Source organism: Eptatretus burgeri, chromosome 8 (assembly GCF_056783735.1).
Source record: "Eptatretus burgeri isolate ZD-2024b chromosome 8, Ebu_testis_v1, whole genome shotgun sequence".
NCBI classification, from domain to species: Eukaryota; Metazoa; Chordata; class Myxini; order Myxiniformes; family Myxinidae; genus Eptatretus; species Eptatretus burgeri.
The window spans coordinates 33498454-33570542 of record NC_140968.1 but is presented as its reverse complement, the minus strand read 5'-3'; the positions used below and the strand labels follow the sequence as shown (position 1 = coordinate 33570542).

The 72089-nt window shown below is 46.1% G+C and overlaps 2 protein-coding genes across 3 annotated transcripts; one reads left to right on the top strand and one right to left on the bottom strand.

Moving 5' to 3' along the window:
- The first annotated feature begins 8657 nt into the window (after positions 1 to 8657).
- Positions 8658 to 9428, top strand: LOC147021485 (protein FAM200C-like). The gene has a single exon (XM_085890443.1). It carries the CDS (start codon positions 8658 to 8660, stop codon positions 9426 to 9428), a length of 771 nt encoding a protein of 256 aa, XP_085746569.1.
- Positions 9429 to 39857: 30429 nt separating this feature from the next.
- LOC147021484 (uncharacterized) lies at positions 39858 to 54838 on the bottom strand. Of its 2 annotated transcripts, none has more exons than XM_085891430.1 (3): positions 54773 to 54838; positions 50463 to 51759; positions 39858 to 44657 (listed from the first exon to the last, which is right to left on the bottom strand). In XM_085891430.1, the coding sequence occupies exons 2-3, from the start codon at positions 51723 to 51725 to the stop codon at positions 40764 to 40766; spliced, it is 5157 nt and encodes a 1718-aa protein (XP_085747556.1). In that variant the 5' UTR covers positions 51726 to 51759; positions 54773 to 54838; the 3' UTR covers positions 39858 to 40763. The 2 variants fall into 2 exon arrangements, with proteins under 2 accessions (XP_085747556.1, XP_085747557.1); XM_085891431.1 differs by lacking the exon at positions 54773 to 54838 and adding an exon at positions 53062 to 53109.
- Between the last annotated feature and the right edge of the window lie 17251 nt (positions 54839 to 72089).

Genomic DNA, 72089 nt, shown 5'->3' with positions numbered 1-72089 from the left:
CATAATAACCCCCACACTTTGTCGACTTGTACTATAATTCAAAGACTCCGCAGGAATTTAAACTACAAAGACAAACTCAATCCATCATGAGCTTCTTCGAGGAAAGAGTGGAAAGATAATCGAAAATACAGCAACTATTGTGAAAGTCTTCAGGAAACAGGATAACCCATTCTTACCTCTCCCACCGAAGGTGAAGGACGTTATATTATCACCCCTTTCTGTATGTCTGTTTGTCTGTGTTCAGGATATCTCAAAAGGTTGTGGACGGATTCGGGTGAAATTTTGTGGACAGGTTGGGTGTTTGACAAAGACAAAATGATTAGATTTTGGTGAAGATCCGAATCTGGATCCGGATCTGATAATTGTTTCAGTGATTCTTCACCATTGAGAGATCGGGCTAGACCGATATATATATTTCACGATATCTCAAAAAGTAATGAATGGATTCGGATTAAACTTTTTTTTAGATTGGAGCCCCTGCGGTTTGATGGAGTTTGTTGCGAATCGCAAAATCCGAGCTTGGTGTGCAAGGTTACTTTATGGTGTAAATGGGATGTGGAAGTCATGCAACACTCTGCACTTGTAAATTCCAGTTAAATAAGTGTGTTCCACTGAAGAAAGGTGGTGGTTGGGGTGAGGTTGGGAGGGGTTGTGGGAAGAAGCTTTTTACCTGCAGGTTAGCATGTTTCAGCTTGTAAAGAAAGATGCAGAGTTCAATATGCAAACCACTTGGGAACATTTTGTTCTAAGCATTGATCTATCATCTCTGTTTTTTTTAATATTGCACTGTTATTAGCTCTGCCCACCTTCGGTGGATGGAGGTGTTTTCACCACTGTCTGTTTGTTATGACGAAATTCGAAAATTTTCATCACATGTCGGTCTGTGTCTTGCTTGTTTGTGAGCACTATAACTCACAAACGCTTTCAGATATCTTCGTCAAACTTTACCAGAGGATTCCAAAGGACAAAAGTGAGGCTGTCGATGTTTTTTCACTATATGGGTCAAAGGTCACCATCATCCAAAGGTCACCAACTTTGTTGTAGTTCGAAAATCCTCATTTTCAATCCGATTGGGCAGAAATTTGAACAGGATTTGCACATCAGGTCACGGAATTCAACCACCAATTATTTAAGGTCAACACAGGCCAAAAGGTCAACATCTTCGGTGTGATTTGTGAAATCGTCATTTTTCATCTGATTAATTTGAAGTCACTAAATTCAACCACCAATTATTTTAAGGTCAAATTTGTTTTTATGGATTTCACAAGTGTCATGCTATGCACAACACCTTTCTTGTTACTTGTGAAAATCGAAGACTTTTCCAATATATTGGTTTGTCTTTTTGCATTATTCTGTTTGTTGTGACAAAAACTGAAAATTTTCCTCATATGTCGGTCTGTCTCGCTTGTATGTTTTAATATATGTATGTATGTCTGTGAGTGCGATAAATCGTGAATGCTTTCGGCTATCTTCGTCAAACTTTACCAGAGTATTTGGAAGGACAAAAGTGAGGCTGTATATTTTGACTCTATATGTCAAAGGTCAAGGTGACTGTGACCTCATTTACATGATTTCCGTCATACCTGACATACTATTGTGGGCCAGGGTTCGGTGGCGAGGACGACCGTCAGACGGTGCAGTCGGGCCGTTTTCTACCGATCACCGGAATTAAAAGGTCATCACCCCGGATAACTCCAGAGTTGACGGGTCACTTGAAGGACTGTGGTCGCCAATATTTTGATGGCGTGAGGTAGGGTCCACTTGTCTATATCAATTTACTGAAGTACTCACGCCATCTCGCTACCGGGGAAGCCACACCCTCGGCCGACTTTGTCCGAACCAAGTCGCATGTTCCGACTTGGGTCCGGCGTAAACGAGCGGGAGTTACCAGAGCCGCGACGGTCCCAACGACAATTTATGGCACAAATGGCCTTACTACTTCTCAAGCCCGCACCGTGCTGGGTCAATGGTAGAAAGGACAGGCAACGAACTGGAACATTTAACAGATATTTATTTGCAATAATAATACACAGTGCAGAATTAATCACGAATAAAATGCAATGTACAATGAGCAATCAACACTTATACAATTTTACTTAAGAGACTGGCGCCACACACACAAACACCCACACACCAAGAGAAAATGGACCCCACCAGGTCTTTATTAGGTCCTCCAGCCGAGGAGGATAGTTCAGCTGGGGGAACAGAGTCTGGCCGGGTACCTGTCCACCTCGTGCGGTTACACCGACTCCAACCCACCACGGTGGGACTCGAACCCACGACCCTGAATCCACGAGCCCATGATCCTGGCTGCCACAAATGACAATCGAGCACCACGGTCCTGGCTGCTCGACCACCACCACCACCACCACAAGGAGCCCCGGAAAAGACCGCAGACCACGACCGCAGACGACGACAGACCAAAGGGCCAAGAGCAAAGACGACGATGACGACTCTACTCTCCTCTTTTTACGACAGCTCGCCACCTTTTCTTATCCTCCCCCCCCACCCCCCCCACCCGCCGGTCGAGGGAACCACCTTGAGCTAACTCGCCTCCGGATTGGACGAGGTGTTGTCGGGCGATCTGTGGCCTCCCCTTATTGGTCGGGATGAACACTCCATCTGGCTGGGGCGGAGTCAGTCCTGAGGTGATTTTTGCCCTGATTGGACAGGGGGGGAATGCCGTCCTTTCTTGGGCGGAGTCGGAGCTCTGAGATGAGGAAACCTCCGCTCACGTCCGTGGTCGAACGCATGTGGGCAATGGCGTCGATGGTGCGAAGTAGTGAAGGGAATGATTGAAGATGTAAAAACCTAACGATAAAATAAACCCACAGCGCACACATGAAATTAACCCATTAGACAGAAGGACGGGACCCTAACTATAAACACATACTTATCGAAATAACTGAGCTACGGGGACCGCTGACTGTCTGTGTGCAAGAGGCTTCCAAATCCGTAACAATACTGCATGATGCCTACTTGTTTGTTTGTCTGTTTATGTGCAGGATATCTCAAAACATTAAGCTCCGATTTGAAAGGAAGTAGGTGGACAGTTTGGGTGTGTGAGGAGGACAAAATGATTAGATTTTGGTGAAGATCCAGATCAGAATCCATAAACGGGAACTGAGTGATTCCTCACCATTGAGAGATAGAGCCTAAAATTATGTACAGGAAACATGATATTTCAAAAAGTTACGGACAGATTTGGACGAAACCTGGTGGGCAGGTTGAGTATGAGACAAAGACGAATTGATTCGATCTTGGTGAAGATCCAGATATGGATTTGAGAAATTTTTCGTCAATTTTCTTTACAATGGAGATATATAACCAAAAACGATATGGAGCACGATATCTCAAAAAGTTATGGACGGATTCGTACAAAACTTGGTGGACGAGTTAAGGTGACAGGAACAAGCCAATTAGATTATGGTTAAGGTCTATCTGGATGCAGATCGAGCCAATCAGTGAGATACAAGCGTGAACTGTTCAATCTGGCAGAAGTTTGTACAATTCTGAGTGCCGTTCTAGTTATTTTTTGGTGACATACGTAAATAGCTGAGAGTATTAATAATTTTAATCACAACTTATTGGAATCACAAAGTTCAAAATTATTACATTCCATCCTGATGGAGAGTATCAGGTGCATCCGAGTGTTTGTATTTCAGTGTTTCACAGAACTTGCCAACTCGTTTTTTGTTTAATTTATTTGTTCACATTGTACGAAACAACATACAACTTAACAAGTTTCTACAATGTATTTTAATCATACAGTTATACAACCAAGTTTTACATGGGAATGGGGCAAATTGATCTGGAGTAAAGATGTAAAATTGATGTAAGTTATACCATGAAATAATTATTACTTTTCCGTATATCTTTCCAGGGCAGAATGTTTAGTGACATCTGCAGAAGGAAGAAACAGAGGAAGCATCAAGTGTGTATGAAACAGCGACAGTAGGACAGATATTAGAAGGGCGTCACATTTGCAGATGTCTTGAAACTCACACAATAACATTTATTGTGGTCTTCACGATGTACTGACAAGTGTTTTTCTCAAACAAGGAAAGGGTAGATATCAGAAAGTCAGGCAGTAGGTGGAGAGACCTTTTTCAAAGCTGAACCTTTAAAATCACAAGTGACTGAAATACATCAAGCACTGTCTGCCATTCGTCCATTTGAATGATTCAGGGAGTGGAAATATAATGGCAAAGACATCCAGACATTCCTCCCAAAATACATGAATCGGGTTTAGTTGTTGCTGATATTCACTGCCACACACGAACATCTCACTGCAAGTGTTATTTGGCTAAAACGAAAGAACTCCTGCCTTATTGTCATGCTCATGTCTAACACAACTATGGATGATGGGTTCCATTATATGTCACAGATATGCAGGAACAGCAAAGCACAGAACATGAGACATGGAGGTTTTTAGATGATGGCAATTTTTCCATGACTGAACACAGCATTCTGTTTGCAGCTCCAGATTCACACCCAGTTATTGAGCAAGTACGGTACATAAAAGGATGAAGATCAAAGGGAGGTTTCATTGGCATCACTGGCAGTAAGTATACTCTGGAGAAGAACTTCATAACAACTCCCACATTTTGTTGACTTGCACAATAATTCAAAGACTCCACAGGAATTTAAACCACAAAGACAAGCTCAATGCATCATGAGCTTCTTCGAGGAAAGAGTAGAACGATAATCGAAAATACAGCAACTATTGTGAAAGTCTTTACGAAACAGGATAACCCATTTTTACCTCTCCCACCGAAGGTGAAGGAGGTTATATTATCATCCCTTTCTGTCCGTCTATTTATTTGTCTGTCTATTTGTCTGTGTGCAGGATATCTCAAAAGGTTGTGGACAGATTTGGATGAAATTTCGTTGACAGTTTGGGTGTGTGACGAAGACAAAATGATTAGATTTTGATGAAGATCCGAATCGGACAACTAAAAATTTTTAAGTGATTCTTCACCGTTGAGAGAGAGGGCTGAAGTGACATACAGCACGATATCTCAAAAAAATTGTCGACGGATTCGGACAAAACTTCGCGGACATGTTGGGTGTGTGACAAGGAAGAATTGATTCGATTTTGATGAAGATCCGAATCTGGATCCGGATCTGATAATTGTTTCAGTGATTCTTCACCATTGAGAGATCGGGTTAGACTGATATATATTTCACGATATCTCAAAAAGTAATGAATGGATTCGGATGAAACTTTTTTTTAGATTGGGGCCCCTGTGGTTTGATGGAGTTTGTTGCGAATTGCAAAATCAGAGCTTGGTGTGCAAGGCTACTTTATGGTGTAAATGTTGATCCCAGTGCACTTTACGATCAACAAATAAAAATCGAACAATTCTTTTCGCTTGAATCCTTTTTTTCAACAAACGTTAATTTCCTTATTTCATTCAGTTTTACAAAAATAATATTTTTCCTACAACCAGTTAATTTTTTTTTTTTGTATACCTTGTCGAGGCTCGTATGAGAGCTAACACACAACACACAGCAAGGATGAATGAGACCTTTGGGTGGAGAACTTCAAATGATGCGAAGTTGTGGACAGAGTGAACAGAAAAACAGAGATTTCACTGAGTCACCATTGAAAACTTGAGAAGGGAATTAACAGAGAGAGAAAAAATAAAGACAAAACGACTCCAAAACCAGTCAATTGGAAAATCTGTGGTACCTGGGCCAAATAGAGCCTTAAGAGAGAGGAGAAGATGAGGAGTGCAAGCATAAATGGAAGTTTAAAAGACGCACAAGCTACCCTTAAAGAAGTACAGAAAATGTTACCGGCGATAGCTCGCCTCCCTCCGCAGGGAGTATGGGGAGGAACTATTCAGATAATAGCGCCAGTAGCGAGAGCAAGAGAAGAGGTACGAAAGTGAATGCGACCTTTAAGGCCACCGGGAATCCATACAAGACAGAAGAGATGGAGATGTGAAAAATAATTGGGGATAATAAACCAGCTGAGATGGAAGCTGAGAGAGTGTGTCCGATGATTGAACAGAGGATGCTGAACCAGGTAACAAATTAACTTCACAATTATTTAATTCATCGCGTATGGAACCAAAGTGATTTAATGTTAGGTATTTATATTGGGTCATTGTTCTGAAATAGTTTGCGTACAACGTTTCACTGAATGTGAGTATGTGTGTGTCGAGAATATACACAGTTTTGTTGTGGTTAGAAGCGTGAGAGAATTAAAATGAAATCAATATGAAGATCGAGTGCGGAGCGAGGGTGCACGATCTCTGCCTGGCTATGCAAAGTAGGTTGCAGGGACAATTGACCTTCAGATCTAGCATGAATGGGTGAGGTCATTGTACTGGATGCAGTGGAAAGATAGTTGAATTGTAAGATCCTATTTAAAGAGAATATATAGTTTTAGTTTGGTTTCGAGAAAAAAAAGAATGTACATCCGAAATGGAGAAATGTAAGCAACAGCTGTTTGTGTCCACTGGAGCAGAACCATCATGAAAAAAGTGGGGTTGGGTGAAGAAAATGCCCTGCTGTGGAATGGAGGAACTTGCCTGTTTGCCAGGTTGTGTGAGATTTGTCTGAAAAGGAAAAAAGAGGGTGGGGGCAACTCATCTTTGAAATACTGGAGAAACTGCAACTCCAGACCAATCAGCCTTCTCTCAATCATCAGCAAGGTTATGGAATCCATCATCGATTTAGACATTAAATCCTTTCTCTTCCCCAATGGCTTGATTTCCAATCATCAATTTGGTTTCACACCAGGTCACTCTACCCTGGATATGCTGCTTCTGCTCTCCCAACAATGGATGGAAGTCCTCAATGCCAGACATGAAATCAGAGCCATATCCCGAGACATATCGCGTGCATTTGACACGGTCTGGCACCCTGCCCTGCTCACCAAACTCTCTTCCTATGGTATCCAAGGCCATCTCCACTCATGGCTCACAAACTTCCTCTCCTGTCGCAGTCAACGTGTGGCCCTAAATGGAGTTCTATCATCCCCTCTTCCTGTCCAGGCTGGAGTTCCTCAAGGCAGTATTCTGGGCCCTGTTCTTTTTCTGGTTTTCATCAATGATCTCTCCGACTCTCTGGAAAATCCTCTTTATCTCTTTGCTGATGACTCCACCCTCTGCCATACCATGTGTCATCCCTCAGACCGGCAAGCAGTAGCTTCTTCACTCACTGCATATCTGGGTAACATCACAAACTGGCCAAACACGTGGAACATGTCTTTCAATCCGGACAAATCTCACTCTCTCACTATGTCTCTCCGAAAGGACCGTTTGGAACCCCCCCCCCCCATCCACTTTGCCAACAAACCTCTGGAAGAAGTCCTTTCTTTCAAGCTTCTGTGTCTCACTATCTGCCATGATTTTTCCTGGGAAAGCCCCATTTCCAACCTGGCCTCCAAAGCCAGTCGCCGACTGGGAATCCTTCGTTATGCAAAGTCCTTCCTCAGCCCACCTGAGCTCCTGACCACATACAAAGCTTTTGTCCGCAGCCTGATGGAGTACTGCTCTCCCCTCTGGGCTGGTGCTAATGCCTCCCACCTTTCTCAGCTTCACGCTGTGGAAACCAAGGCATTTCAGATCATTGGCATCTCCCGCGATGTGGCTGAGTCTTTGGGCCTCAAACTCTCAAACCGCAGGCAGGTCAGTGGTCTTTTTTTCTTCTACCGTCTCCTCTCCGGTCTTGCCCCCCCCCACCGCCACCCTGCTGTGTCTACGATTTGTCCCCACCATATTTCCGCAAGGTGCCCAAGGTCCACCAACAACCCCCTTCTGGTAAAACTACCAAAATCACAAATCACTGCTCACATTCACTCCTTCATTCCTCTTTTTTTTCCTGCCTTTGGAATAAACTCCCTCACTCTGTTCAATCCCATTCTTCCCTCCAGGCCTTCAAAACAGCTGTTCACCACTGCCTCTTATCGCCCCCCATCCAAATCCTCCATCTTTTCTACCCCCGTTAATCCACCCCAAACCCACCTCCTTCAAATTCCCTGCTTTCCTTCCTGAAAGTCCCTGTAATGTCCATCTTGTATACCCCATGTTCCCCGCCCCATCGCCCTCCCTTCCACAGATCTCCTAATGCAGGGGTTCCCAACCTGGGGTGCCCGCACCCCCTGGTGGTGAGATGGAATTTCAGGGGGTGCGACAAAGAGTGGCTTGTGCCCTTGAGTGACGAGTCACGAGTCATCACTCAGCCAGCTGCCAGTGTGCCTTGAGAAGTGGTAGTAGGTGGTTGTGTTGCGTAGATAGTAATCTCGTTTACGAGTATTTAATCAAAAGCAGAGAATCACAGAATTAACATATAAGTAAAGTAACTGATTGTCAGAGTATTGCTTTTAAAATCATTATTACGCAACATCTGACATAATAATTGTACATCATTACGCCTCCACTGTTGGCGTAACATATTTGTCTTTGTTCATTTTTACGGGCGAGTGACTGGTTATAGTACACGTGGTGATGGGCTGGAAAACTGTTGCAGCGTGTTACAAATTTGCATTGTTTCTCCATACTGAGTGTGATTTATCTTAGCACGTTGACCGTCATACGTATTATTGCGTACTACCACTGGTGTATAGAGTGGCATATAGAGTGGCAAAATCCAAGAAACCCCATACAATTTCGGAAGATCTCATCAAGCCATGTACACTGGAAATGGCAACAATTATCTTGGGCAAAGAAGCAAGAAAAAAAATTGAACAGGTGCCCCTATCAAATAATGTCATTCACAACCGAATCAGTGATTTGAATGAAGATATTTTGGACCAAGTCATCTCAGATGTCAGAGCTAGTCCTTTTAAAATCTCTATTCAGTTGGATGAGTCAACTGACGTCTCCAGTTGTACCCAACTCATCGCATTAGTGAGGTATGTCAATGATGGTGCTGCGAAGGAAGATTTCCTGTTTTGTAAAGATCTGCCAAAAAACACAACTGCAAAGGATGTGATGCAGCTGGTGAAAGACTTCTTTGCCAAACATGATTTAGATATCAAAGTCATTGGTTCTGTGTGCACTGACGCGGCACCTGCAATGCTTGGAAATAAATCTGGATTTTCTGCATTGATGAAAAAGGAGATTCCAGACTTGCAAGTTACCCATTGTTTTCTTCATCGGTATGCTTTGGCATCAAAAACATTTCCTCCAAATTTGAAGAAAGTCCTTGATACTTGTGTGAAGATCATCAACTGGATCAGGGGGAGGGCTTTGAACCATCGCATCTTCAAATCATTTTGTGAGAATCTGGGTTGTGAGCATTCAGTTTTGCTTTTCCACACAGAAGTCCGTTGGTTGTCACGAGGACAAGCCTTTACCCGCTTCTTTGAACTGCGGGAAGAAATCAAAGTTTTTCTGGAGGAGCGTGAATGTGATCTGGTTGGGGCATTGGAATCACAGGAATCACACCCAAATGCTGGCTTACTTTGCTGACATTTTCACTCGTATGAATGACCTGAGTATTTCTCTTCAAGGAAAAGGGATAAACATATTGAAGGCTTGTGAAAAGTTGAATTCCTTCAAAGAAAAGTTACATCTTTGGCGTCGAAGGATGGAAAGAGGCAGTCTCTCAAATTTTCCTTCACTAGAAGAGATGGTTGATGATGCTGAATCCATAACTCCTACTGTGCGTGAAGAAATTGTAGCTCATTTGGAAATGCTGTCAGAATGGTTTGATGGTATTTTGCTTCTGGAGACCTGAAGATTTCAGAAGAATGGATCATGAATCCATATTCTTATAATTTGGAGAAAATGTCAGATGATGAAGAGCTGAAGGAAGATCTTATTGATTTGCGGACAAATCGAACTCTTGAAATGCAATTTGAAAGCAAGACTTTGGTGGAGTTTTGGTGTGCAGCACTGGATATGTTCTCAAGACTTGGTGCAAAAAGCACTCCGTGTCCTCATTCCATTTGCAACAACATACTTGTGTGAATGTGGATTCAGTTCTCTTTTGTCAATCAAGACAAAATCTAGGAATTGCCTGAATCCACAGGCAGACCTACGGATCGCAGTCAGCAAGAAAGTTCCACGTTTTGCCAAAATCGTGAATGAGAAGCAGGAGCAAAGAAGTCATTGAATTTTATGTTCACATTTGGGATTGATTTTACTGTTTGCAGTTTTTTTCTGAATAAATTAGAATCTAATTGCTCAATTTATACTTGCATTTTATGCATCGAGTTAAAAGCTTGTTTTTTAAGTTCAATTTGTTCACCCGCAGTATTGTATGTGGTTCAATTTGTTGTTCAAAAATTATAAATTAGACTTCTTCATCTTCAAATGTGATATTACTTTTGTATGGGGTGCGAACATTAATCGAAACATTTCCTAGGGGTGTGGGGCACAGAAAAGGTTGGGAACCACTGTCCTAATGTCTCTGTTCCCACTGTTTTGTCCCACGAACGAAAGACGTCATTTCCGTCCACCATGGCATTTCGCGCCGAATGCTGAAAGCTAAGTTCTTCTTATGCCATCATTCTCTTTAATATTAGCCATAAACAAGTGTTTCGTCATGCATTAGTCGTTGAAATTTACTTACAATCATTCTTTTGCGGCCTCCTGCCACGCTGTATCGAACGATTTCATTCCTTCTGTTAAATATAAAGGTGCTTTCACAATAATAACAAGATTTTTACATTTCAAATATTAAGTACGCTTTTTAATTGTTTTTCAACTGAAAAAGCATAAATTGTATATTTAACCTCTGCCATCGAAGATCGGAGGTTACTGTTTTCACTCCTTTCTGTTTGTTTGTTTGTTTGTGAACAGTGTTACGGAAAAACTGCTCGACGGATTTCGACGAAACTTGGTGGGGGGGTTAGGTATGGTTCAAGGATCATGCCATTAGATTTTGGACTTAGTCCCCCCCCCCTAAAAAAAATTTAGAGAGAAAATTTTTTTTTTTTTGCATTTCTACATGTTTTAAGTGATTTCCAACCCCTCCCCCCCCCCAAAAAAATAATTGTTAGAGAAAAAAAATTTTTGCAACTTTTTTTCAAAAAAATTTCGATTTCTTTTTTTTGCATTTCTCCATGTTTTAAGCGATTTCCAACCCCCCTCTCCCCCCCCCCCCCAAAAAAAAAATGTTGGAGGAAAGAACTATAACTCTGTCAGCACTGTTGAAATTTTTAATGAATAAGATATAAGGTTCACTTGAGTGACCCATCAGTATTGGCGTCGGAGGTTTTACACTCTCCCGAGTGCTCCCCCTCTCGTTAAACATTGGTGTACTCATTTGATTCACCACACGCGCTGTAATGAAGGATTTCACTTGTTTTATCTGCTTTTGTTTATTAACCTCCGCCATCGAAGATAGATGGAGGTGACTGTTTTCACCCCTTTCTGTTTGCTTGTTGGATTCGCTATATATGAGATATCCCTTATTGTCGGGTTTCCGGCTGTGTGTGTGTGCGTGTGTGTGTGTGTGTGTGTGTGTGTGTGTGTGTGTGTGTGTGTGTGTGTGTGTGTGTGTGTGCGTGTGTGTGTGTGTGTGTGTACGTGTGTGTGTGTGTGTGTGTGTGTGTACGTGTGTCTGCAACGCGAGGCTCCACAGCACGAACCAGTGAACCGATTTCGATGAAACTTTGCCAACAGTTGCCATATGGTCTGGGAATGTGTGCGTTTGAATTTCGTTGCCTAGCAACCACCCGTTGCTGTACAGCGGCCGAAAAACCGCGTACAGTATTTTCAATACTTGTCCTTCAGTTTTGAATGTAGAGAAACGAGACTTCGTAATTAAACATTTCGAGATATTTAGAAAATTTTACTCTTGCCGATTTTTGATTGAGGTTTTATTTTTCAAATGGTAGTCCTTCAAAAATCGGGTGTCTATTTGCCGTCATTTGAGGTGTGTATACAGTGTTTGTAAATATCTACACCGTCGTTCCACCTTCGATCTCTCCTCGATCCAAACGTTATTGACCAAAGTGAAAAGGATCCAAAATAAATGGAATCACCGGCATTTCTGTCTTTGTGGATTTCTAATAATATTGTTACGGCTGTGGAAATTCGCATTACACCATAAAGGACCCTCAGGTGAGATATCTCCATAGGTACATGTGTAGTTTGCCCAAACCCGTTGTATTGAGGGAATTTATGTGATCCATTCGGGCTGCGATCCTCCAGTTAGTCGTTTTTCTTTCCCTATCTTTGATTTCAAACGAACAAACACCAACAAGGATGCTGGTGGGTTTTTCCCGCCATTCTTACCCGCGTTTGGTGTGAGGGAAGGGGGAGGGGCAGCTCGCCGCCGATTGGTGGATGGACAGCGTGAGGCAGTCGGGGTGAGGGAACTCTCGAAGGAGGGTGGAGCCGAAAACGGGGGGAGTGAAGGGCGGAGCCCCGCACTATAAAAGTGGGACAGGGGGCGGGGTGTGCTTCCTCTTCCTCTTCCTCTTCCTCTTCCTCTTCCTCTTCCTCTTCCTCTTCCTCTTCCTCTTCCTCTTCCTCGTCCTCGTCCTCGTCCTCGTCCTCGTCCTCGTCCTCGTCCTCGTCCTCGCCCTCGTCCTCCTCTTCGTCCTGGAGCTGGTCTCGTCGTTTGTCTTGGCTGGTGGTCTGGACTGGTCTTCTGTCGGTGCGGTCCCGAGACCCCGCTTCCGTGCGGAGATAGTGCCGGAAACCCCGTCCGTTTCCCCAAAACCCCGTCCGAGCTGTCAGGCGGATGGCGCGAGCTACACGCGGCACAAGCTCGGTGCACCACGCCGAAGAGAGCTCGCAAACCGCGAGAGAGGTCGGGCCCAGGCGCGACCACGCTGATGGTCGTGGGAGAGGGACTCACCACCCACAAAAGGGAAGTCGCGACTTTCTTTCTTTTCTTCTCTTTGGGTTTGTGTAAATGACTGTGGGTGGCGCCTGTCCGACAAGTAGAACTGTTTAAGTGTTGCCGTGTGTGTGCGTAGTCGGTTTTAACTCTTTCTTTGCTTTTTTATGTGCATTTTGATTATTGTGACTGTAAATACGTGCCTTCCGTGCTGGTCTGTGTGAATTAAACGTGCTTGTGTGAACTTGTTCCCCGTTTCGCTGTCTCCTTTCCTTTGTTTGACTCTCCATCCTGCATCATGTAAGGGGTTCGTAGTGTGTGCAACATCCCGGTAATTAATCGGAATCCGTCAAGGCCGACGATAACACCGCTCGGTTATCACTGTAGCACGGAACGGACCGCTTCAGCGGTTCGTGTCCAGAGTCGGCCTGTGGCGTGGTACGATTGCCCGGTCGACCATTCGCGCAGGTACTTAGGTAGATCGAATTTGGCGAGCAACCCTATCCTGCGCGGGTGGGCAATTGGCACGATCGTGGTGAGGTTAAACCCCCACCCGTGAAAAAAATAGGGGAGAGATGAAATTTGGTGGGAATCTTCTTTGGACCTTATAGAATGTCATACTAAAAGTCCCCGCATGTCGCAGGTGAGCTAACGTCACTATACCGGAAATGACGTCATTACCGTAAAATGCACTTTTGGAGACTTTTTCATACTTAATCTAATTGTTCTCGGTCACAAACACTTGCAGTAAGTCTCACAGGATCAACAAAGGTATCAGTTTTCGGCAGAAGGCATCACTGCTTATTGTTTACATGCTTAGTTTTCTCTTTCGCACCCCCTTGGTCGACGTTGAGGCTGTAGGTTCATCTGAATAAACATCCGAACTAGCGAGATCGTCCTCTTGTAGACCTGTGTCATCTTCATCATATTCATCGTCAGAACTATTGTCAGACTGCACAAGCTCACTGGATTGTTCACATTGGACCTCACGGCTTGGCTCATCGTCTACTTCTTCATCAGTGTCTGGTTTTTCAGAATTGCTGCAACCACCACCGCGACACTGACCACATAGCGGTGAACACTGAATGCCAGCTTTCCTGCATCCGCATCGTCGCTCACATTCAGTCTTGCAGTTACATGAAATCAAATTTAAAAGAGTGTCTGGGGCTGGACGCTTGCGCGTAAGAGTTGGATGCAGCTGTCCATGGACTAAATCCCAACCCCATTCTGTCGGTGGTATATCACAACCTAACCATTGTTGTACCTGATGATAAACACGCATGGAATGTTCTTTTGCTGCTGCAGACGTAGGTGGTAGGGACGCGAGCTGGAGTTTGGTATGAATTGGACACTTTGCAACTGCTTTCATGAAACAGTGATGTCTGTGCTTGTTCAGGTAAGATGTTGTCCTCGGAGCTCCAGAAAGCGCGAGTAGGAACTCTTCTCCAGCAGATGTAACGGAGCATTCTGATGATGAGGGGTTATTGAAGACTTCCACGCACGTATTTAGATCTTCACGCTTCAGTAGTAGCTTGAACGCTTTCTTCTTCCCTTGTCTATAGAGAGCCGAAGTGGTATCACAACCAGTCATCGCATGCAGAAAAAAGATTGTGGGAGAATCCCTCTGGTAGATGACGCTGGACACGTCTATCAAATACCTTGTTAGGGGTTGTTCCGCTCCCGGGTTTAAAGAAGCAGATGCAATTATCTGGTTGAGAAAGTTGAGTCAGCAAAATTAGTAAATCGCTATCTGTGCCTACAACGACTACGTCCTTATCATGTGACAGTTCTATTGCAGTGCGAACAATCATCGTATCGGCATCTGCCTCAACATTTGTTACTCGTATCCCCGCTTGTTCCAGCTGTACTTTCAAACCCTCAATTAGCCTGGTCTTGTTCCTTCCATTTGTGAAGAATCGATCTTGTCGAATGGTAATAGGCATGTCATCAGTGAACAATATCTCTGCGGATTCGACCCTTTTAGCTCTTCGATTGTGTTCAATGGTCTTTGTGCTACATACATCCCCGTAGCTGTCAAATATGACATAACTGGTTGTACCATAGTGTCTTTGTACAGAGGATACGTACGCGCTGTACACGTCGCTGTATGTCCCATGTTGTGGCCATACCACCCGTCGCAGTAGATAACCTCCGTCTACAATGCACATGCTATCCTTGGGACAAGTTTGTTCACTTGCGGCGTATGATTCTATCACACGGTATAGGACAGCCTTCTCTGTCTGTCTCATGGATTAATCATCGAACAATGACAAGGGGTGAGGGGCTAACTCGTACTCTAGGCATGAAGTGAAGTCCTCATCTGATTTTATCACGCAGATAATCCTGTTGAACAGCTGCATGGTATTCACGGGTATGATTTCGTCACGCACTTTCAAGGAGTTGCCGATGGTTGCCAATGGAAGGACCCTATCTTTCCGATGTAACTGAACATCACCGAAAGTCTTGCCCGTTAATTTCTTCATTGCTTCTGTTCCAATCTCGACTGCGGAATCACAGTTGGTGCTATCATTGCCTACAACACCGGAACCTATTGACATCAATTCATGACTTTGTGGCAAAGGTGAATGGACTGTTAGCCACGCAAAGACTCGACGGCGGTGAGGTGGTTCTCTGATAACAGCCAGAGAGATGTCCACTTTAACAAGGACGTGGTCAGAAGAACCAATTGGAGCGAAGGAAGAGCAGCAGATATTGTCAGGGAAATTTGTCAAAATCAGATCCAGAAGAGATGAGTACCATTGGTTGAGATCCGGGTCGGGAAGTTGACCGATTGAGTCACAGAAAGCTTTTGCTGATGTCCCATGGCAGGTGAGAGAGGTACCCACACCTAGCCAACTGGCGTGATGACAATTGAAGTCGCCACATAAGTTTCCTAACAGAAACTTTCCTCTCCCAAGACGTGTCTGACTCCCAAGTATCTCTCCCTGGCTACTCCCTCTTACGGTATGACAGACCTGAGCCTCGTCCTGGTGGAGGTGTTGCTCTTTTCATCAAAGACTCTATTCCTCACTCTCCATGCACTGCTCTCACTCCCCCACACCCCCAGGAATACCTCTGGCTTCGGCTTCCCCTCCACTCCCACCTCATGTTTATATGTGTACTGTACCGTCCACCGAACAGTGATGACTCCATCTACATCTCACGATCCGAAAACATGCACCATCTTCTATCTTCTCATCCAAACTCTCTCTTCCTCTTATGTGGTGACTTCAATTGTCATCACGCCAGTTGGCTAGGTGTGGGTACCTCTCACCTGCCATGGCACCTCAGCAAAAGCTTTCTGCGACTCATTGGGACTGACTCAATCGGTCAACTTCCCGACCCGGATCTCAACCAATGGTACTCCATCTCTTCTGGATCTGATTTTGACAAATTTCCCTGACAATATATGCTGCTCTTCCTTCGCTCCAATTGGTTCTTCTGACCACGTCCTTGTTAAAGTGGACATCTCTCTGGCTGTTATCAGAGAACCACCTCACCGCCGTCGAGTCTGGCATTTCACTCAAGCCGACTGGCAGGGTCTCCGAGCAGCCATCAAACTTACAGACTGGTCTCCTATCACTACTTTCTCAAACATCAACTCATCCTGGGAATTCTTTCAAAGAAACTTGCTCTCCCTCATGCACAGATTTATCCCCTCTCGTGTTCAGTTGTCTTACCCTTCCTCCCGCCCTTGGTTTACTGAAGCTTGTGGCGAGGTAGTTGTCCTGAAACAACTTGCCTTTGCCTCATGGAAAGCAAACCCAACTGAGGGCAATCTCAGTTCTTTCCACAAAGCTCGGAACAAGTGTGTATCTACCCTCAGGAGAGCCAGAAAACAACATCTTTCTCATCTCAAGTCTGAACTCTCAAACCTCTCTCCCTCCTCAAAATCCTGGTGGCGTTTAATCAAATCTGTTTCTGGTGTATGTTCCCCCTCCATCCCCTCCCTTACCTCAAATGGCCGCACTGCTGATTCCACACGTGATAAAGCTGAATGTCTAAACTCGGTGTTTGCAGCTAAATCTTGTGTCCTCAACCCATCACTATCTCTACCCACTTTACCCAGTCGCACCCAACTGTCCCTGGACTCTGTATCCTTTTCTCCTGACAAGGTGGAGAGCTTGCTTTCAAACCTCGAGTCAGATTCTGCAACTGGTCCAGACGGCATCAGCCCACGTGTCCTCAAAGCCTGCTCTTCTGCTCTTGCTCACCCTCTCTCTGTTCTATTCACCCTCTCATTTGCCCTAGGTCATCTGCCATCTGCTTGGAAATCTGCTAACATCACTGCCCTGCATAAAAAGGGTGCAAAAACAGATCCCTATAACTACAGACCAATCAGCCTTCTCCCAATCATCAGCAAGGTGATGGAATCCATCATCGCCTCAGATATGAAATCCTTCCTCTTCTCCAATGGCTTGATTTCCAATCATCAATTTGGTTTCAGACCAGGTCACTCTACCCTGGATATGCTGCTTCTGCTCTCCCATCAATGGATGGAGGTCCTCAATGCCAGACAGGAAATCCGAGCCGTATCCCTGGACATATCACGTGCTTTTGACACAGTCTGACACCCTGCCCTACTCACCAAACTCTCTTCCCATGGTATTCAAGGCCATCTCCACTCATGGCTCGCAGACTTCCTCTCCTGTCGCAGTCAACGTGTGGCCCTAAATGGAGTTCTTTCATCCCCTCTTCCTGTGCAGGCTGGAGTTCCTCAAGGTAGCGTTCTGGGCCCTGTTCTTTTTCTGGTTTTCATCAATGATCTCTCGGACTCTCTGGAAAATCCTCTATTTCTCTTTGCCGACGACTCCACCCTCTGCCGTACCATCTGTCATCCCTCAGACCGGCAAGCAGCAGCTTCTTCGCTCACTGCAGATCTGGATAAAATCACAAACTGGTCCAACACGTGGAACATGTCTTTCAATCCAGACAAATCTCACACTCTCACTATGTCTCTTCGAAAGGACCGTTTACAAAACCCCCATCCACTTTCTCAACAATCCTCTGGAAGAAGTCTTTTCTTTCAAGCTTCTAGGTCTCACTATCTGCCATGACCTTTCCTGGGAAAGTCACATTTCCAAGCTCGCCTCAAAAGCCAGTCGCCGACTGGGAATCCTCCGTCGTGCTAAGTCCTTCCTCGGCCCTCTTGAGCTCCTGACCACTTACAAAGCTTTTGTCCGTAGCCTGATGGAGTACTGCTCTCCCCTCTGGGCTGGTGCTCCTGCCTCCCACCTTTCTCGGCTTCACGCTGTCGAAACCAGGGCATTTAAGATCATCGGCATCTCCCGCAATGAAGCTGAGTCTTTGGGCCTCTCACTCAATCACCGCAGGTTGGTCGGTGGTCTTTCTGTCTTCTACCTACTCCTCTCCAGCCTTGCCCCCCAGCTCTCTCTGCGATTTGTCCCCACCACATTTCCACAGGGCGCTCAAGGTCCGCCAACAATCCCCTTCTGGTAAAACTACCAAAATCACGAATCACTGCTCATCTTCACTCTTTCATTCCTCTTATTTCCCGCCTTTGGAATAAACTTCCTCACTCTATTCTTTCCCATTCTTCCCTCCAGGCTTTCAAAACAGCTGTTCACCACCACCTCTTATCTTCCCCCATCCAAATCCTCGATCTTTTCTACCCCCGATAATCCACCCAAGCCCACTTCCTTCATTTCTCCTACTTTCCTTCCTGAAAGTCCCTGAAATGTCCATCTTCTCTTCGCCATGTTCCCCATCCCATCCCCATCCCTCTCCCTTCCACAGTTCACCTAATGTGTCTGTTCCCCACTGTTTTGTCCCTTCCACTCCCGCCCCTCTTGTCTCATGCCTCCTTGCTGTGAGTTGTGTGTTAGCTCTCATACGAGCCTCGACCAAGGTATACAAAAAAATAAAAAATAAAAAAAAACATTTTCTACATCCTGGTTATCCAAAAATTGGCGAGATTTCCTACGTCACGCGGTTGAGCTATTGGCGTCCACGGTCGGTTAGCAACCCGCCGCGTCATGGAATTATCCATGTGCGACAGCCTACAATTCCGGAGAGTCTGGTGGGAGCCGAGATAGCTTCCAGCCCCCCCCCCTTTGTGGTATTCTCACCGGACCCCCCGCCTGCAACAGTATTAACAACCAAAGTTGTCCAGGTCTTTTTGGAACACCCTATACCTTTTCACACTTTAGACTGCTGAGACCCCTTCAACCTTTTAAGACTCTTTAAGACCCAGAGGACCAAAAAGACCCAGAAGAACCAAAAGACTGAAAAGGCACTGAGGACCCAAAAGACCCAGAGGACCCAAAAGACCCAGAAGAGCCAAAAGGATGAAAAGACCCTGAGGACCCAAATGACCCAGATGATCCAAAATTTCCCAAAGTCCCAAAAGTCCTCAGGACCCAAAAGACCCTGAAGATCCAGAAGACCCAAAAGTTCCCAAGGACACAAAAACTCAGATGACACAAAAGACCCAGAAGTCCCCAATGAACCAAAAGACCCAGATGGCCCAAAACACCCCGAGGACCCAAACAATCCAAAAGATCCAGATGACCTCAAAGACCGAGAGTACCCAAAAGTCCCAGACTACCCAGATGACCCAAAACACCCCTAAAACCCCCGCAAAACCATTTGAGTTCCAGTTCTGAGTTTGGAGCGTTGACAGGTCTCCTTCGGGGCTCTGTGCTGACGATCTTAAAGTTAAGTTTCCGGTCATTGTCTGTCCCGTTTTCACTGTTTATTTTCTCACTTGCATGTTACTGCGTGTTCCTAGTTGGTTTTGTTTCAAAAATCATGCTATTTTGTGAGATTTTGTCGACCTTGTCTTACCGGGTGCTTGAGGCCTACCCTTGAGGCTTGAGGCCATCCGGTTCCCCTCGGTGTACGATCGTGTTTATTTGTTTTTTCTCCCCATGACCTTGAATTTCTATCTTCCCCACTTTCCTAACGTTCTCCCATCCCTCCCAACTATTCACTCTATTTCTTATCTTAAATCAAAAAACAAACAAACAAACAAAAACAAAACCTCAACCTTTCTCCTTGCACACTCACGAGTCTCGATTCTTCTTCTTCTTCTTCTTCTTCTTCTACTGCCTCCTCTTCTTCTTCTTCCTCAATTTTTTTTTCTACAATACTTCCATGACCTAATCTGTTGAAAACTCTCTCAAACATTAATAATAATAACAAAAAAGATCTCTTATAATGCTTCATCTTCCTCTTTTACACGTGTGGTACTCTTTACTGTATCATAATGCACTACTCTTTTTTTTTTTTTTTTTTTTTTTTTTTTTTGTATACCTTGGTTGAGGCTCGTATGAGAGCTAACACACAACTCACAGCAAGGAGGCATGAGACAAGAGGGGCGGGAGTGGAAGGGACAAAACATTGGGGAACAGACACAGGTGAACTGTGGAAGGGAGAGGGATGGGGATGGGACGGGGAACATGGCGAGGGGAAGATGGACATTAAAGGGACTTTCAGGAAGGAAAGCAGGAGAATTGAAGGAAGTGGGCTTGGGTGGATTATCGGGGGTAGAAAAGATCGAGGATTTGGATGGGGGAAGATAAGAGGTGGTGGTGAACAGCTGTTTTGAAAGCCTGGAGGGAAGAATGGGAAAGAATAGAGTGAGGAAGTTTATTCCAAAGGCGGGAAAAAAGAGGAATGAAAGCGTGAAGATGAGCAGTGATTCGTGATTTTGGTAGTTTTACCAGAAGGGGGTTGTTGGCGGACCTTGAGCGCCCTGTGGAAATGTGGTTGGGACAAATCACAGAGAGAGCAGGGGGGGCAAGGCTGGAGAGGAGTCGGTAGAAGACAGAAAGACCACCGACCAACCTGCGGTGATTGAGTGAGAGGCCCAAAGACTCAGCTTCATTGCGGGAGATGCCAATGATCTTAAAAGCCCTGGTTTCGACAGCGTGAAGTCGAGAAAGGTGGGAGGCAGGAGCACCAGCCCAGAGGGGAGAGCAGTACTCCATCAGGCTACGGACAAAAGCTTTGTAAGTGGTCAGGAGCTCAAGAGGGCCGAGGAAGGACTTTGCACGACGGAGAATTCCCAGTCGGCGACTGGCTTTTGAGGCAAGGTTGGAAATGTGACTTTCCCAGGAAAGGTCATGGCAGATAGTGAGACCCAGAAGCTTGAAAGAAAAGACTTCTTCCAGAGGATTGTTGAGAAAGTGGATGGGGGGTTTTGTAAACGGTCCTTTCGAAGAGACATAGTGAGAGTGTGAGATTTGTCTGGATTGAAAGACATGTTCCACGTGTTGGACCAGTTTGTGATTTTATCCAGATCTGCAGTGAGCGAAGAAGCTGCTGCTTGCCGGTCTGAGGGATGACAGATGGTACGGCAGAGGGTGGAGTCATCGGCAAAGAGAAATAGAGGATTTTCCAGAGAGTCCGAGAGATCATTGATGAAAACCAGAAAAAGAACAGGGCCCAGAACGCTACCTTGAGGAACTCCAGCCTGCACAGGAAGAGGGGATGAAAGAACTCCATTTAGGGCCACACGTTGACTGCGACAGGAGAGCAAGTCTGCGAGCCATGAGTGGAGATGGCCTTGAATACCATGGGAAGAGAGTTTGGTGAGTAGGGCAGGGTGCCAGACTGTGTCAAAAGCACGTGATATGTCCAGGGATACGGCTCGGATTTCCTGTCTGGCATTGAGGACCTCCATCCATTGATGGGAGAGCAGTAGCAGCATATCTAGGGTAGAGTGACCTGGTCTGAAACCAAATTGATGATTGGAAATCAAGCCATTGGAGAAGAGGAAGGATTTCATGTCTGAAGCAATGATGGATTCCATAACCTTGCTGATGATTGGGAGAAGGCTGATTGGTCTGTAGTTACAGGGATCTGTTTTTGCACCTTTTTTATGCAGGGCAGTGATGTTAGCAGATTTCCAAGCAGATGGCAGATGACCTTGGGAAAATGAGAGGGTGAATAGAACAGAGAGAGGGTGAGCAAGAGCAGAAGAGCAGGCTTTGAGGACACGTGGGCTGATGCCGTCTGGACCGGTTGCAGAATCTGACTCGAGGTTTGAAAGCAAGCTCTCCACCTTGTCAGGAGAAAAGGATACAGAGTCCAGGGACAGTTGGGTGCGACTGGGTAAAGTGGGTAGAGATAGTGATGGGTTTGGGACACAAGATTTAGCTGCAAACACCGAGTTTAGACATTCAGCTTTATCACGTGTGGAATCAGCAGTGCGGCCATTTGAGGTAAGGGAGGGGATGGAGGGGGAACATACACCAGAAACAGATTTGATTAAACGCCACCAGGATTTTGAGGAGGGAGAGAGGTTTGAGAGTTCAGACTTGAGATGAGAAAGATGTTGTTTTCTGGCTCTCCTGAGGGTAGCTACACACTTGTTCCGAGCTTTGTGGAAAGAACTGAGATTGCCCTCAGTTGGGTTTGCTTGCCATGAGGCAAAGGCAAGTTGTTTCAGGACAACTGCCTCGCCACAAGCTTCAGTAAACCAAGGGCGGGAGGAAGGGTAAGACAACTGAACACGAGAGGGGATAAATCTGTGCATGAGGGAGAGCAAGTTTCTTTGAAAGAATTCCCAGGATGAGTTGATGTTTGAGAAAGTAGTGATAGGAGACCAGTCTGTAAGTTTGATGGCTGCTCGGAGACCCTGCCAGTCGGCTTGAGTGAAATGCCAGACTCGACGGCGGTGAGGTGGTTCTCTGATAACAGCCAGAGAGATGTCCACTTTAACAAGGACGTGGTCAGAAGAACCAATTGGAGCGAAGGAAGAGCAGCAGATATTGTCAGGGAAATTTGTCAAAATCAGATCCAGAAGAGATGGAGTACCATTCGTTGAGATCCGGGTCGGGAAGTTGACCGATTGAGTCAGTCCCAATGAGTCACAGAAAGCTTTTGCTGATGTCCCATGGCAGGTGAGAGAGGTACCCACACCTAGCCAACTGGCGTGATGACAATTGAAGTCGCCACATAAGAGGAAGAGAGAGTTTGGATGAGAAGATAGAAGATGGTCCATGTTTTCGGAGAGTGAGGTGTAGATGGAGTCATCACTGTTCGGTGGACGGTACAGTACACATATAAACATGAGGTGGGAGTGGAGGGAAGCCGAAGCCAGAGGTATTCCTGGGGGTGTGGGGGAGTGAGAGCAGTGCAGGGAGAGTGAGGAATAGAGTCTTTGATGAAGAGAGCAACACCTCCACCAGGACGAGGCTCAGGTCTGTCATACCGTAAGAGGGAGTAACCAGGGAGAGATACTTGGGAGTCAGACACGTCTTGGGAGAGGAAAGTTTCTGTTAGGCAGATAATGTCTGGTTTGTCAGTGGCAACCTGCATGGAAAGATCTGAAAGGTTTGAGCGAAGGCCCCGGATATTTGAGGTCCACACTTTTAATGAAGAGGTAGGGGAGGAGGCTTTGGGTGCAGGAGGTGGAGGGGGCGGGGAGGGTAGGACGAGGGACGAGGGGGGGAGGTAAGGAGGGTTGCTGAAGGAGTGTGGGGTATTGCAGAATAGCGAGGGGAGGGGGCCGAATGAGGAGGAGAAAAGGCTCTGTGGTGCTGGGAGAGAGGGGGGACAAGAGACAAGGAAGATGGCAGTTGAGTATTTGAGGAGGTGGAGTGAAGAGATGGAGGTGAGAGGGCAGTGGAGGGAGGCAGGTTGGTGGATGAGAGGGGGGCAACTTAGAGAAGGAAGAGTGAGGGGGATGAAAGGTGGGAGAAAGGTGAGGGGGAATTTTTGAAAGAGGTGAGAGGGAGGCTTGGAGGGAGAAGAGTGGGATGGTTGCTTTGAGAGTGAGAGTGAGGGGTGAGGGGGTGAGTTGGCACTGAAGTTGGAAAAAAGAATGGTTGATGGAAAGCGAGCATCCATGGCAAACTGTGGTTTTTAAAAGTTTTAGGTCAGAGATGCGATTTAACACAATTCTTGATGGATGCAATGAAGGCGAATTCAGAGCATGGAGAGAAGAAGCGCTGTAATAGTTGGATTTTTTAGGCAAGGAATGAAGGAGAGGTCGAAATGAAAGCAGTCTGTTGAAATAGCAGAAGAGTAGTGCATTGTGAAACAGTAAAGAGTACCACATGTGTGAGAGAGGAAGATGAAGCATCATAAGATCGTTTTTGTTGTTAACATTAATGTATGAGAGAGTTCAACAGATTAGGTCATGGAAATGTAAAAAAAAAAAAAAAAAAAAAAAAAAGAAATCGAGGAAGACGAGGAGGAAGTTAAGAGGAAGAAGAAGTAGCAGAATCGGGAGAAGGTGAGCGTGTTGTTGTTGTTGTTGTTGGGTGTATATATATATATATATATATATATTTTTTTTTTTTTTGAGATAAGAAAGAGATTAGTTGGGAGAATGGGGGATGTTTGGAAAGTGGGGAGGATGAAAATTGAAGGTAATGGGGAGGATAGAAATTGAAGGTAATGGGGAGAAAAAACAAACAAACAAAAAAAAAACGATCGAACACCAAGTGGAACCGGTAGGCCTCAAGCCTAGGACTAGGCCTCAAACACCAGGTAAGAACGTCGACATAAATACTCACAAAATAGCACGATTTTTGAAACAAGACCGAACTAGGAACACACATTAACATGTAGGTGAGAAAATTAAACAGTTAAAACGGGACAAATAACAACCGGAACTTAACTTTGAGAATGTCAGCAGGGAGCCCCGAAGGAGACCTCTTGCCGCTCAAAACCGGAACCGGAAGTCCTCTTCTGTATTTAAAAAGACTGCTCTCAATTCGAACTCTCCTTCATTCCTTGACTAAAAAATCCAACTGTTACAGCGGTTCTTCTCTCCATTCTCTGAATTTGCCTTTATTGCATCCATCAAGAATTGTGTTAAATCGCATGTCTGACCTAAAACTATAAAAAAAAACCCGAGTTTGCTATGAATGTTCGCTTTCCATCAACCATTCTTTTTTTCCAACTTCAGTACCAACTCATCCCTCTCACCCCTCACTCTCAAAGCAAACATCCTACTCTTCTCCCTCCAAGCCTCCCTCTCACGTCTCTCAAAAACTCCCCCCTCACCTTTTTCCCACCATTCATCCCCTCACTCATCCTTCTCAAAGTTGCCCCCCTCCCATCCACAAAGCTGCCCCCTTCCACTGCCCTCTCACCTCCAGCCCTTCACTCCACCTCCTCAAATCCTCAATGGCCTTCTTCCCCCTCTCTTGTCCCCTCTCTCTCCCAGCACCACAGAGCCTTTTCTTCTCCTCATTCAGCCCCCTCCCCTAGCTATTCTGCAATCCCTCACACTCTTTCAACAACCTTCCTTACCTCCCCCCTCTTCCCTTATTCTACCCTCACCCACCCTCCCACCCCCTGCACCCAAAGCCTCCTCCCCTACCTCTTCATTAAAAGTGTGGACCTCAAATATCCGGGGCCTTCGCTCAAACCTTTCAGATTTTTCCATACAGGCTGCCATTGACAAACCAGACATAATCTGCCGAACAGAAACTTTCCTCCCCCAAGACGTGTCTAACTCCCAAGTATTTCTCCCTGGTTACTCCCTCCTCCGGTTTGACAGACCTGAGCCTTGTCCTGGTGGAGGAGTTGCTCTCTTCATCAAAGACTCTATTCCTCACTCTCCATGCACTGCCCTCACTCCCCCACACCCCCAGGAATACCTCTGGCTACGGCTTCCCCTCCACTCCCGCCTCATGTTTATATGTGTACTGTACCGTCCACCTAACAGTGATGACTCCAACTACACCTCACTATCCGAAAACATGGACCAACTTCTATCTTCTCATCCAAACTCTCTCTTCCTCATATGTGGCGACTTCAATTGTCATCATGCCAGTTGGCTGGGTGTGGGTACCTCTCTCACCTGTCATGGCACCTCAGCAAAAGCTTTCTGCGACTCATTGGGACTGACTCAATCGGTCAACTTCCCGACCCGGATCTCAACCAATGGTACTCCATCTTTTCTGGATCTGATTTTGACAAATTTCCCTGACAATATCTGATGCTCTTGCTCCACTCCAATCGGTTCTTCTAACCACGTGCTTGTCAAAGTGGACATCTCTCTGGCTATTATCAGAGAACCACCTCACCGCCGTCGAGTCTGGCATTTCACTCAAGCCGACTGGCAGGGTCTCCAAGCAGCCATCAAACTTATAGACTGGTCTCCTATCGCTACTTTCTCCAACATCAACTCATCCTGGGAATTCTTTCAAAGAAACTTACTCCTTGATCTTTTCTTCCCCCGATAATCCACCGAAGCCCACCTCCTTCAAATTCCCTGCTTTCCTTCCTGAAAGTCCCTGTAATGTCCACCTTCTATTCCCCATGTCCCCTGCCCCATCCCTCTCCCTTCCACAGATCTCCTCATGTCTCTGTTCCCCACTGTTTTGTCCTTCCCACTCCCACCCCTCTTGTCTCATGCTCCCCCCCTTGCTGTGCGTTGTGTGTTAGCTCTCACACGAGCCTCGACAAGGTATAGAAAAAAAGACCCTTTTAGACTCCACTATAAATGGATGAGGTGTGTGTGTGTGTGTGCGTGTGTGCGTGTGCGTGTGCGTGTGCGTGTGCGTGTGCGCGCGCGCTAGTGTGTCTACTCCGCAAGTCCATAACCATGAAACATGGCAGCCTGAAACTGTATGCACCTGCCTTTACACAACTGAAACCTTCGTGTGAGCGTGGCTGGCTTGGGATCCTGGGGTCCTGAGTTTGAGCGCCGTTGGCTGATTAATTAATACCAGGTGGGGTCGACTCAGCCTGTCATCCTTACGAGGTCGGCGAAATGAACACCAGTGTACTGGTTGAGGGGCACAGCATCAGCGGCACAGCTGCGCTCCAAGCAGTGATAGCTACCTGGCAGCCAAGCTGCCATACGGAAGAACAGAACTTTCTTTCCTTCACAGCCATATCCTTTCTCCAGGAACTTCCTCCTCCATGGAACAACGAATCCATTACATCCCACAATATACACTTGCTCATATTGACGTCCAAAAACCTGAAATGGTAAGTGCTTTTAAGTGTAGGAAATACTATCCTTCCTTGCTTGACACTCAGCATTCAGAGCAGAGAGTGTGGACAACCCCCCATGGATTGGCATTCCGTGGTCTTGGGAGGGGGTTGATTAATTTCCTCACTTACTGGAGAGAGAAAAGCGATGTAAAGCAGATGGTGTTGCAAACCCCTGCGAAAGTACCCCTGCCGGTCAGTACCCAAAGTCCCTGGGAAGTTATCTCACTTCTGCCAAGGTCAGTTTCTTATTTTTATTCCCGCGCTTTCGAAGAAAAGCGGGAATATTGTGATTGTCTCCGCCGTCCGTCCGTCTGTCTTACCCTGTAACTCCTCCTTCACCCTTTGAGATAGGAACTTGAAACTTTGGGACATAGTAGATATATGTATGGGGAAGTGCACAACACTTTCGGATTTTTGATATGACCCCGAAGGGCCGGGCCAGAGGGGGTGGGGTCATGGGGGTCGATTAAAAAAAATTGTCTTATAGCTTTTAAAATCAAACATATTCATGAGTTATACATTTAACAACATTTTTTTAAACACATGATGATCAGAGGGTGCTTGGGGGGTAGGGAGGGGGGTGCTTAGCGGGTAGGGGATCAAAATAGCTCCTACTACACCGTTTGAGATGGGAACCTGAAACTTTGGGACAGAGTAGATGTATGTATGGGGAAGTGAACAACACTGTTGGATTTTTTAATAGTGTATTTACCATTGCACATGGTAAATTCTTTTATAAATAACTTGCTTATGTGGCCCCCATGAGTGACAAACAGTCACAGGTTTTACTGTATTTATCTAATTAATATTATACACAGTTCATTCCTATGATAAAATTGATGCACAGTCCTATATTGCTGGACAGTGTTAAATTAATGTTTCATGAAATGTTGACATTCTTGCAATGACTTCTGATTTCGTACACATAGTCAGTCTTTGGTCATAAAGCACATCAAATAGAAAAGAATAGTCAATCCATTTTGCAAGATAAAATTTCACCGAGCATTAATAGGATAAAGCAGTGCACGTGGGAATATGCGATGGTGTGCCATCGGCAATGTAGTTCGAGTTAAAAGAGGTGTGCAGTCTTGTCAATTCGGAAAACAAGGACAACGCTCTTCAGCCCACAATCTGATGGGATGGTGGAAATGTTCAACAGGACCTTCATACAACAACTGGCCCTTTTTACCACCACCTGTCAGGATGACTGGGACCAACATCTCCCGTATTTGATGATGGCCTACCGAACGAGCCAGCACGGAGCCACCGCCTGCAGCCCAGCGTTGCTCATGTATGGGTGGGAATTGCAGGCTCCCGGTGAACTGCTATGCGGTCCCTTGTCAGAACGTCCTGATAAACCGCCGGGGATGGGATACGCCCGTCATTCGGAGGAGGTTATGGAATGGGTCCAGGCCTTCGCGCACCGCCAGCTCCATCTGGCAGGTCTAAAGATGAAGCACAGGTATGACCACCGAAGCCAGGCGAGCAAATGTACTCCGGTGATGAAGATTTGGTTCTTCAATCCCCGGAGACGGAAGGGCAAATGTCCAAAGGTGACGTCGCATTGGCAGGGCCTGGGGATCGTCCTGGCGCAGATCTGTGACGTGGTCATTACGATCAAAATGGGCCCACGGGCTTTCCCTCGGATTGTTCCTGCTGACTGAGACCATACACCGGCGACCAGACACCCTCATGGATCGCTCCAGCTTTAGAGGAAGAGGCTAAGTCGAGCACCTCTGCGGACGCAGGGGGCTCATGTGGGTAAGAGATAGCGACAGTAACACCCATGTGTAGAGCGCAGTGGTGTAACCTCCCGACACAGGGGGCCCAGGAGCACAAGCCTATGGAGGATGCATGGTTAGGCCCACTTTGGGGTGCCAGTGATGGTAGCCTCTCTGTGGGTAGCGAAGCAGTAACCATGAGGGAGGGCTTGGATATATTTAGGGATCGAGAGCGACAATAGGGACTGTTTAGGTGGAGACAATGAACATGTAGTGGGAACGTAGAGAGGTATAGAGAGTACAGTTAAATTGGAGCATGCATAGTACAAGGGAAGACGAGGTTGTGTAAGGGTTTGTTCGAGGAAATTAGTTAGGTGATGTTGAGTTGGTGAGTGGAAATGTGTTTGTGTGTGGTTGATGACTTCTGAGAGTGAGGGCAGGGCAATGGCCAGTTTGAGTTTGAGTAATGGAATGCATGGTGTGAAGGATTGAATGGGGGGGAGTGAATTGAATTGATTGAATTGAAGTGAATTGATTGATTGAATGGGGAAACGCGGGGATTAGTTTAAAGTGAAATAGGGGGGGGGGTAAGGTAAATTTACATGTGGATGTCGTTATGAGGTTGGTGCTGATTGTGGAAAGTTTTTTTTTTGTTGTTGTTGTTGTTTGGTGCAGGAGATAATGGGCCGGCTGTGGGTGTGGCTTGTGAGCGTAGTGTTCTGATGAAGCAGGCACCCCGAGCGCTGGGTGCTCGTCGGCCAGGTGAGGCCGTAGGTAGGTCCAGGGGGCCAGTAGTGTATTCGTGTACGCAAATACCCAAGGAGAGGGGCTTGGCGTGCCAGTGCAGTGTTTACTGTCGTGTTCAATGGGCCTGGATGCCCGAGCAGTGGGACGTGGGGCACCGAAATGCCATGTGGGCATCGAAGGGGGGGTTGGGCAGTGCCAGTGTGGGCATCCCGCTTGTTAGGGTGAGGAGCAGGCAAGCTCAGAGGAGGCTCCAGCATCCTGGGGATGCTACCGGTGAGTATGCAGGTGGGCAGAGCTGTTAGTGGAGCCACACTACCCAGTCACGAAATCGTGAATTGGCACGGAAAGAAAATTTAGTGGGCAAGGCCCAAAATTGCAAGAGCACCATCACGTCAGGCGTAGGCAATGGGAATTTGGGTTTTTAGAACCCCATGGTTTAACAAAGGCCTTTGGCAGGGTATGAGCCTGGAGAAAGTTTAAAAGTATAACAAAATTAGTGTAGTTAGGATTGATGAAGACCCCTTTTCACCATCCACTGCCGGGATGATCGCCGGCTGCTGGACTTGTCCTCCTGAAGGACTTAAGAATGAGATGTGCCACGAGATAAATGTAAGATTGCATGTAGTTCTGCTCTTTTTCCTTTTCATAGAATCTTGGGGGGATTGGGTATAAATTTGGCAATGTGGATAGTGGAATATAGGAGACAAGATGTAGCAATGAATTGTAAAAAGATGGGGGCTAGGGTAGTGTATATGAGTGAAAAGACATTGGATGGGTGCGGACGAGTCGGGCCAACCTTGAGCTCTCTCTCCCGGCACCACCGCCACTGCCTCAGGTATGTGCACACCAGGGACCGGCTGACCATGTTGGTCAGACTTAGTGTTTGGCATTACCTGGTTTACCTTTTTCCTTTTGTGCTGTTTGCCTTGTCGTTTTGCTTTGTCTCACCATCCCCAGGACCATCAATGCATCACTTTCCTTACTGAATCACTTGCTCTGTGTCCATTGCATCACTCACCTCACTTCACCATTGGCTCCATGGCCTGTGTTCTACCGCCACCTGTTCAGCAGACTGCTGCGCTGCAGCCTCATACCAGGTGACACTGTTCCAATTATCATGGTGGTTTTGTTTTGTTTTCTTTTGTTTGAACTGCATTTACTGCAGCAGCATGCTACCACACCTATGGACTGCCCCTTTGTAGCAGCCTCATAGCAGCTTCATTCCAGCTTCATACCGGCCACATACCAGTCTCGTGCCACTTTGCTTCATTTCTTGTGCCACGAATTACCATGACCACGAACTGCACAAATGCATATCGGTGGAGGAAGTGGCTCGGTTTGTGTTGCTGCTTCCTTTGATAATTTTTGTTTCGAAGGCCACAACATTTATGGCCTGTATGCCGGTCACTGGCCTGCCGGTTCGTTTTGTTCGGTGTGCTGATGAAGAGCATGAAGGTGGCAAGAAGTCAACAGGTGTTTCCCCCCTCCGCAATTTTCCTTTTGAATTCTTGTAGATCCTGGGTCAGAAATTGTTTCGAGTTGTATAGATTATTAAAACCCGTCGGTGATACGTTTTCGTTTCAAAAATTCCGGCAATTTTGGTGTCGCATAAGGTTGGTTCTGTGAGTCAGTTCGGTAGTTCTCAACACATCAGGTGGGACATATCGAGTTTAAATTGTCACACACACTGAAGGGTGGCGTTAAATCGCACGAGGTAGGGGTATCTTCACCTGCATATCATGCGGTAATGCTGACTTTTAAAGGGAATGATGTAACTTTTAACTGATGTCTCCAGCTGTTGGATGACGGGGCGAGTCTGGAGTAGGTAAAGGGGTAGTGTTATGGGATTCAGAAACGGATCCGACTAACTCATACAAACATTTATGTCCTCAGACAGTTATTTCCATAAATGCATGTCCAGGATAGACCCATCCCCATGTGTGGTGTGATTTTAACTTTGATGTGTTGAGAAGGGTAAATAATAGTTTCCCTTCCTTAAGGGATGGCCTTTTTCTCTTGACGACGAACACATTCAAGCACATGATACAGCCGTAAGCTCAACAGAGGTTCGTCTACCCCCCTCCATAAGGACACATTGGCTTGGAGGTGGACAATTTATTTGCATCTTGGACTTGCAGCACATTTGATGAAGCGCACCGCGGGCTTTTTCCTGAGCAGTTATTGTGACGGTCAAATACGGCTGTGGATCATTTAGCTCACCCACCTATTTTCCATTGGTGTTCGACACCCACCTCTTTCCATCGACATTGAGAAGCACCTCTTTCCATCGACGTTCGACACCCACCTCTTTCACCGAAGTTGGCGTCCACCTTTTTATGAGCACTTCACGTTTTCGCTTGGTAATTCTGGCAAATAACTGCTTTCTGCCATTCTTCGAGTCGCCGTCACAGTGCCGTTGCAATGATCGTGAGAATGGCAGTTTTGTCATGTGCAACAATGCGCCACAGTCTGTTCCAACACTGCTTTTATACAGACAGAGGGTTTGTAACTCATCAACAAAAGTTGGGACACCTGCAGGAATTGTTTGCATCAACTTTCAAGGCTTAATTTATTTCCATTGCTGCAGAACAGCTGCAGTGCAGTTGCTAACCCATTACTTGTTCCCTGAAAAGGGCCTTTTTAACAACTCTGAAATTTACGTAATTTTTCAGTTTTTGGAGACCTAAACCTGTTTTTTAACCTCTCGCTCTTCACCGTTTAGCTTTGTACCATTTCAGGTTATTCACTGGACTTGAACTGCTTAAATTTCAGTAAAAACTGTTGTTCTAAAACTTTTGACCGGTAGTATGTATATATATATATATATATATATATATATATATATATATATATATATATATATATATATATATATATATATATATATGTGTATATATATATATATATATATATATATATATATATATATATATATATATATATATATATATATATATATATATATATATATATGTATATACATATGTATATGTGTATATATATATGTGTGTATATATATATATATATATATATATATATATATATGTGTGTATATACATATGTATATGTATATATGAATATATATATATATATATATATATATATGTATATATATATATGTGTGTATATATGTATATATATATATATATATATGTGTATATATATATATATGTATATATATATATATATATATATATATATATATATATATATATATATATATATATATATATATATATATATATATATATGTATACATTGTTACGGTTGTGGAAATTCGTAATACACCATAAAGGGTCCTCAGGTGAGATATATCGGTAAGTCCAGGTGTCGTTAGCCCAAACCCGTTGTGTAGAGGGAATATATGTGATCCATTGGGGCTGCGATTCTTCAGTTAGCCGTTTTTCTTTTGCTGTCGTTATTTTGTTGCAAGAACAACCACGAACATCGTCACAACCAACATCTCAACGATCACGCCATTCACTACACGACGCCAACAATCACGCCATTCACACCACGACGCCACCTTCCACAACTACGCTACCACCATCTTCGCCACTCGCCATTCAACGAGCACCGTGCGGTCACGATCTCCGCGGGACGGATGAAAGGAGCGGAGTGGCAGCAGCAACCCGGGGTGCGAAGGGGCATCTCCTGCCCAAAACTCCCGCTTAAATATCTCCTGCAGGATTTTCCCTCCTGCTTTTCCCGTGCTTTGGCATGGGGGAGGTGTGATGTGAGCCAGAGGTCAAAGGTGAAAAAGGTGGGGGCCTGATTTTGGGGGAATAATTCCCTGGCCCCCGAGCCAAAACGGACTTTCCTCGTCCCCCGCACGGCGCGGGGAGGGGGGAACGAGAGGGCACGCCCCTTTTTGGGAAGCTTCCAGAAGGGAGTTGGAGCCAGAAACGGGGAGGGGCGAAGGGCGGAGCCCGACCCTACAAAAGGCGTGGGCGTAAAGGTCGACGAAAAAGTCGTTCCCTTGTCCCTGTTCCCTTGTCCCTGAAGGGGAATTGTCGAGAGTTGTGGTGATTGTTCCTGGTCGGAGGTTCTGTTCATTCGTCCCTGTAGGGCGGACTACACGTGCAGGCGGGAGGCATGAGCCCAGTGGACCACACCAGAGGGGCTCGGAGTTACAGTCGCCAAGGGCTGGACGACGCGCTAACGGAAATTGCGACTTCCATTTCTTTTGGGTTCTGTGTAAACGTGTGTGTGTGTGTGGCGCCAGTCTGGTAAAGTAGAACTGTTATAAATTTTGCTTTGTTAATTGGATTATTCGGTTGTAGATCTGCGTGTGTCTCTTCGCTTGCTTTTATTGTGTTTTCTTGCTTGACTGTAATATACGTGCCTTCCGTGCTGCCATGTGGCGCGGAATAAATGTGCTGGTCCAATTGTTCCCCGTTTCGCTGCGTCCTTTCCTTTGTTTGAATCTCCATCTTGCATCACGTAAGGGATTAATAGTGGGTTTAAAACACCCGGTAACTAATCTGAACCTTCAAGGTCGACGATAACTCCGCTCGGTTATCCCTGTAGCACGGAACGAGCCGCTAAAGCGGTTCGTGTCCGGAGTCGACCTGTGGCGTGGTACAACTGCTCGGTACGCTATCCGCGCAGGTACTTAGGTAAATCGACCATTCGGCGATCGGACCCCATTTCGCGCGGGTAGAATGCGGACTGAGTTGTGGTGAGGTTAAACCCCCACCCGTGACTAGCTCCCGGCGTTGTTTCGAGAGGGTCACGACTGAATTGAGCGTTCCGTGGGCGAAGCGGCCGCTATTGGTTACACGTGGTCGTTCGCACACCAGCGGGGCGCGAATTCGCAACAATATATGTATATATAAATATATAGGTATATATATATATATATATATATGTATATATATATATATATATGTCTATGTAGATAGATATATATGTATTCTTGGGGAAAGTTGGAGGTGGAAGAAAGAGAAGTTTGCTTTGAAGAGGGAGGAGGTTGCTGATTTGAGAGGGAGAGGTGAGAGGGAAGCTTTGACGGGGAGGGAAGACGATGAGAGCAGGCACTCACATGGGGGAGGAGGGAGAAGGGAGAGGTGGGGAGAGGGGAAGGATGAGACTTGGTTGTGGTATGTTGAAGAAGGGAGCGGGCAGGAGGAGCCACAAGATTTGAGGAGTTAGGAAGAGGGGGAAGTGTAATGAGATTTGAGGGGGTGGGAAAAGGGGGAGGAATTTTTGAAAAGGGAAGTGATGGGGAGGGGAGAGATTTGGGGGAGCAGGGTGTGGGGGTGGAATTGAGGGAGAAAGGTGTGGGGGTAGAATTGAGGGAGAAAGGTGTGGGGGTAGAATTGAGGGAGAAAGGTGTGGGGGGAGCTGGGGGGTGGGGTGGGGGAGAAGAGAGTGATGTTTGCCTTGAAGAGGTAGGAGGTGGCTGAATTGAGATGGAGGGATGAGAGGAATGCTTTGAGAGGGAGAGCGGATGCGATGCGTGCAGGCATGATCATGGGATAGGAGGGAGAAGGGAGGGGTGGGGAGAGGGAGAAGGGAGGGTGGGGAGAGGGGAAGCATGAGACTGGGTAGAGGTATGGTAAAGATGGGAGTGGGCGGGGGTGGGGGGGAGACAAGATTATGGGAGGTGGGAAGAGGGGGAAGTGTGATGAGATATGCAGACAATTACCTTAAAGAAGACTGGCTTTTATACAGAGCACGGTAGATATCTTTCCAATATCTTAATCATCTTGATCCTACAGGAGTCAGCTCAGTCTTTGGACTGCCATTAGTAGCATGTAACCAATTTCTACCTGCCATGAGGCTGTTCTTACCTCACATGCAGCCATGAGGCATATCCTGGTTGTCCTCAGAAGGTGTCTGGGGGTTCACTGTTGGCACTTCACATATAAAGAAACATGAAGACCAACTACCGGTTGGTTTGTTGATGATTAAACCGACTCCCCTCACTGGCTTACCAGTGGGGAGGGAGAGAAGGTGTCTGTGAAACCCTGCAGAACTAAAAACAATACCTTTTTTTTTTTTAATACATTAGTAATTTATTGTCAATTAAAGTGCAAGAAACAAACACTCATAACGAATTGTATATGTTTTTGAAAGCGATATTTTCAGGTCACCATTATCAGATTACCCGATTGAAACCTTTGCCAGATCCAAACTATTACCTGATTCAAATAAACCATGACCCAATTCAAACTATTACCCAATTAAATCCTTCACCCGATTCAACCCTTTACCCGATTCAACTATTACCATTACCCGATTACCCGATTCCGATTCAAATTACCCGATTCAAACCATTACCCGATTCAACCCTTTACCCGATTCAAACCATTACCCGATTCAAACCACTACCCATTTAATTCCTTTACCCGATTCAAGCCATTACCCGATTCAAACCACTACCCAATTAATTCCTTTATCCGATTCAAATCATTACCCGATTCAACCTATTACCCGATTCTAACCACCACCAAATTAATTCATTTACCCGATTCAAAACACTACCCAATTAATTCCTTTACCCGATTCAAATTATTACCCGATTCAACCTATTACCTGATTCAAACCACCACCCAATTAATTCCTTTACCCGATTCAAACTATTACCCGATTCAAACCACAACCCGATTAATTCCTTTACCCGATTCAAATCATGACCCGATTCAACCTTTTACCTGATTAATTCCTTTACCCGATTCAAACCATTACCCAATTCAACCCTTTACCCAATTCAAACCATGACCCAATTAATTCCTTTACCCAATTCAAACCATTACCCGATTAATTCCTTTACCCGATTCAAACCATTACCCAATTAATTCCTTTACCTGATTCAAACCATTACCCGATTCTAACCATTACCCGATTCGAACCTTTTCCCGATTTTAACCATTACCCGATTCAAACCACAACCCGATTAATTCCTTTACCCGATTCAAATCATAACCCGATTCAACCCTTGACCCGTTTCAAACCATTACCCGATTAATTCCTTCACCCGATTCAAACTATTCCCCAATTAATTCCTTTACCCGATTCAACCCTTTACCCGATTCACATCATTTCCCGATTCAACCCTTTACCCAATTCGAACCATGACCCAATTAATTCCATAACCCGATTCAAACCATTACCCAATTAATTCCTTTTCCCGATTCAAACCATTACCCAACTAATTCCTTTTCCCGATTCAAACCATTACTCGATTCAAACCATTACCCAATTAATTCCTTTTCCCGATTCAAACCATTACCCAATTCACACCATTACTCGATTCAAACCATTACCCAATTAATTCCTTTTCCCGATTCGAACCATTACCCGATTTTAACCATTACCCGATTCGAACCTTTACCCGATTTTAACCATTACCCAATTCCCAAACTTAACCTATTTACCCCTTGACCCGATTAAATTTTATATAATCTTGATTTCACACCCCCCTTTTTGTAATCCCCAACTCCCCCCATTTTTGTAATGATACGGTAAAGGGTAACGGATACTAACTTCATGGACATAACGAGCTCCTTTGGCAGGGTGCAAGGAAATCCACCACGAAGTATGGAATACCATCAGGGAAATGCCCTGTCTCGGTTGCAGATTGTCTGAGTACCAAAATTTGGAGCAGTATCAGACAATCTCTGAGGGTTGCTGGTAATAAATCCCGTCTAAAGATTGAGGACTCCAGTGATGTTCGACACAGGGATGGAAATCCAGTTGTTTCGGAATTGAGTAATCAGTATAAGAGTGCACCGGCCGAAGAGGACGGGGAAACATTGGTCCAGGTAGTTGTAAAACAGAGCAAGCAATTCCAGGAGCGTCTTCACAAAATTCGAGATGTTGAAATCGAATTGTACGAGACCAGAGTACTCTTACTCGTGGAGGCAGAAATCGGCAAGAACTACGCGCAGGATGCATATCTCTCTGAGCTAGTAGCAAGCAGCTCATCGGATGGCATGGACAGCGGAGTAAATCCGTTTCAGGAAGTCGGGGTAATGATAGATATTGTAAATCTTCCAACCTCCCCCCTCCCCAACCAGGGAACAGCAGGTTCTTCAGGGCAAACAGGGATATGCTGTCAAATGGCTAGTTGAGAGCATTTCTCAGCTTGGCAGGGGCGTACTTCCTCATATTTTCCAGGAACATTAGTGGGGGTTGAAAAGATCATGGCCTTGGATGAGGGAAGATAAGAGATGGTGGTGAACAGCTGTTTTGAAGACATGGAGGGAAGAGTGGGATTGAAGAGTGTGTGGGAGTTTGTTCCAAAGGCGGGAAAAAAAGAGGAATGAAAGAGTGAAGGTGAGCAGTGATTCTTGATTTTGGTAGTTTTACCAGAAGGGGGTTGCTGGTAAACTTTGAGCGCCCTGCAGAAATATTGTGGGACATATCTCACACAAAGCGGTGGGGGGGGGGCGAGGCTGGAAAGGAGATTGTAGAAGACAGAAAGACCACCAACATGCCTGCAGTGAGAGTGTGAGAGACCCAAAGACTCAGCCTCATCGCGAGAAATACCAATGATCCTAAATGCCTTGGTATCCACAATGTGATTCCAAGAAAGTGGAGAGGCGGGAGCACCAGCCCAGTACTCCATCAGGTTGTGCACGAAAGCTTTTTATGTGGTCAGGAGCTCAGGTGGGCCGAGGAAGGACTTTGCTGAGATCTCAAACCAATGGATGCTCAGATCTCGAGGGGTACATCTTATTACATGGAAGCTTACTGGATGTTGAATCACATTTGATGGAGAAACAAGACATGATCGCCGAGGTGACAGAGATCAAACTCGGTGAGACGTATTTATATTTAAAAATCAAACCTGAGATACTTTCAACCTTTTTAGTTAATATATTCCTCGTTCAATGTTTCACATATTATCTCACAGTGATCGACCTTCATTTTTTTTTTTTGTGTACCTTGTCGAGGCTCGTATGAGAGCTAACACACAACGCACAGCAAGCGGGCACGAGACAAGAAGGGTGGGAGTGGGAAGGACAAAACAGTGGGGAACAGAGACATGAGGAGATCTGTGGAAGGGAGAGGGATTGGGTGAGGAACATGGGGTATACAAGATGGACATGACAGGGACTTTCAGGAAGGAAAGCAAGGAATATGAAGGAGGTGGTTTTGAGGTGGATTAACGGGGGTAGAAAAAAAAAAGATATTAATAAGAGGCAGTGGTGAGCAGCTGTTTTGAAGGCCTGGAGGGAAGATTGGGATTGAATAGAGTGAGGGAGTTTATTCCAAAGGTGGGAAAAAAGAGGAATGAAAGAGTGAAGGTGAGCAGTGATATAACATTTTGATTAAGAGACTTCTCATTCAAACATCTACTTTAACGACCGATGTCGATTGAAGAGTGTGCTTTCAGTTGGGCCAAATGTGTATAAACGTCTGTAAACACTTTAAACTCGCTTTTCATACATTATCAGAGAGTAACAACATTTAAATGTTGTCGCCTCCAAACGAATATGGTTCAACTGTAATCACCTTGACTTGAAGAATTGTTACACCATCCACCAGTAGAGGGTGGTATCACTCCAATCATGTCAGAGCAGCATGTGCATTGTGAGAGTGAAACGCAGGGGGGACTCCAGGCCAAATCGTCCACCCACACGCAGGGCCGCCGAGAGCCACAATGGGTCCAGGGGCAATACGAAGTGTAGCATGCCCTTCATCTGGATTCCTCAAAAAAATATTTTTTTAAACAATTCACATGGAAGTTTCCGTATAACACATGCCGTATTGAAGGGAAATTGAGGTGTTATTCACCTATTCCTCCAAGCAGATTTGTTTAGCTCATGTCATCGGGATGGGATGTGGCCAACACTCCTGTATTCATTTACGTCATTACGTCACTACCGTGATTGGCATTATGTAAATTGTTCCCACAGTAGTTCAACTATGCCAGGGAATCTCCCTGAGTGAGTTGGAGGAGATACAAAATACAACTGTCCCCAGTGTTGTCCGTGAATTTGTATGCCGTTCACCACAAAAAACAAACAGATCTCTACTTCGGTTTCAGACAAAACTACAATGAGGTTTTGTAACCCACTAACTGGGATTTCACAGCAATTTCCAATGGCCATTGATTTCCTCACGCCATGGTCACAATCATCTCTAATCATGAACCAAGCAACAGGCCACACACTGATGGTGAGAACAGGTTTAATAACAATCAGCAAAAGGTAATGGAGAGACCAAGGAGAGAGAGGGAGGGGGAGAGAGAGAAAGAGAAAGCACATATCACAGTTCCTAATCTGAGTATATCACAATTATGAAATTCATGTACCCACGATATCTCAGGGGATTGGCGTGAGACCTTTCTCATTCATTTGACAGAGTTAAACAGGGAGAAATGATGAGACAAGGAAAAAGGAAAATAACTTTTCATTGTACAGAGTTTTCAGGAGCCTGGTGAGGAAAAACAGGAGTGCAAGGTTGGGCTCCATTCGCGGGAACAAGGGAGGAGAGGGATATATATATATATATATATATATATATATATATATATATATATATATATATATATATATATATATATATATATATATATATATATATATATATATATATATATCTACATATATATATATATATATATATATATATATATCTATATATATATATATATATATATATCTATATATATATATATATATATATATATATATATATATATATATATATATATATATATATATATATATATATATATACACACCACCTCCCAACTTTGTAGTTTCTCAGGGTACACGCTCGCCTGGCTTTGCAGAATCCCGTCTCTGTGGTGCGCTGCATCCACTCATTTGAGCTCCTCACCTCTGAAGTGCTCGCTTCCACTCCCAAACCCACTCTGTTCTTTCCACTCACTCAAGCTTCCGATGAAACTGCTCTTCCATGCTTGCGCAAAATCTACATCCAAAGCTACTGTGAACTGTGTCCACCCCTCGGCTCTCATACACTCTGTGAGGACATGCCTCTTGGTTCTCCCCACATGCTGTTGGAGCCCATAACACACCCACCACTTCCAGCATGTTGGGCTGTTCTTACCTCACATGCAGCCATGAGGCATATCCTGGTTGTCCTCAGAAGGTGTCTGGGGGTTCACTGTTGGCACTTCACATATAAAGAAACATGAAGACAGATCACAAGAGAATGATTTTAGGGATTAAGGAAGTGTGGGACAGTGGATGGTTTGGGACATTCGAAGGGGAGGAGGTCACGGTTATCATCTGCTAAATAAACTTCAACATGTGACCAATTATTTTTACACTGAAACCAAAGCTTAAGCGAAACATTTATTGAGGACCCAACCACCCCGATACCCCCTATCATGTCATGCACTAATTTAAAAATACAGCCAATCACACAAAAGATGGCTCTCATTGTAAAGGTCGGTGAATCAAGTCATCCTCCCATCACAAAAGCCTTTGCGGAGTTTAAAAGAAAGTGAGGTACGATATCTATTTTTAATGAGAAATATATATATTTTCAATCAAACACAGGTCACACAACTTAAACGAGTCCCTTTCCCTTCATACGCAAGAATATTGATTGTTAGAACTGACCCATTTGCACAAGGATTGCTAAAAAACACAAAAAGCAACTTTAAAAATTCGTTCATTCAATCTGAGTGTTTCAGGTGAAGTTACCGAAGACAACCATATCCCCAGGTACAAAGGCTTCCAACATGTTAATCATATTCCTGGCTGGGAACAGCAGGTTCTTCAGGGCGAACAGAGATATGGTGTCAAATGGCTGGTTGAAGGCCTTGCTCAGCTTGGGGGGCGCGTACTTCTTCATATTTTCCAGGAACATCTTCTGCATCTCTCGGTCATTGCATTTGCATGCCCCAGCCGGAGGCTCCAGGTTCCCTGTGATATTCACGGAGGTTGGGATGGCAGCGATTTGGACCTTTTGATTCTGCCCCGACCCAATGACATTGAGTGGTAGGCTGGTATTCATATCAATACAAGCTTTCAGGGAATGTTCTGAAACTTCTTCATGTCTTCCATAATGTGTTTTCCTAACAAACATGAATGGATAACTCTGCACCCCAACATTGTAAATCATCTTGGGATTCCAGTTGGATGTCCTGTCTCCAGTTTTAAACTTCATGCCGGTGAGGTTCACGACTACTTTATCGTTTTTGACTCTTACTGTAGTCGTATGCATTCCTTTCTTTGACACAAGGGTTTCAGGAAATGGAGTGGATATGGAACCAGCAGTCGCTTTAGAAGACCAACTTTTGTCCTGATTGCCATTGTTCGCCGGCTCTGTTGCTTCGAGGATGAGACCAAGTCCACCATCACCAACAGAGATCGGCAGCACATCCTGAAAGAAGATCTTTGAGTTGATGATCAAGGAGCTTTGATATTTTGATGGGATCGGCTCTTGCAAATAGAGTGCTGTAGTTGACTGCAGTTTTCCCGTGGTAGCAATGAACAGTTGCAGAAGATCACGGTTGCTGCTCGTGTGTTGGATATTGAATTTGAAGTCAGTCGGTGTCATGGATTTGAGGAGCGTGATTCCACGGAGATCGAGTGTGCCCAGATTATAGACCTCATAACCATCCTTCAAGTTCGTGAAGTACTCAGTCAGTGCAAGACCAAGCGTCGGGTTTGAAACACCAGCTTCAAAATCCTTAGCAACGAAGGTACCACCGTTCAGCCTGATGACAACATTTTGCTGAGATGTGACTGAACCAGGCATAACAGCTAGGGGGAGGCTTCCCTGGATGTATGACTTTTCAGTCTCCTTCACATCTACTTTGGAAACAGGGATCCATACATTGTTTGCCAAGATGGAGTATTCATAGTGACCAGACTGGATGGGCAAAAATATTTGGGCAGAAGTGGAATTATTGAGGAGGAACTGCAGTCTGGGGACATTGAACTTGAAGTTGAAGACAGTCTTGGTTGTCACACCCTCAGACGTCTTCCTTTCATTGATGATATTTCCCGTTTCTCTCATGAACTGTGGATTTCCGACTCGGTCATTGTATTGACGGAGCAGTTGGTCATTCACTTGTTGAACTGTCATGGAGAATACAACATCCCATCCAGCACAGACTGACTTCCCTGACATCATACTGAGGACGTCATTTACAGAGACGTCTGTCGAGTTTGTGGGGGAAGAGTAAGCTTGGAATGATTGAGGTGCAGCATACATCACTGAAGCAGTTGCATTTGTAATGAGCTCTTCACTCTTCATTGGTTGGATATTCTTAGATTCCTTTGCTTTGAACTTTGAAGCAGAGGAATGAGCAGCTTGGGCATATTCTCCACGTACAAGGTTCAGCAGAGAAAGCACGTGCCTTTCTGATGCAGAGATACAAGTCTCCTTCAACTGAGCATAGATGTAAAATGATAGACGGACAGTGACATCGCGGGAGCAATTGTCAAACTGGATGTCTTCATTGCTCACAGTTTTGGGCAGAGACACCTGCCAAGCCGAGAAAGGGGTGATGCTCGAAACCTTCTCACCAAAAGGGTCCTCACCAGATGTGACGATGAATGCATATTTGCTCTCCTCAGCAACTGGCTCATCAGGCACCACATGGCTACTGGAGCCAACATCGTGAAGCCCTGTGTAAACACGAGACGTTGACTGAAATGTTAGAATCTCACTGTTGAAGCCACGATCGAAGAATGGATTCCCATCAAAGACAAGCTCCGTGTAGTACTTGCCACTTTTGGTGGAAGTAATACCACCAATTTCTACTGTGACACTCTTCACACGGACGTAGTTGTATGGTGCAAACTCGCGATTGTTGCAAGAAATGTTAAATGTGAAGTGCTTGTCATTGATGATGCTTTCCGGTTTGACACCATGGATTTCATATATGATTGGGAGGTCCTGATTTGTTGGTAGTGGTTGAGCTGTCATTCCTTGGTTGATACTTTGTGACTGATTGAATATAGCAAGCTGCAGATCAAGCATCGTGAAGGAATTGATTGGAGTCGGTGGACGAAGATACTCATACTGCAAGGCCCTGTCCTGTATGACCAGGGTGGACGCCAAAGTCATCAGCATCTGACGCTCAAAGAAAACCAGCTGACCGGACAGCCCAATCAGGTCAATTTTACTGACATCAAGCTCCTCTGGTTTAGCATTCAGGTTGGCCTTCAGATCATCAAGTTGCCTCTTTTGGTTGTCATGGAGTGTGATTCGCTGCTGAGCTGACGACAGATCTGCCGCAATTTCCTGAACGGTTTTCTGAGCTTGCAGCAGCATTTTACCACGAAGGACAAGGACTGCAAAGGCAGCGGAAAGTGAGATCTTTGCACCAATGTCTGGTCCAGTTGAGAGAGTGGCATCAAAGTTGACCTTCATTTCATCCCATTCGAGTGAGGAAGGCATATCCAGGCCATTTGGACCGATGTCCTTCAAGGCACTAACAACCTGCTGTGGGTTTGAGGGAAGGGCCTTTATTGATTTGTAGGTCTTGATGACGGCATCAAACACCTTGACTAATTTCTGAATTTTCTGCACTGTTTTACCAAGACTCTCGAGAGCAAGAATTGACGTTGCTGGTGCAGCCATCGTGAAGGCAAGGGAAAATATGTTGGAGGCTATGTTAATGGCAGCCTTGATTATCTCCTGCTTCTGCCAGTCACTGACAGCATCTTGGTAGTTGATGATGGCTTCTTCAACAGCAGTGCGCTGCGTGACTAGGCTGACGTTCAACTTGTCCACTTGCTGGATGGCCGAGTCCATCTCTTTCTCTTTTTCCTTGCTGATACTGGAAAACATGTGTTCCATGTTCTGCTGGTAATTGGCCTGTGTGCTGATGTAATCTTGGAGAAGTTTCCCAGATCTGATGATGTTTTCGTTGAGGGCCTTATCTCTGTCCACCGCACGTTCCTCAGCCTTCCTCAGCATAATTCTGTTCTGGTAGTCTTTCAACTGATCGGAAGCTGTAAGAAGGACATTCTGGATGTTCTTCACTACATCCTTGTATGCTTCATACCGCAGATAAGGAACAGGCGGCCCAGTCCGTTGGCTGTTGAAGGCCACATTTGCAAGGTACATTGCCCTGGCCTCTAAGGCAACCAGTTGGCTGTCCTGGTACTGGTAGTGACTGCCTGCCACCCCAGCAAGCCAAAGCAAAAACCGCTTCACGAGCTGTAGACTTTGACACTGAAGATTGGGGCTTGCCAGTAAAAAGTTGAGACGGGACTCCGCCGCAATCAGGGCAAACTGGATATCGGTCAGGTGCTCAGCGAGAACATTCATTGTAGGAGGCTCTCTGACATCGCGTACCACTGAAACCTTTCCTTTGCTTTCCTGGAACATCAGGCCATTCACGACCACGTAGAGATCACCACCACCTTCACAACTGCTGATCTGTAGACCCCCGTAAAACTCACCACAAAAGAGACGACTCTCTATTTCTTTAAATGAGGAACCTTGGAGGCGAAGATTAGGAGGCACAGGCCCAGAACCACCACTTGAGATCACGTGTCCAAGCAGCGTAACTGTACACGTACCAGGAATATCAATGGCTGTATTGTCGTTGGGGGATGGTATCTGCGGAACATATTTAGTACACAATCACGAGCTGTGGAACTTGGTCCAAAGCTGATATCCATGTAATCTTTAATCCCACACAGATAAACATATATCAAAGGTTTATAATCTTCATAATTTGATCACATTGAATAGTACTGGAATTTTTTCTTTACAATTTATCTCTTTCATTAAAACAGTGAAGCACAGGCAGTACATACAGTGGGGGTGGCTTGTGGGACAACCGCCCCAAAACCCATTGAGCCTGAATTTTTTTTCTCCCTACATTTTCTTTTTTATACAATCAATGCATGCTTCATATTAAATTTTGGCTAAAAAGTATGCATTGTTGCAGTTAGGAAAGGTGCATTCAGAGATCAATACCTTCGTGACAAGTTTTGCCTTTCTGTTTGGTTCAGAGCTGATCATAAGGGTGTGATTAAATGGCCGTTAAAGACCACTGCTGAAGACCAAAGTGTGTTTACTTCACCCAACCAATTACACCCTGGTTCCATGTGGTGCCTTCCTGGAAAAGTACACATTCTAATGTGGTTTCAGAGGTAGGTACTAAACGACAAAGTTTGGGCTATCTGCGATTTTTGGGAAAGATGATGGACACATGGATAAAACCGCAGATTCTGTAAGTTTTCAGTTTGGTTACCTGCTCTTGAACTACAACAAAAATAAGGTAAACCTTAATGATGCACGCTATCTGCAAAAGCTGCGTTGCTTGTAATGGCCAATTAACATCCAGGTGGTTAAACACCAAAGCTGAAAGGTTTCACCATTTTTCATAAAAGATGTTCATAAATACCGGTCGAAAACAGCCGATAACAGTTTCATTAACCTTTGTTCTTGTTCCTCTATGGACCTCCCTCCCCGAATAACTGACATTGCATAATTGAAAAACAGAAAACGAGGAATAAAAACATTTTTAAAAATGCAAAGGGATGGAGGCATGTTCTTCAAAAAAGGATGTAAACAAGGTAAGGATGGTCCCAATAAATCATCACGTGAAAACATCCCCACGTCTTTCTTTCAATAATGGATATCCCTACACAAGGCAGTGTGTGTGTGTGTGTGTGTGTGTGTGTGTGTGTGTGTGTGTGTGTGTGTGTGTGTGTGTGTGTGTGTGTGTGTGTGTGTGTGTGTGTGTGTGTGTGTGTGTGTGTGTGTGTGTGTGTGTGTGTGTGTTTGTTTAATATCACCACACACACACACACACACACACACACACACATTTCTGGTGTATGGCCAACCATTATTGAAAGAAAGATTTCGGGATGGTTTCATGTGATGATTTCTTGTGACCATCCCTAACTTGTTTACAAAGTTTTTGGAGGAACATCCCGACATCCTTTCACATTTTTTTTTATCCTCGCCAAAGGAGAGGGTATTGCATTTGGGTCTGTTTGTTACTTGCAAAATCAAAGATTTTTCAAATATATTGGTCAGTCGATTTTGTTTTTGTCTGTCTGTTTGTATGTTTGTTTGTTTGTCAATCGCCGACAGCCTACACATCACAATTCCAAACTGATTGTCATGAAACTTTTTGAAGTCGTAGAGGTAGTATCAACTGAGAAGACTATTTATTTTGAGGTCAAAGGTCATCTTGAGGTCGGATTTCTAAAAGAATAATTTTTCATCCAATTGACTTGAAATTTGAACAATATTTGCATGCTCCATCACAAATTGGGAAACCAACTATTTTTGAGATCAAAAAGTCAAAGGTCAACTCAAGGTCAAACCTCTAAAATCATTATAAAATGAAAAACTGTCAATTTACATCCCATTAACTTGAAAGTTGAACAGGATTAGCATCGTCCATCACTGAATTGGGATATCAACTATTTTTGAGGTCAAAGGTCAATGCAAGGTCAAACTTCAAAAATCTTCAAATTTCATCTGAAAAATCATCAATTTTCATCTCATTAACCTGAGAATTAAGCAGCAATTGCATAGTGCATCACTGGATGTGGAAACCAATTTTTTAGGTCAAATCTTAAAATGATCAATTTCAATCTGAAAAATAATCAATTTTCATCTAATTGCTTGAGCTTTGATTAAGATTGTCAATTTTAATCTTAATGAAATGGACCATTTTATGTGTCCATGGCAACCTTTGGAGAGGGGGGGGGGAGGCGGTGGATTTTGCATGTATCCTGCTCTGGACGACGTCATTTTCTTGTTTGTTTGTCTTCCTGTTTGTTTGTTTGTTTGTCTGTGCAGAACTTTCATGTTTTTCTCTGCAACCGCTTGTTGGATTGAGACAAAATTTTTACCAAAGGTGGGAATACTCATGTAGAATGTATTTGTAATAATTATGACATCATCGGTCACGTGGTATGGCAGCAATGTTGGAAAAATAGAAAAACTTTGGACCTCTGTATCTCTGAAACGGCACCAAGGAAAAAATTGAAACTTGGCACATGGCAACTACTACTCATGGGGAATGTTTGTTTTTTTATGACATCATAATTGCTTATGTAGAACGCCACATCTGATCAGTATGAAAATTTTTGTGGGTCATCTCGGGATAAAATCCATCCATCCATTCCATTGGGACCATACTCTGTGCAGAGCATTGTTGCTGCCTCAGCAGTCTCCTTGGCTATTGGGCACAATCCTGGACAGGTGGCCACTCCGACACAGGATACCAGCAAGCTGGCACTCATTTTGCCAACCTCGGAAGGATTACAGGCAGTGTCAACCCCACCTGGTATTAATTCAACAGTCGAGGTTTATTTGAACTCAGGATCATTGGATCCAAAGCCCACCACCCCAACCATTAAGCCAACACCAGGCGTTATGGATAAAATGGGATAAATGGTCTGCAAAAAAAAATCGATGACGTCATTGGTCACGTGATTCGTCAGCCATATAAATATTTTTTAAACCTTCAAAAATCTTCTTCTCCGTAACGGCTGAACAGATCAAGGTGAAACTTTACAAGTATGACCACCTATCTATGAGGAACAAAAGCTTCACACTTATGATGTCATGTATGATATAACTCAAACTTGGTACAATATGTATAATGATGTAATAATGTGGGAAGGTTGTCTTTCTATTTGAGAATGTAATTGTGCCCAATAGCGAAGGAGACTGCTTTGGCAGTACCAATACTCTGCACAGATTATGGTCCCAATGGATGGATGGATATATATATATATATATATATATATATATATATATATATATATATATATATATATATATATATATATATATATATATGTATCTACACAAACATCCATATACTGTGATACTGTGATGAGAAGAATTGTTGAAATTAGTGATGACATTGAATGCCAACTGGTGGAAAAAATAAAGGCCAGTCTGTATTTTTCCATTCAGTTGGATGAATCGACTGACATTAGCAATAATGCTTTATTGCTAGTTTTCATGAGGTATTGCGAGGACAGTGATGTTCATGAGGATCTACTGTTTTGCAAAGACCTTCCCACAAAAACAGCTGCAGATGATGTAATGCTCTGCCTTGACAAATACTTCACTGACAAGAGTATTGATTGGAAGAACTGCATAGGTGTGTGCACAGATGGTGCTGCATCAATGACAGGAGTCCATCGTGGTGTTGTAAAACAGATCCAACAGAGGGCGCCAGATGCCAAGAAGACCCACTGCTTCTTACATAGAGAAAATCTGGCAACAAAGCAGATGTCACCAGAACTGAATGAAGTCATTAATGCAGCTGTTAAAACAGTGAACTTCATCAAGAAGAGTGCACTCAACTCAAGGTGTTTTGCTGCACTGTGTGAAAGACTTGATTCTGATCACTTGCAGCTTCTGTATCACAGTGAGGTGAGGTGGCTTTCAAGAGGATATATGCTTAATCGCCTCTTTTAACTGAGACATGAAGTCCACATGTTCCTTGATGAGAAACACTCACCACTTGCTGATCATTACAGTAATGATAACTTTTGTGCCAAATTGGCTTACCTGTCAGATGTGTTTGACCAGTTAAATCAGCTCAACATATCAATGCAAGATAGGAACAGTTCAGTGTTCTTGGTTGCTGACAAAATTGAAGGCTTCAAGAAAAAGCTTGTTCTTTAGAACAGAAAAGTGAAGGATGGACGACTTGAGATGTTTCCACTTCTGAGTGAAACTTTGGAATCCACTCCTCATGCAGACATATCTGGGCTCATAATCCAGCATTTGACCAAGTTATCACAAAAGTTTGCAGATTACTTTCCAGAGGACCCAAGGCAAGGAAACCTTTGGAATTTGAACCCTTTCTCAGTGGATCCTGCTTCAGAAGATGTGGCCTTGTCCGTTGTACTTGAAAATGAACTGATGGAACTTTCTGCAGACAGTAGTCTGAAGCTTCAGCATGCACAAGAAGTAGACCTTCCTTCTTTCTGGATAGTGGCAAGCAGTGAATACACTTCTTTGTCAAAGCGTGCAATCAGATTTCTTTTACCATTCACCACAACCTATCTCTGTGAATCGGGCTTCTCGACTGTAACTGTGACAAAATCAAAAGCACAAAATAGTCTAAAAACAGACACTCTGAATGCCACTTTTCGTGTGAGCCTGTCCCCCATCAAACCATGACTTGACCATCTTATTTCCAAGAAGCAAGCTCAAGTGTCTCATTAAAGGTAAGCATAATGATTTGTTTTGGCATTGTTTTATTGCCATTTTTCTCATTACGATTCTGTATGATGGGCCTCGAAAATTTCCTCAGAGCCAGAGTCGGCCTCGAGTTGAAAAAGGTTGAGAAGCACTGCTATATACAAATGTGTATGTGTTGTTGCTGTCACTTGGCCATGTGACTGTCCTGCACAGACATGGCTGATAATATCACATGTTAACCACAGCCATGTCGGTCTGATTGGCCCTTGGGCAAATGTGTTTGGCACCCCTTCCCGCCAGGCTGATTGACAGTCATAGTCTCGCCCACCCCTATAATCCCTTCTTATTCCTTTACAAAGGAATGTAGTTTTGTGTACTTTTCATGGAATCTTTTCGAGCTATCAAAATTTCGATCAGTTTGCACCTTCACACTCCAAAATTCAGTCGATTGGTGTTTAAACCAAGTTGAGAGCTTAAACCAATTTTGAGTCAGGCTTTCAGAATAAGAACAATGACAAATGGGCACTTTTGGGTCTCTCATTTTTCTTGTTTCATGATGACATCCAAAAGCTTAATGAGTGTTTTTGGATGAGGAATTATCCACAGATGACTGTGAGGTAATTTGTAGGTTTATAAGTTCGACATTGGGAGATTTTCTTTTTTTAAGGATTTATGTTGTATTGAGCCAATGGAGTGTCCATCCAGGACATCCCCACATAAGAAGTCCTCAGACTTCTTGATGATAATATGAGGTATGTACACACAGAATAAAAATACAATGAGAGTCACACTACACCAATTCAGGAAGCTCTGCCCTTAGAACCAACTGACCGATGATATACCTGTATTTGACAAGTGTTAAGGAGACCACAGCTTGTCTGCCATTTTCTCCAACAGAAAACGAGTTAGAGTGGTCCATTAAATAGCGTTAGATTAATTATTTGTGCCTTTTCTGTTTATAAAGCCATTCATTTTCAACAAGAGTAGACATAGTGAAATGCGACAATTTTTCGTGTAAATTGGAAACATGCTTAATATCCGATTACCTTCAAAATGTGTTTTTGAAGCCTTTTTCAAAACAGAAAAATAAATCTGATGGCGTTGAAGACATGAGATCAGCCATGGTGCGATCCATAAGTACGTACGAGCACGTTTTGTCAGAGTAAGGTGGGTGGAGTTGTCTGCACTGATCTGTTAAACAATTCATAAAGATTTCAAAGAACTCACCTGGATTCCACTTGCAAACACACTGAAGGTCTTCACCAGGTCTGGGAACTGCAATTTGATCATATCCAGTTCAATCAACTCCTGCCAGACATTGACGGTAGGTGTAGCAAGTGTAGAGAGAAGGCCGTCACCACTTATCAGGTTGGAACCCTTGAACACCGACTTCAGATCATAGGGGCAGTTGTTGCTGAAGTGAGGAGCCACCCCTGAACCATTCACGTATTTAGTATACATGGCGCCCTTGAAGATGCGGCGCCATATCAGCATGCGGTAGTACTCGGCGAAGACTCCAAGAGAAGCAAACTCGACTGATATAGCGACGACCTTCTTGAAGAGGGTGTTGACATTCACTGCATCAGAGCGGAGGAATGGTGCAAAGATGCTGTTTGTTCCAGCATATGTACTATCAAACCAGAGCCCATCTTTGAGAGACGTCTCCATTAAGGGGTCTTTGCTGATGATGCAGATGTTGCTGATGGCTGCCGTGCGGCCGTAACCGGCGTCATTACAAGGGGTTGTGAACAGGGCAAATGACTGGGCAGCGAGACCGCTCAGGTCATCGGGACGGTCGGTGTAGACATCGACGACTTTTTTGTATTCAGTTTCTGCAAAAGCAAAAACCTGGAAGATCGAGTCGCCAACGTCAACCCTGGACACAAAGTGTGAACCGAAGGTTTCGTAAAAACGAAGGTATCCGTTGGCTCCACTCATACTCACATTGGTGGATTGCTTCCCCAGCTTCTCTAGAGATTTGAGGGCAGTCAAGGTCTCAGGCCTCATTATTTTGGAGGGATCTGGGTTACCGAAAAGGCCCCTCTCATAGCAAGGATGGGTTGCGGTTCCGACCTTGCGTGAGCGCTGGACCAAAGCGTAGGACCATTGCTCCATTGCCAAATCGAGCCCCAGTTGCTCGGAAAGGTCTTTGAGTGCTTTTCTTTGTCCGGAGGGTGTTAACCCAGCAAGGATAAGAGCCCCCGCGGGCCAAACTGCTGCTGCACCCCCCTCGCTTGGTTTGTCTTCGAAAGACATCACTCGCAGCTTGATCAGCTGGATGGCGCTGAGGAGATCCTCGACATTCTCATGGAAACTGATCGTAGGTGATGACCACTTGGCATCGTGATCCGGGTTCTCAACTATAACATCCTGCTCGTAGAGGGCAGGCTTACTCGAAGTGTAAAACGGCTGTGCTGGACAGATGTCTGCCTTGTAGCCATTCAAAAGGCTTGTCGATTGACCAAGCTTCATTGTCGTATTCACATTCATGATGTTCCAGAGTTTTGTATGTTGTATACAGCACCTGATAAAGGTAGCAGAGGGGAGGGAGGGGTGGTTAAGACAATGGTATGGCAAAACCTTGATGACACTTAATGGAAAAAAGCTGAAAAGCCACGACGATTTAAATCTGAGATATCGGTCTTCAAAGCACAAGTGAAACATGTATTGGATCTTGCAATTCACACATCAAGTTAAACATGTATTGGATCTTACAATTCACAGATCAAGTTAAACATGTATTGGACCTGAAAATTCACAGATCAAGTTGATCATGTATTGGATCTTACAATTCACAGATCAAGTTAAACATGTATTGGATCTGAAAATTCACAGATCAAGTTAAACATGTATTGGATCTGAAAATTCTCCTGCGTAAAGATACCCAGTTTCTCCCGTGGTGGGGGGAGGGATGAGGGGGGGGGGATGTGCCCTTGAGGATGCTCATAGGTGATGACGATGGAAACGAAACTGGTCTTGTATATCGTGCCTCAGTATTAAGCAACAAGGTTTCGACTATGACTCAAGCCTGACTGAGTACCTACGTGTAAATGGGACTTTGACATTTTAATTGCAAATACCTAAATGTTGTGATAGTTGTGGACCCTCGTGGAAAATAAAGTGCAGACACAGATAAGAAACCTCGTTATTTCTCAGTATTCTCATTTTTAAAGTTTTTATTGTGCTTATGAGGGGAGATATATGCGTTACGAATGTTCCATAAGCTCTAATATTCAGTCTCAGAATTGCAATCTCGCAAGAAATGGTGTTCGCTTTATGTTTGCTGGTGATTCCAGACCAATATTTTCCAAAGAATCCTATGGCATCCACCGATTTTTGATGAAAGGTGGCCAACATTCCCAAATGCCGACACGCACATACCCACCCCCTCTGGGGCATCACAATAAAAATTTCAACATTTGCTTTAATATTGGCCAATTTGAGACACTGAAGTGACCATAATTTGTTCTCATGCATGCCCACTTTGATAAAGACAATTGTTGAAATCCAAAATGGCTGCCACGTGACACCAAATTCAAAATGGCTCCGAAAATAGTGAGATTTGTAATACAATATTTAAACTGTGTGGTAAAATCAACATTAAATACTTTTTCATAATGGAACCAAATACAGGCAAACATTTGAGGAGAACCTGCTTCAGAGTGCAAAAGACCTGACTGCGGTGAAGATTTATGTTCCAACAGGACAATGGCCCCAAGCACACAGCCAAACAACACTGGAATGGCTTCAGAACAAGAATGTGAAAGCCCTTGAGTGGCCCAGACAAAGCTCAGATTTGAATCCAAATGAGAATCTGTTGAAAGACCTGAAGGTTGCTGTTCACCGACACTCTCCATCCAACTTGACAGAGCTTGAGCAAATCTGCGAGGAAGAATGGAAGAAATTCCCCAAATCCAGATGTGAAAAGCTGATCCAGACATACCCAAGAAGACTCGAAGCTGTACTCACTGCCAAAGGTTCTTCCACAAAGTAGTGACTCAGGGGGTCGAATACTTATTGACGCAAGACATTTCATCTTTTCAGTTTGAATTAATTTCCCAAAATTTCTTAAGCATGTTTTCACTTTGTCATATTGGGTATTTTTTTGTAGATTGGTGACAATTTTTTTTTAATTAAATCCATTTTAAATTCAGGCTGTAACAACAAAATGTGACAAAAGTCGAGGGGTGCTAATACTTTCTGAAGGCACTGTGTGTCTGCAGGCAAGTGTAACATCTCTTCATATATCGTTGTTTTTTAATTGAAAGCAAGATACAAAATCCAAAACTGCTCATGTAAACGTGTTTCTTTCATGCCACAGTCTGATTGAAATCAACAGGGGGCACTCTTAATGTAAAACACGTGAGACATGGTCTATAGTCTATCGAAGGTCTGCAACCCTACACTCTGCTTCAATAATATGTAGGTGAACGAATCAAAATGAAATCCTGTGTTAAATGTTGTGGGAATTGTCCAGGTATAATGCAACCTGCAGCAGTAAACATAAGCCTTGAGTCAAGGTGTGTGCAGCATCAAAGAGCCTGCAGTAGAGGGAGACTACAAAGTGAGCAGTTTGCTACGATCACCTTGTTTTCAGTACTTGTGGTTTTGTTTATAAACCACTACGATATTTGGAAGTGAAATTCATTGGAAATTATGAATCTCCTTGAATGACCTTGTCCATGACCAATCAGAAAGAATTATTTCAGGATAACCTTCATGTAATGTTACACAATGGTATTTAGTGATTCGTGAACAGTTACTTATTCATGAGTTTGGAGTATATAAATAATTGATTTCCAGCAATCGGTAAAAAGTGTCATAAAGGTGTTTATTGCGAGTCACTCGCGAGACAGTCTTCCTCTCGTACCTTGACCCAAGGCTGTTCTCCAGTGTACATTTATAAATGTCTCCGCTCTGCCCTGATTATAACCCCGCATTTTAAAATCCTGCCTTTAAAAACGAACATTCATGAAATTCAAGACTAACCCGATGCAAACATACCGTACAAACAATAACGAAAATTCGTTACCATTGAACTCGATCAATGATGAGACTGGTTATAACTGTACGGTTGTAATTACATCTCTAATTGCACATGAAATATCACAGGATCTGCTCCTATACATTATGATGTTTGAAATGAACAGGATCGACACAAGATTGAATCGAGAGGGTGTAAATGGAGGACCAGATGGTGGACCGCCGGCTGTACGGTCTGGTCGAATGTGCTTCCCGTGATTTACATCATGGTTATCTTTGTTTTCGGAGGCATACACTCTTGTAACACTCTTACCTCTCGGCTGTCTCGCCTAGGTTTGAATCCCCACCCAGCTATAAGCTGTCATCCCGGTGTTTCACAGGCATGCCGTCCCTCTGATGGACGTTAAACCAATGTTCTGAAACAGAGTACGGTACAACGGACTCCCCCCTAAGTTTATTATGTTGTCGCTACTTACTTGTTGGAATGTTCACAGCAATTAGCTTGTACATTTTACATCGACCTGTGCGATATCCCGATTTCTAAATTTACTTACAATGCTCTGTGACGTCTGGATTCCCAGGAAGAATGCAGCAGTTCAACTCAAAATGTCCACCTGTTTCAGGAACAATTAGGGGTTGGATAGCACAAGTGGGATTTTATGTGAATCGACGGGGTGTGATTGTGTGACGTGTGATGCACCCACACCATGCCCACACCACGCCCACACACAGTTTGTTTACAATTCCATATTAAAAATACAACGCCTTCCTTTTTTTGAACAAGGTCGGGTACTGTTGTGTGAACTCCAGTAGTTAGGGAATGAAAGTTATAAGGTAGTGCTCTTTTCCCTACTGACTTCAATCTATTATGATTAATGTCTGTGTGTGTGTGTGTGTGTGTGTGTGTGTGTGTGTGTGTGTGTGTGTGTGTGTGTGTGTGTGTGTGTGTGTGTGTGTGTGTGTGTGTGTGTGTGTGTGTGTGTGTGTGTCCTCCATAACTCCATAATCATGAAACCAAAACAGTCCAAAACTTTTCAAGCAAACTCAGGGAACTCCAAGGAAGTGCTTGAATGAAAACTGGGTGTTTGGGTTAATTTGACGATAATTAATGGCCTTATTTAATCCATGTATAAAAAGAGTTTGGATTCGGCGTGCTTCCGTCAGTCCTTCCTTCCCTCCGTCCCTCTGTCCGTCCAGTCCGTTCGTGTCCGTCCGTGTGACTATGTCTATCATTTGCTACTATTAGAATGTACCGTTCGATCCTTTAAACTGCTGAGACCCCTTTAGACCAGTCATTCTCAACCCTTCCTCTGTCATTTACCCCTTCGACTTGATGTATATCTCCATTTACCCCCTTACTCCCATGCAAAAAAATGCACAGCCGGCATAGAGGCACAGAAAAAAAATAAGATGGAATAACCTTATTATTAAGGGTTTGCACAAAATAAAGTTTGATAAAGGAAAAAAATAACAACATACAGTCCACTTATATCAAACAACATCAAACAAAAATACCAGAAGCATTATCAGTGGGAACTCTGCTGATTCATTGAGTCAACCAGTTTATTTATTTGAGGAGCTGTTGACAACGCTACCCTCCTGTCATCATCAGCTTTCAGGCGGTTCCTTGCCTTTGTCTTCATTGCTACTAAAATAGAGAAACCTTATTCACATAGATATGTGGTGACAAAGGGAACAAGCACTTTGAAGGCTCGCTAAGTAAGAAGTGGGAATGAATCTGTGAGTTTCATCCATAAATCAACACCAACTCCATCAAATTCTTCCGTAAGACTAGCAGAGGACTGAAGATCAATCAGCTCCTCTTTTGCTGGGTTGTCATCTCTCATTTCTGACAGATTAGTGGCAAAAGGTCTTAATATCCATCTTTCTATAGGTATCATGTCTTCTAGAAAGTAGCCAGTGAAGTGATGCTTCAAGATGTTCAAATGTGCTGTGATGTCTTCGTTTATTTCAGGTAACGCACTAGGTTCTTCTCTAATGGCCTCATCCAAGTTTGGAAAATTTGCAAATTTTTTTTGATGAACTCTTCGTGCCCATAAATCCAGCTTTGTCTGAAACGTTTTCATATTTTCACCAGCTTCAACGATGGTTACTGATTTTCCCTGGAGTTGTTTGTTGACTTGGTTAAAATGGGTAAATATATCTGAGAGGTACCCAAAAGAGGCGATGAACTTTGAATCAGAAAACTTCTCCTACAGCTTTGAATCCTGGTCACAAAGAAAAATCTCCACCTCAGTACGGAGCTCAAATACTCGGTTAAGAATAAGTCCACGTGAGAGCCACCTCGCCTCAGTATGAAGCAAATGAATTGAATACTCAGAGCCCATCTCATCACAAAAAGCTTTGAACAAGCGGTGATTCAGTGCTCGAGCATGAATGAAATTAACAGCCCCAATAACTTTCTGCAAAACCATTTTCAGATTTTCAGGAAGGGTTTTCGCAGCCAATGCATATCTGTGAAGAACACAATGCGTTGTTATCAAATGGGGTGCCTTTTGTTTTACAAGTGCAGTGAAGCCTGATCTAACTCCCATCATGGCTGGAGCTCCATCAGTACAAATTGAACCAACTGCCCCATGTGAGATTGTTCCTTTCAATGAAGTCTTCTATTTTCTGCATTATGTCGGCAGCCTTTGTGGTTTGTTGGAGAGTTTCACAGAAGAGGAATTCATTCTTCACTTCTTTTCCACATATGTACCGGACAAAAACAAGCAGTTGTGAAAAATCAGCAACATCACAGGATTCATCAAGTTGCAAAAAAAATATTTCTGAGCGAGATTTGATCTGTTCAATAACTTATTGACAAATATCTTGAGACATTTCACTTATACATCGGTGAATTGTCATTAGAAAGGGGATTGTCTTGAATCTTCTGTTTTCCTTCTTTTTCCACATCCATGTTCAACTATGTCTAAAGGCACAAGGTTTAATCAACTTCTCGGCAATGTCGTGAGGTTTATTTGCCTTTGCTATTCGCTGGGCTACGTGCAAGGAACCTGCCAGCATTGGTTTCTTGTTAGATACGAAGCCATGTTTGGGCAGTGTTCCTGCAGCCCCAAACCTTGCTCTCTTTGCCTCAAAGGTAGCGTGGTCATCAGATGCATGGGCAGGATGTGTAGCTTCCAGGTGCTGTTTTAGTATTGAAGGTTTTGATGAGCCATTTCCAAGAACTTTTGAGCACAGCAGACACAGGGGCTTATCCACACTATCTTCAACAATGAAGTCAAAGCCATATTGTACATATGAATCCAGGTATGTACGTTTTATAGACATGAGAAAATCTGAAAAGAAATAATCATGAATTAATTATAATGTAATATTTTTCCATTCACTGAAATATGAAATTGATTGTTAAAATAATAATGAATGAGACACACACACACAGCAGACACTGAGGAACAAACACACACACACACACACACACACACACACACACACACACACACACGCGCACACACACACGCACACACACACACACACACACACACACACACACACACACACACACACACACACACACACACACACACACACACACACACACACACACACACACACACACACAGATAAGGCCTGAGTGTACACTTCCAGAACGAAAACCAGACGGGATCAAGACTACGTCTCTCTCTCCATCTTTCCCTCCCTCCCTCTCTCTCCCTCTCTCTCCATCTCTCCCTCCCTCTCTCCATCTTTCCCTCCCTCCCTCTCTCTCCCTCCCTCTCCTCTCTCTCTCCCTCTCTCCATCTCTCCCTCCCTCCCTCCATCTCTCCCTCCCTCTCTCCCTCCCTCTCTCCATCCCTCTCTCCATCCCTCTCTCCATCTCTCCCTCCCTCTCTCCATCTCTCCCTCCCTCTCTCTCCCTCCCTCTCTCTCATTCTCTCCCTCCCTCCATCTTTCCCTCCCTCTCTCCCTCCCTCCCTCTCTCCATCTCTCCCCCTCTCTCCATCTCTCCCCCCTCTCTCCATCTCTCCCCCCTCTCTCCATCTCTCCCTCCCTCTCTCCCTCTCAGGCTTATCAATTTTCAAAATACATACATTTTTTTTTTGAACATTTAACCCAAACCGACATTTTAAATAAATACATTTAAGTGATTATTTAATCCTAACTTTCATTTTTTTTTTTTTTTTTTTTGTATACCTTGGTCGAGGCTCATATGAGAGCTAACACACAACTCACAGCAAGGAGGCATGAGACAAGAGGGGCGGGAGTGGAAGGGACAAAACAGTGGGGAACAGACACATTAGGTGAACTGTGGAAGGGAGAGGGATGGGGATGGGACGGGGAACATGGCGAAGAGAAGATGGACATTACAGGGACTTTCAGGAAGGAAAGCAGGAGAATTGAAGGAAGTGGGCTTGGGTGGATTATCGGGGGTAGAAAAGATCGAGGATTTGGATGGGGGAAGATAAGAGGTGGTGGTGAACAGCTGTTTTGAAAGCCTGGAGGGAAGAATGGGAAAGAATAGAGTGAGGAAGTTTATTCCAAAGGCGGGAAAAAGAGGAATGAAAGAGTGAAGATGAGCAGTGATTCGTGATTTTGGTAGTTTTACCAGAAGGGGGTTGTTGGCGGACCTTGAGCGCCCTGTGGAAATGTGGTTGGGACAAATCGCAGAGAGCGCAGGGGGGGGAAGGCTGGAGAGGAGTCGGTAGAAGACAGAAAGACCACCGACCAACCTGCGGTGATTGAGTGAGAGGCCCAAAGACTCAGCTTCATTGCGGGAGATGCCAATGATCTTAAAAGCCCTGGTTTCGACAGCGTGAAGCCGAGAAAGGTGGGAGGCAGGAGCACCAGCCCAGAGGGGAGAGCAGTACTCCATCAGGCTACGGACAAAAGCTTTGTAAGTAGTCAGGAGCTCAAGAGGGCCGAGGAAGGACTTTGCACGACGGAGGATTCCCAGTCGGCGACTGGCTTTTGAGGCAAGGTTGGAAATGTGACTTTCCCAGGAAAGGTCATGGCAGATAGTGAGACCCAGAAGCTTGAAAGAAAAGACTTCTTCCAGAGGATTGTTGAGAAAGTGGATGGGGGGGTTTTGTAAACCAGAGGTTTGTAATTCCAGAGGATTTGAGTGAGTTTTAAACCCTAACTTGAATTTTAAAAAAAACTACATTTGAATGAGTATTAAACCCAAACGTAAATTTTAAATAAAGACATTTGAGTGAGTATTTAATGCATTAATTTAAATAAATAAGTATTAATACATTGAGTATTTAAAAATACATTTACCCCTTACTTAAATTTTAAATGAAATATATATATATATATATATATATATATATATATATATATATATATATATATATATATTGCGAATTCGTACCCGCCGGCGTGCAAGCGGCCACGTAACTCGAATCGCGGCACGTCGCCCACCGGACGGACAATTCCATCGTGACCCTCTCGGACTAACGCCGGGAACTAGTCACGGGTGGGCCTTTCGGCCTCACCACGATCATGCCAATCGGCCCCCCCGCGTGGGATAGTGTTGTTCGCCAAATTCGACCTACCTAAGTACCCACACGGAGGGTAGACCGGGCGATCGCACCTCGCCGCAGGTCGACTCCGGACTCGGGCCACTTTAAGCGACCCGTTCCGTACTATCGGGATAACCGAGCGGTGTTATCGTCAACCTCGACGGTTCCGATTAATTATCGGGCGTATTTAGCCCACTACCAACCCTTTACGTGAAGTAAGATGGAGATTCAATTAAAGAAAAGACGAAGCGAAACGGGAAAAACAGTTCAACATGAGGCACATTTATTCCGCGGCACACGGAGAGCACACATATACAATTACAACAATTATGCACCAAAAGCAATTGCAACAAAAGCACAAATATGCAGAGATACTACCGACTACGTGAGCACACGGCAACACTTACACAGTTTTACTTTACAGGCGGCGCCGACAACACATATACTCAAAAGCAAAAGAAAAAGGCCACCCTCAACTACAAGGGGACAGACGTGATCTGTGGGCGTGAGACCGGGCGGAGCCTACCCGTCTTGTGATGAGCCGCAAAAGTCGCGGCGGTGCCCCGACTCCGCGCTCCTCCGCGGGTTTCGTTGGCACTGATTGGAATGGGGTGGGAACGGGGCCCCTTTCCGCACTATCTCAGCGCGGGGGGGGGGGGGAGGAGGGGGAATTGTTGATGCTCTGGGGAAAGAGGATAGCTGACTTGCTTGGGTCCCGCGACGAGCGACTCCACTGCGACCTCGACCGCGCTCCCGGCTTCCCCTCTCTGCAGCCCCCCGACAAACTCCGAACCCCGACAGACTCCGACTCTCCTCCAGACCCGTCTTGACTGCTGCTGCCACACTCTGCCGCCGCCACACCTCTCCAACTCGCCCGAGCCCAAAAACTGTGACTGCCTCCAACTGCTTCCGACCCAAAACAAAACTGACTGAATTCGCCCCGCGCTCGGCGCTTTATAGTACGGCAGGAGAACCCATATGCAAATTTCCGGATCAGGATGAGCTCAGGGGCGGAGCCATGCTCGCCCATTGGACGGAGGAAAAGTGGGCGTGAACCTCCCCTGATCCTCGCATTTGCATATATCGATTCTACTCCGACGCGCCTGGAGGGGGGGGGGGCAAATCGCCCCGCGCCTGCTGATAGGACGGATCAGAAGTGGGCGTGTATCATTCCTGATCCGACTTCTCCTCGGAAAGGCCGCACTTTGTACCTGTGGCTCGGCGCGCGCCCTGTACGAGTCCAGGACAGCCTGACGCTTGGCGCCCACAAGCGGCGCGGGAACGGCCACAGAAGGAGAGGCGAAGGTGGTGGAGGGTTTATTGTGGTGGTGATGGCCATGGCGACGCTTGGAATGGCGGTGATGCGATGGTTGCGGGATCGAGCCGTGACGGTAAAGGTCGTGGCTGTTGGCGTTGTTGTTGTTGTGAAGCGGCGTTGCGGTCGGTGGTTGTTGTGTGATGGCGGTTGAGATGTGGTTGGTTCCAAATAAAGATAGAACAGAAAAACGGCTATCTTAAAGGGTCGCAGCCCGAATGAATCACATTTATTCCCTCTAAACAACGGGTTTGGGGCTAACTACACATGTACTTACAGAGATATCTCACCTTCAGGACCTGAATGGTGGTTTGCGAATTTCCTCAACCACAACAATGCATATATATATATATATATATATATATATATATATATATATATATATATATATATATATTTATATATATATATATATATATATATATATATATATATATATTTGTACACACATACATATTGTTGCGGATCCGCGCCCTCCTGCGAGCGGACGGCCACGTAACTCGAATGGCGGCACGTCGCCCACCGGACGGACAATCCAGTCGTGACCCTCTCGGACTAACGCCGGGAACCAGTCACGGGTGGACCTTCGGTCTCACCGCGATCGAGCCAATCAGCCCCCGCGTGGGATAGGGTTGCTCGCCAAATTCGAACTACCTAAGTACCCACGCGGAGGGTAGACCGGGCGATCGCACCTCGCCGCAGGTCGACTTCGGACACGGGCCACTTAAGCGACCCGTTCCGTACTATCAGAATAACCGAGCGGTGTTATCGTCGACCTCGACGGTTCGGTTAATTATCGGGCGTACTCAGCCCACTACCAACCCTTTACGTGAAGCAAGATGGGGGTTCAATGGGGAAAAAGACGAAGCGAAGCGGGAAACAGTTCAACAATAAAGCACATTTATTCTCCGCACACGGGAAGCACACAAATACAATTCCACCAAATGCACACAAAAAAGAAAACAATTCCATTTACACAAAAAGCAAACATAAAAGTGAAAACACAGTGCAGAGCTAATACCGACTACCGAGCACACGGCAACACTTATACAATTCTACTTCACAGACGGCGCCGACAACACATACCCAAAACCAAGGAAAGAAAATACCCTCAAGAATGAGGTAGGCCTGGGGCCGAGACCAGGTCGGGCCTACCCGTCTGGTGATGAGACGCGGAGCGGCGATGGCCCCGCAACCCGCGGGCCTCGTGGGCAGTGCCTGGCAGGGGGTGGGAACGGGGCCCCCGGTCGCACTATCTCAGCGCGGGGGGAAACAGGAGGGGGTTGCTGATGCTCGGGGTATAGAGGATCTTTATTATGTGCGACGAGCGTCTCCACCTCGGCCAGGTCGCGCTGCCGGCCTCCCTCGGGCGCGCAGCTCCTTGCACGACGCGAGCACCCTTCGTCCGACTCGCCGCCTCTCCACAGCTCGTCCCCTCCGTTCCGACTCTCCTTCGCCTCGTTCCGACCTTTACGACTCCCTTCTTCCTCGTTCCGACTTTTACTACTCCTTTGACTGACGAACACCGTCCTTTTATCCCCCCGTAACTTCGCCTTTGACCCCCTCCCTTTGACCTTTCAACTCGCTCCCCATTGGCCCGAGAAAAAGTGGGCGTGAAGGCTTTTTGATCCACAAATTTGCATATATCGATCGCCCTGGGGGCGGGGCCAATTCGCCCCTCGCTCACCGATTGGACGGCAAAAAGTGGGCGTGTGTCGTTTTGGATCCGTTTTTGAAGCAGAAAATCCGTGATTTTGTACACGCTGTTCAACGTGCGCCCTACACGAGTCCAGCATCGGTGCCCATGAGTGGCGCGAGATGACGGTGATGCGATGGTGGCGAGTTGTGACGGTAAAGGTCATGGCGGTTGTGGTGAAGCGGCGTTGTGGTTGGTGGTTGATGTTGTGGTTGTGATGGTGGCGATTGGTCCAAAATAAAGACAGTAAAAAAGAAAAACGGCTATCCTAAAGAGTCGCAGCACGTATAAATGACATGTATTCCCACTAGACAACGGGTTTGGGCCTAACTACACATGTACTTACCGAGATACCTCACCTAAGGGACCTGAATGGTGGTTTGCGAATCTGGTAACCACAACACTACCCCCTTCCCTTTTTACAGACTCGTCCCGAGTCGTCAAATTTTCGTGTGCCATCATGTGTAGTTTTCCCCTAGTACATTTTACCTACGGATCCCTGAGTGCGACATTCATGGTATTCGTGTCCCCAAAATAAATAACCTGAAGGCTGCGTAACTATCTAAACAAACTCACTCACACGGACGACTTAAATAAAATTGCCGGCGCTAGACAGACATGCCGGGGGCGCACTCATATGTACAGTACATCTTACCTTAACTTACAAATCTTACACTAAACCATGGCCCAGGATCATTGAACTCTGCAAAAGAAAGCAGTTAGCAGGGAGCCAGGCTGCCCGCATGCAGTCTCTGGCTCAAAACAATGCAGGTGACAGGGAACGTGGCTGGCTGCTCACACGCAGTCCAAGGCCTTCCCTTTTGAACTGAACTCAGTGAACCACAACGGTGCTTGGGCTGCACAACGCAGTCTCCGTGCCAGCTCAAGTGGCACACGCAATGAGCACAACGGATGGATGCATGAACACAAACACGGTGCACGGGCCGCCACTGCAGGCCCGTGTTGTAGCTGCCAACAGGGCAGTTCTTGCAGCTTGCAAACTGTTGCTTTCAGATCCTGGCGCACATGGAAATGAACAGGGGGGGGCAAAGCAAAAATTGAACGGGGCTGGTGAACGTGGGCAGTGGGCATGGCATGGCAAAGGTGAGCAGGCAAACTCAGCCCGCAGAACCAGGCCGGCACAGGCCTCGAAGAAAAACAGCCAGCAGATGAACTGGCCGGCACAGGCCTTGTAGCACACAGCTGCCGATGAAGTTGGCCGGCCTCCGCCTTGAAGCAAAACACGGCCAGCCGATGAAGTTGGCCAGCCTTTGCCGTTCAGTGGAGGTTGATGGAGGGAGTGCGGTGGTGCTGGCCACTTGGAAGGCGGGCTCGGACCTACCTACCTGTCTCCCTCCCAACCTATCGCCTTTGCCTGTCACTGTACATACCCACTCCCTTAATTTGTGAAAAACCAATTTAGCCCCCACTTATTTTTTTTTTGTTGTTTTTATTTTTACTTCCCCACTATAAATCGTCCCCTAACCCCCTTTATTGTCCTTGTTCGGCTAACCTCTCCTGTCACCTAGCCTACTCCCAACCCCTACGTTCCCTTCCCGGAGGGGAACAAGGGAGAGCTAACGTCCTGTGTCGAGGCCCAACTCAAGCCTCAGAATGGCCTCCCCAGAGTTCGGCGATCTAACCCAAAGTGGGTCCAGCGGCCCACAACGACAGCGAGGGGATGGATGGTGCGGAGGGGTACATCTCCTAATCTACCCTAACCATTTAACTGTTAAACTACCCCGGGGCTTTCAACAAGCGCCTCTCGCTTAAACTATTGGTTCTAACAACCCAGATTCCCGTCGCCTGTGTTGGTGTCCTCACAATTTCGGGCCTCGCCCCCCAATTTTCTCTCCGTGCCCTCACACGGTCTCCTGGCTGGGACACGTGGCTCCCTTTGGCAGGCACGACCCTCTGCCGAATCTCCCGCTATGGCACCCCCGGGCACTACACTGCCTCCGAGCCTACCAGCTCCCTAACACCGGGGAGTGCCCCCCCATGGCACCTCCCCTGAAACGCACACGTGGCAGGCCGGCCTCCCGGGCCCCTTTCCGAGGGTCACCCGTGCCCACTGCACTGCCCACGCGGCTAATGGCGCCCCGGGCCCCCGCACCAAGCAGGCGCACCCGTGCCCACTACTCTATCCCGGCCCCCCATGGGCCCATGGCCTACCGCGGCCGACTAGCCTGGTGCCCGGGGTACCCTCTCAGCGATACTCACCTTTCGCAGCCACGCTCCCAAGCCCGTCAACAGGGCTCCTGCACCCCTCCAAATGGGTCTCGAGCCTACTTTCCCACCAACAGCAAAACGACCTCCATTTTTCAATTTGACTAACCCAGCTAACTCACTTTACTCTGACCCCGGGGTCCCTTGGGCGGGAGTCACTCCTCCCCCCAATCACTCATCGCACCATGCATTCCCCATTCACTCCACACACACAGACCCGCTGGCCTCACTCACTCAACAAGTACTCACCTCACAACTCACCAACTCTTCAACACACACACCACTGAGCTCTGCCATCCTTCTAACTACATCCCCTAACTAACTCGTGCTCCCACGTCGTCCCTTAAACTAAAGCACGTTCCTTTTAACACTACGTAGCTAAACTACGTCCCCTCTACACACTCACCAGTCTGTCTCTGTCTCCTAACTCAAAAATTCATTTTATTTCCCAACCTAAATCTGGCTACAATCCCTCTAACTAATCCATTCCACGGACTCCATGAGGACTTACCCCTGCCCCATGGAGTCGGTCTAACTAAGCTAACCCTTCCCCCTAACTAGTTTCCATCCTGTGCCCCGGTAAGGGGGTCTTTCACCCCTTACCCAGGAATCCTGTACACCCGAAAGTGAGGCTTGTTTTTCCCTTTTTTTTTTTTTTTTCATGCCCAGCACCTGCGCGGCAACTCAGAGCTCGCGCACTTTGCACCTGCCCGTGACGTCATGCAGCTGCACGTGTTCCTCGTCCCTCCTTGGACGGGACCATCCGGCAGAGATACCCCTCCTGCCGGATTCCAACCCCACGTGCAGCCATGACGTCACCGTGCGCATAAAAAAAAACACAAGCCACACGTCTCGAGGGGTTCCCCACGCGAACACATGTGCTTTGCCCGTTGGAGCTTTACACACAATCGCGTGGAGAACCCGTCCGGTCCAAATCCGTTTACCTGCCTAAACTTTGTCCGTCCGCGGGATCGGCGAATCCACCGCGTGCGTTTCCGGACCGGGACTTCACTCTCGCAAGCGAGCACGTGGTGGTCTCGTGCGTTGCACAGCACGAACCGCGTGCTCACTGCTGGGTGAACCCGGCACGGTCCTCGAAACAACCACAGCCGCTACCCGGCTTTCTCTCCTCTGTCGCCGTCTCCGTCGCCATTCCACACACGCATACCTGCGTGTCACGACGCACACAGTCCACTCCATCACATTCACACGGGGAGACGCGGCTGCGTGCTCCCGCATGCCAACCGACATCTCCCTCTCACACACACGGTCTCCCTGGCACACAGCGACCTTGCACACGGCCGTTCACTCACGCGTGCCTCACTACTCACACAAACCATACTACTCACACGTGGTGCTCTATTCACTCGCGCGGGGGCACTCACCCGCGGTGCCTCACCCACACACGCGAGGGCACTCAACCGCTGTGCCTCATCCACACACCGTGCCTCACTCATACACGCGGGGGCACTCACCCGCGGTACCTCACTCATACACACGGCGACACTCACACACGCGGTCTCTTCCACACAACGTCCCTCACTCATACACGCGGGGGCACTCAACCGCGGTGCCTCATCCACACTCCGTGCCTCATCCACACACGGCGTGCTGGGAAGCACGTACTCCGGCACCATCGCCACCACACCACTCACACGTGGTGCCTCACTCATACTGGCCGTTTCACTCACACACACGGCCTCACTCACACACGGTGCCCCATCCACACCCGGCGTGCTGGGAAGCACGCACTCTGGCACCATCGCCACCACACCACTCACACACGGGGTCGCTTCCACACACGGGGACGCACTCACACCTTGCACCACACACACAGGGACAACCACACTGGGGATTTGTGTCCCCACAAGGGTCTCCGGGGCCTCTACACCCCCCAAGCTCTCCAAGCACCTGTCCACAGCACCCATCCTCTCAACCTCGCAAAACACGACCGAACTCACCTGGTCGTGACTCGCCTCAAGGGGGCATACTCCCTCCCCTCGTTCCTGGAGGAGGCCATCCAGCTGCTCACACCGGGTCCCTGCACGCTCCGCGAGCTCAACCTCACTATCCTCCACTACCTCCGTGTGTGTGTGCGCGTCACTTACCCCGTCTTCATCGTGTAGTCTTCCCTCTATCGTTCCCATCTCCCGTGTCTCTGCCAACTCTTCACCCTTTACCTCCCTTGTCTCAACTATTATTTCTGTTGTCGTCACCTCGTGTCTCGTCTCACACGTTTTGGTCTCCCCATTTAATTTTTCCCTTTCGGTCATCGTCACGACCCTCGCCCAACACGTTCCACGAATTATTTTTTCACCCGCCTCCACCGCGGGCCTGTCAGCCGTTGCACCCCCACCCAGCTCGTTTGCTCCCACACGTGGAGTCGCCATTTTAAGCTCCCTGCTCACTGCCTTCATGCCCGCCTGCAGGCATTGGCCCATGTTCTGCGTCTCACCCCGCAGCTCTTTCATGTTTGTTTCCATTCCGTTCATTTTTGTATCCATCTTTTCGTTTATTTGTTGTGTATTCGCATCCATCGTCGTTTTCACTTCATTCATTTGCTTGTTCATGTCTTTCATTTCGTTTTTTATTTCATTTGTCATTGCCGCCAGCATGGCGCATAGCTGGGCCACGTCGGGTGCACTCAGCTGAGCCGTTTCAGCAAGGGTTTTGGTGTAGACGCCGGGGGCGGTGTCATACACTGCGGCCGCTGCCGCACCCATTTCGGGCTCTGGGTTTAGTTGGGCGAGTCCGTGTTCCTGCACAATCAACATTTCCTGCTCGGGGATTCCATCCTGGACCATGGACTCTACATTATTACACATATACATTTCTAATACCCCCGGCTCCCGCTCGCCTTGAGACGCCATCTTGCTTCTCGTGAAGGGTTAATTTGCTCGCTCGTAATTTGGAGGGAATCGGGGGTCGCTTCTCTCACCCCTGGACCGATCCCCGTGAATTTCGCTGGAGACAGGAGAGCCCGTTTTCCTGTTCTCCGATACCAGTGCCGAGAGGAGGGCGATGGATTTGTATCCCACTCCTGACACCAGTGTTGCGGATTCGCGCCCGCCGGCGTGCGGACGGCCACGTAACTCGAATCGCGGCACGTCGCCCACCGGACGGACAATCCAGTCGTGACCCTCTCGGACTAACGCCGGGAACCAGTCACGGGTGGACCTTTCGGTCTCACCGCGATCGAGCCAATCAGCCCCCGCGTGGGATAGGGTTGCTCGCCAAATTCGAACTACCTAAGTACCCACGCGGAGGGTAGACCGGGCGATCGCACCTCGCCGCAGGTCGACTTCGGACACGGGCCACTTAAGCGACCCGTTCCGTACTATCAGAATAACCGAGCGGTGTTATCGTCGACCTCGACGGTTCGGTTAATTATCGGGCGGTACTCAGCCCACTACCAACCCTTACGTGAAGCAAGATGGGGGTTCAATGGGGGAAAAGACGAAGCGAAGCGGGAAACAGTTCAACAATAAACCACATTTATTCTCCGCACACGGGAAGAACACAAATACAATTCCACCAAATGCACACAAAAAGAAAACACAATTCCATTTACACAAAAAGCAAACATAAAAGTGAAAACACAGTGCAGAGCTAATACCGACTACCGAGCACACGGCAACACTTATACAATTCTACTTCACAGACGGCGCCGACAACACATACCCAAAACCAAGGAAAAGAAATACCCTCAAGAATGAGGTAGGCCTGGGGCCGAGACCTGGTCGGGCCTACCCGTCTGGTGATGAGACGCGGAGCGGCGATGGCCCCGCAACCCGCGGGCCTCGTGGACAGTGCCTGGCAGGGGGGTGGGAACGGGGCCCCCTTGGTCGCACTATCTCAGCGCGGGGGGAACAGGAGGGGGTTGCTGATGCTCGGGGTATAGAGGATCTTTATTATGTGCGACGAGCGTCTCCACCTCGGCCAGGTCGCGCTGCCGGCCTCCCTCGGGCGCGCAGCTCCTTGCACGACGCGAGCACCCTTCGTCCGACTCGCCGCCTCTCCACAGCTCGTCCCCTCCGTTCCGACTCTCCTTCGCCTCGTTCCGACCTTTACGACTCCCTTCTTCCTCGTTCCGACTTTTACTACTCCTTTGACTGACGAACACCGTCCTTTTATCCCCCCCGTAACTTCGCCTTTGACCCCCTCCCTTTGACCTTTCAACTCGCTCCCCATTGGCCCGAGAAAAAGTGGGCGTGAAGGCTTTTTGATCCACAAATTTGCATATATCGATCGCCCTGGGGGCGGAGCCAATTCGCCCCTCGCTCACCGATTGGACGGCAAAAAGTGGGCGTGTGTCGTTTTGGATCCGTTTTTGAAGCAGAAAATCCGTGATTTTGTACACGCTGTTCAACGTGCGCCCTACACGAGTCCAGCATCGGTGCCCATGAGTGGCGCGAGATGACGGTGATGCGATGGTGGCGAGTTGTGACGGTAAAGGTCATGGCGGTTGTGGTGAAGCGGCGTTGTGGTTGGTGGTTGATGTTGTGGTTGTGATGGTGGCGATTGGTCCAAAATAAAGACAGTAAAAGAAAAACGGCTATCCTAAAGAGTCGCAGCACGTATAAATGACATGTATTCCCACTAGACAACGGGTTTGGGCCTAACTACACATGTACTTACCGAGATACCTCACCTAAGGGACCTGAATGGTGGTTTGCGAATCTGGTAACCACAACAATATATACAATTTTGTCAAAAAAACTAACGCAGAAAAAATTACCTATTTTTGGCCAGGTACAAAAAAAAGGTAAAAACTTATGTCAAACAAAAAAATAAAGGCAAAAATCAATTCCTAACCCTCAAACCCTGCCCCCCCCAAAAAGATAATTATGGTTGGGGAGAGGGTGGGGGAACAGCATAAGCACCTGTGTAATTTTTTTATATTCAGGGCTCTTTAGAAACATGGGACCTGAGGATTTTACCACCTTTCTTCCATATCATAGTAAGCCTGGCGTTGACTTGGTGGTTAGGGTTGTGGCTTGGGATCCTTGGGTCCTCAATTCAAGCCCCATTGGCCGCTGAATTAATACATCAGGGGGTTGACTCAGCCTGTCATCCTTCTGAGGTCAGCAAAATGAGTACCAGTATGTACTGGTCGAGGGGCACTGCATCAGTAAGACAGTCATGCTGCCCAGAAATGATAGCTACCCCAGCAGCTAAGCTGCCATATGCAAGAATAAGTATGTCAAGGCAATCAGCCACTCTCTCTTTTTTGGCAGGATTTGCACTCCAGCCACCGTAAAACCCTTCATTCCGCAAAACACAAAAACGCAAAGAAATCTGAAAACCCACTCTGTGGGAGTACCTCCTGTGCAGCTTCCCTCCGCAGGGCAGCTCACCGGATGACGAGATTGGTGCAAAGCCTTCAGGACCCCCCATCTTTGATGACAGGAGGGAAACCACGGGGACCATTCCCGGGTCGAATTGCGGGAGAGTGTGTCGGAGTGGTGCTGAGGTGTCATCCACCAGATGACTTGGGTTAACTCACTCTTAAGTTCCCGGAACTGGTGGTCCCTACGGGTGGGTGCCTGGAATGTCCTATCCCAAAGAGAGGATGATCACATGTCTCTGTTATCATCTGAGCTCAAGTGTTTGGACATCGGTATTGCAGAACTCTCTGAGGTTCGGAGACCGGATTGCAGCGAGATCATGGTGGATGGTTACACCAACTATTGGTCTGGTCTCTCTGATAGTTACCATGCCCAAGGAGTTGCCGTTGCTGTGTCCAATAAGCTGACTTCAATAATAATTGAGGTAACACCGGTCAATGAGCATATTATGAGACCAAGGATTCATCACTCCTTGGGTGTCATTTCCCTGGTCTCTGTTTATGCTCTGACTGAGGCGAGTGATCTCACCGTGAAGGATGCATTCTATGCCACGCTCGAGTCTGTGGTTGTTCAGTGCCCCAGACAAGTTACACTTCTAGTCTTGGGGGATTTTAATGCATCGAATGGAATTGATGGGGATGGTTATGAGACTTGTGTTGATCCCCAAGGGTCTGGAAATGTGAACCTGAATTGCACTAAGTTCCTTGACTTTGCAAGAAGTCATGGAGTTAGGGTGGCCGGTTCATGGTTTCACTGCCCACAAGTTCATCGCTGGACTTGGTATTCCAACACTGGTAGTGTGGCAAAAGAGTGTGACCATGTGCTCGTTGCTGGTTGCTGGAGGATGATCCAGAACTGCAGGGTCTACCGGAGTGCTCAGTTCCTCAATACTGATCACCGGCTTGTTGTAGCAACTCTGAAGTTGCACCTTAAATCCAAGAGAATGGTGCCATCCCAGCCAAAGCTGGATGTTGGCAAACTCAAGGATGAGAGGGCAGCTGAGGCATTTGCAAACAGGCTGAGTGGAGATTTGAGGGGTCTGGGTGCCTTGGAAGATCTTGAAGAGTTGTGGAGTGCCTTCAAGACCACCGTTCTGGATGTTCCAGGTGGATGTGTTGGAACTCACCGTGGGGCAAAGAAGAATTTTGTCTCTCAAGGGACACTGGATACCATTGACCAGAGTCGCAGGGCCAGGCTGAATGGCAGAGCTGAGGTGTTCAGGGGGCTGATGCGTAAAACTGTACGTGTGCTAACGGTGGACAAGGAGGCCTATGTGCGAGGAATCTGTGAGGGGGTAGAGCATCATCTGTGGTCAAGTGGTTCTCACCCTGCTTACAGGGGAATTTGTGCATTGCGTTCATCCAAGCCCATCCCTCGGTGTACTGCAGTTTGAGCAGAAGGTGGGACACTCTTGACAGAGGAGTCTGAAGAGAAGGCCTGCTGGGCTGGTTACTTTGAGCAGTTGTACCAGGCTGATCCACCCACTGTCGAGTTGGACGTCAGGGGTGTTACAATCCCTGTTGCTTCCCCTCCAATCAACTGTGGTCCACCTTCTTTTGTGGAAACAGGCTGTGGTGAACTGGTTGAAATGGGGTAAAGCTCCAGGGATATGTGGCATCCATGGTGAACTTCTCAAGGCTGTTGGAAATGCTGCACTTGTGTCATTGCATGCAGTTCTGTGCTCTGCCTGGAACACAGGCATAATCCCAACCGACTGGAAGAGGGGCCTTGTTGTCCCTCTCTGAAAAGGAAAGGGTGATCGCCAAGACTGCAACAATTACTGAGGGGTGATGTTGC

Excerpts from the sequence above, each read along its gene's own strand:
- LOC147021485 (XM_085890443.1), top strand. The coding sequence starts at position 8,658 with ATGGCAACAATTATCTTGGGCAAAGAAGCAAGAAAAAAAATTGAACAG.
- LOC147021484 (XM_085891430.1), bottom strand. The coding sequence starts at position 51,725 with ATGAATGTGAATACGACAATGAAGCTTGGTCAATCGACAAGCCTTTTG. Across the intron at positions 44,658-50,462 it reads TGTTTGCAAGTGGAATCCAG|ATACCATCCCCCAACGACAA; the intron begins GTGAGTTCTTTG and ends TATGTTCCGCAG.